Source organism: Pinus tabuliformis, chromosome 7 (genome assembly GCF_031772625.1).
Source record: "Pinus tabuliformis cultivar Carrire ecotype Pingquan chromosome 7, CPIR1, whole genome shotgun sequence".
Taxonomy (NCBI): Eukaryota; Viridiplantae; Streptophyta; class Pinopsida; order Pinales; family Pinaceae; genus Pinus; species Pinus tabuliformis.
Window position 1 is genome coordinate 609,883,184 of NC_142293.1, and position 72,089 is coordinate 609,955,272.

Here is a 72,089-nt window from a genome sequence, read left to right on the forward strand (position 1 = left end):
CGGTCGAAGGCCATTAGTGTAAACATGTCGCCGGAAGTGAGAAACTTGCCATTGAGGCATGAAAGCTTCAAAGTACTGGAATGGTTGTCCCTAGGTCAGCTTCTTCAATAATGAGTTGATGTCGAAAAGAAGTGACCTGTCGTAGGAGGGCATTAATGGATCCCACATCTACGACACAGAATGGAGCAAATGATTTTGTAGAGGTGAAAACGATCTGACGATGCGAGGTTTAGGGTGGCGGTCATGAAAGAATGAAGCGTGAAGGTATTGTAGTGGATGAGACACAAGCTGGGTAGGTGAATTCTCTGAGCGACTTCTCTTAAACATATTGGCGACATTGAAATGGATTGGTAGCGTTAACCCCAAAGTGGATGGTACGTTGGACCAATGGTGATATGATCGGTGAACGAAATAAGCCAACCTGACTCAATCATGGTGATGGAGTGAAAGTGTCATGTTCAAGAGTGACTTGCTACCAATAAAGTTTCTTCAAGTTTTCTTCACAATTTTCCCCAGTCATTTTTGACCAGTACCTCTTTATTTTTGTCAAGCTTGAGGAGGATAACATATGCTTGTTCTATAATTTTCCCTTCGGGCAAACCCGTCACTATGTTTTAACGAGCCTAGCGATAATGAAACTCATTCTTGTCTGAATAGACAAGTTTGACACTATTGCTTTAACGAGTTTAACGACAAGGATAAATTAGTCTTTCTCAATTTTAGAGAGTCTGAAAAGAGACGGAAAGAAAACTCCAATATTCCTTTTCCATAATATAATCCCTTAAGTCCAAAGAAGTATAAAACAATGTGAAAGGGATAACTTTTCAATAATTTTAATGAGTCGAACAAGACAAGCGCTCGATCTTTTTGTGTAATAATCCCTCCGGTCCAAAAAGATTAAAATCTAGAGGAGGGATAGTAGTTCCAATCACTTTAACGAGCTGGAGAGGCCAATTGCTCCGCAATCTTTTCATATTTTACGAGTCAGATGAAAAGAGCTTAAAGGAGACTCGTTTTTTTAGGAATGAGTGATGTTTTCAGATAGCAGCTGGTTCCAGGTAAGGTTTGGAACTTTCCAATCACGACAGTGTAAAAAGGTGGCTAATAGGATCACTCATCGCAGTTGTTCCTCAAAAGGGGTAAACAATCAAATGGAGGTGAATGATCGACAACAATAGAGTGGAGGTGATGGTAAGAACATGACCAAGGCTCAAAAGCTAATGATAATGCATTCACAATGGTTATTTACTAGAGGTGGGTTCATTTTTTAACGAGCTTAAACTCTAGTTGAACATGTGCTCATTGCTAGGTTTAATTTTTAACGAGCTTGAACTTCATGTAAAGCTGCTCGTGCCAGTCGTATAATAAGGATGTCTCATCGATAGGTTCATTGTTCAGGGAGCTTGCACCATTCGAAATTATGCTTCGATTCCTTTCATTATGTAAGCTAGGAACGAACAATCCTACGAGTTTAAAGGGTTAAGAACCTACAAACTAAGAAAATAGATGTCGCTTTTCACTTTCACACAAAAATTTTTGCATGCCCCGAGGTATACTGAAGTAGAGTTTCCCAGGTTGCCCCTCAATTTTCAAACAAAACACTTGTTCTATCGGGAAAGACCTACCTTCTCCAGGTTACCCTTCAATTTGCAGACAAAACATTTGTTTTATCGGGAAAGTCCTACCTTCTAACAGAGGTATCTTATTCCGGTCTAATCCCATTTTCCTAAACGGATGGGTGTGTCAGACCAGTCATATATCCTCTGCGGAAACCTATCATATACCTGAAGTTTTCCTGCCGAAGCAGACTAGGGTGCATGCCCCCTGGGTTTTAGTCACGACCACCGAATTACTCGCGCTCATCAGGTGGACGGACTGGAGATTGATGAGACATTCCTTATGCAAAAATACCTGTTAGGGATGGCATTTGACTATTAGCTATGTGTGAACCAGGGAATGAAAGCTGGTCTACGAGTTGGACCACTCTACCTTCATGCGGAAAACACATTACTCGAAAGAGTGAGGAGATGATGGCTCCCATGCTATAAATGTAGTTGCACCCAAGGAGTAAATTGTAATCTAAAGGTCCTTGGACTACCATTACATTCAGATAAACGATTTTCCTTCTTAAAGTTATAGGCAAACTTGGAAGGATCCCTAACAGTCGACTGGTTCCTTTATCGAAGCCTGTCAGATTTCATATCTCAGGCAAAAGTGATGGCGAACCAAGCACTTTCCATGTAGTTGTGGAAAGGATACTCACAAAAGCCCCTTCATCTATGATGGACCAACCATGACCATTTTGTAAGTTTGCACTATGATTCGAAATGGTACATTAGATGGTAAACGGGGTCTACCTAGTAGATTCCAATCGAAGGAAATGACTAGGTCGCTTGGAGGTGGGAGCGAATAAACGGCCGAATACAACTCTGACGAATTTCCTTCCTGCGGTAAAGGAATGGGCAGATTGCCCCCATGTTCATCGGAGTCTGTTTTTACGAAAAGAATTTGAACAGTGTCGTTTTCATTCTCTTCAGTGACTGTATCATATGAAGGTAAATATCTTGAAGTCAAGATGGGGTCAACTACCATCTCGACCTGTTCACTTTGATTCGATGTGGACTCAGATGGTTTATCTCCAATTATAGGTGTTTCAACCGACTCCAAAGGTGGGTCAGTCAGATTTTCAATAGCAATGGATTCAGCAAGAGTTTCTTGTACCCAGGAGGGAGTTGCTGCGGTGATACAGGACGATTATCCAAGACTCTTTTAGCTTCATCTAGGAAGGGACAACGGTGGAGGGCATGATCGCCTTCACACATTCTACAGGGAAATTTAGATTTTCCTTTCTGTCTGGTGACTTCGCTTTCACTAGTTGACGACGTACTTTCAACATGATCATTAGAGGTTGATGACACTGAATTGTGCAAACAGGGAGACCATCCCCTTAGGATCCGTGGGATGCAAGGACAATCTCGGTGATTGTGGTCTCCTTTGTAGATGACACATGGAGATTTAGGTTTGGATGGTGCAGTGTGTGGATTTTTGCTAGATGATGCATGGTTGCCCCTTTTTGCCGTTGGCTCCTTCTTCTTCTTCTCCTTCCCATTTTTCTTCTTCTTAGTTACTTGGTTTTTAGTTTTACTATTTTCACCAAGCGAAGAGGAAGAAGGAGAGGGAGAGACAAATGAAGTAGAAGGTTGGGGGGGGACTCTGGTATCATCTAGTTGCTAATTCGATTGTTCAGGAATCACGGTGCTTTGAACGACAGAGGTCGAGAAAAGCCATACCGGTAGGCCAATTGTCAGTCCTGGAAGGGACAATGTGGCCATATGAGGTGCACCAACATCTCCCCAAGAGGAGAAAGGACTAGGATTTCCCCAAGGGGAAATCCTTGGTTGGTGGACTCCATTTTCTCAACCTAAGACCAACGAGGGAACAGTGACATTATTCCGATTAAATAAATTTTAGACGCTTTAACACAACTTGCTTTTTCAATTTTTAAGAGTCGAGAAAAAGCTAAAGATGACTCTAGTCGCCTTCGATTTTTAATGAGCCTGAAGTGGCAAGTGCTCAGATGGACCTCTTCCTTTAAGGAGTCTGAAAAGGAATGAAAGAGACTACTCTAGAAATCTAGACAGAGGGATTACCAAACCAATTGCAAAACTGCAGAATACTTTTTACGGTACAGTAGTCAATATTCCCGAATGTTGTGTTCAGTGCATTGCGATCAATAGGGTGGCAAACACGGCTTCCTAGGGATAAAGGATATAGTCTATTATGGTCTCCCAATATATACTCAATGGTATGTGGGAGCACAAGTCTGTATTGGCACTTGTCGTCTCAAAGAGGAGGAATCACCCAACCTACAATGAAAGCGACAGTTACCAGGATTTACGACGCCGAAATACGTCTCTAGCCTAGACTTCTAGATGTTTTGCATTAGGTTCCAAAGCGTTTTTATGTTCATTGAATTTATTTTACAGTTGATATTTCTTAAGAAATTTTCCTTTTAGGTTCACCACATGATGTAGATATACAATTCCTAAAATGCAATCTAAGATGATAAATAGTCATTTAATCTTCTTTTTGCAATGAAAATCCTAGCTACTAAGGAAAGAGAAATGAAATCCTTTCAACATAGAACAAAGAGCACACACTAGATGCACTGTCCTAAATCACAATCAACAAGCAGTCTAAATGCAAATGCACATGCATGTATTTGTTTTCCGCTTTCTTAAAGTGTGAATGAAAAAAACAATGCTAAGCACAAATATGAACTATTCCTTCTTTCAAAGCGATAGTACTAATGATTTTCTTTTCAAAAAACAACAAGAAGGCAAGATGCCACTTTTCGATTTTGAATTGAAAACTACTTTCGACACTTGAAATACTTATAAATTCAGATCAAATATAAGAGTAACAGTGTAATCGACCATCAAAAAGAGAAGTATTCTTTTCTTTGACTGAAAACGACACTTACGACACTTTCGAATCAAAAGACGATAGTTCGATTAAGCTACTTCTTTGTAAAAGAGAACTGTAAATGACGCACAATACATAAAAACATTCACAATTCTTTGTACAATGGAGGTTGGATGACGCAAAGAAAGTGGGTTTCCACAGTGGTCTACTGATCACAGACAACAAAATTCGTAAATAAAACTAAAGAGAATGAAGAAAAAACCAAAATCTAGAGGCAGATTTAGTCTTGTTTGATCATCGCACCTGTAACACAAGGAAATAGGGATGCATCCCACCTACTGAACACAAGAGGTGCGATGCATCCAGATTGCTAAGAAGATAAGGTGCGATGGTCTAGGGACGAGACTTTAACTCGGTTTTTGGTCACAGTTTGCAGTTTAGTTCAAGGATTTAGGCCGAGCAAATGATAGTCAGTAACTACAAAGTATAGGGTTGACCTAATGAGGTTACTCAAGCTACCTCGAGGGCACTTGGGATGTTTGCAAGTCAATCGTTTAGTTCATAAACAAACCTGGAGATTAACTAAAGCAGTGTTGATCTACTTTGCACTTGCATAGCAAATGCAGTTCAAAGGCTAGCTGGCTTGACTTCAGGCTCCGTCTGTGGTTTATGAATCAAACAAATAGAGACAAGAAATCAAACTAATCGTTCCCCAGCGGAGTCGACATTTTGTTATCGGGAAATCTAGTGTCTATTCATAGCTGCTAGTCCCACTAAGATGGGTAGCTATCTTAGAAACAAATAGATTAAAGTCACTTGTGTTTCCTTTACGAGAGAGAGATGAGAAAGAAGCAGAGAGTACCAACCTCAATCTTCCGCTTGGCTCCTTGCTTGTTTCCTTTCCCCTTTGACAGAATCTCGCCACTGCTTCCTTACTTTTCCTGCTTCAAAGAGCACCTGTAGATTTACAACAGCACAATACCATCAAAGCATAGAGAACTTTCACTGTAAACAATATAGGATTAGATATATATTGACCATACAAATGCATATATCAACACAATATTCATAGATACACAAGAATATGGAGGAAAACTCAAATAGCTTTATTAGTAACAGCAGTAGAAGAGAGGATTACAACCACTTGGTCTGACCCAGCGCCATCCTCCCTACTTAAAAGCCCTGTTCACCTCACACAAAGTAAGATCACCCAACAATGTCTTCAAAGAGAAACCAGTAGCACCTCTTTGAAAATTACCCAATTCCAACCTCTGGATCTCTGGGATGAGGGATCCATTTATAGATATTTACAGGGGGGTGAGTCAACTTCTGGGATTTTGATTACTGTCATCTCTCTGATAGTTCCTAGTTCCACATGGAGATTTTAGATCTCTTACTCATCCCTGGGAAAACTCAGAGAGGCAAGTGTCAAATGAGCAGTTTCTAGAAGATTCTCTGGGTTTCCACCTAGCAAACTGCTTGTGCCATTTGTCTGCTCTCACTCATCGCACCCTATAGAAGGGCTTTCCAGTATGCATCACACTTTTTGCATGTGGCAGGTGAGATGAATCACACCTTTAGCACTGGGCAGTCTGTATGGTCCTGCTTTGACCAGTTCTGAGTAGTTTTTCATGGAGAACTTTTGGGAGATGATGTAATCAGCTAACCTTGCTCCTTTAGGGTATGAAACAACACTTTTAGGGACTTAGAAGCCCTTGGTTTATGCACATATGTGATTGGGGTTGCAGTGCCCAAATATGTCTATAACAACGTGGTACTAAGAAGTGGCACAACCACGAGAGGAGAGGCAAGGAAACAGCTTAGAGAAGATGGGAAGGGTCACGATGCTCCTACAAAGGAACCTAACTTTATGGTGGAGCAGGTGAAAGGGACGTCTCAGGAAGATCATAAGAGCTTCACGGAAGTCTCTACTCCATGTAGTAGGGATCCAATTAAGCTGGGAATGGATCCCTCTATGCTTACTACCTTCCTAGAGACATCTATGAAGCTGCTACATGACAATAAGGCATTTAAATGACTGCAAGAGTTGATCACTAGGTGCACAGGATTAGGGGAGCTGCACGTAGTCCGGAAACTAGGAAAACATGCTCTACGCTTCGGGCGAGAGATGCGAATGACATCACAAATCTGTGAGTATGAAATGGATCAGGTCATCCTGGATTTTGGGAACGCATGGGCAGGCCCGCACTACAGTGGTCTCCTATTCAACTACGAATGGCCAACCAGCAAAATATCTTACCAATGGGAAGATTGCAAGGGGTGACAGTGAACATTGAAGTTGTAAGTACACAGACAGAATTTGAGGTAATAGAAATTATCTATGACAGTAACCCATGCCCTGCGTTGCTAGGAATAGATTGGGCCATGGACATGAATGGGGTCATCAAATTAGAAATATGAAAGATGACATTCAAGAAAAATTCACTCTGTGTCATAGTTCCACTAGACCCAGTTGAAGGAGTGCGCTACACCAAACCAGTGTGTGACGAGGACAGTGATGATGAACTGGACTGCATCTACCAGATAACAACATAAGACTAGTATCGGGTGAATCCCATAGCAGACAGGAGAATCTCATGGGAGCACAATAGTTCCTGCACCTTAGATTTAGACGAGGAGATCGAATGATGGCAGAATCGATTGCATGAAGTCACAACACTCAACTGTAACATGATGATTAGATCACTATGGTGTGTGACAACCGAGGTACGACAACAGCCAACAGACAATGGCACAACAAAGCAGGAGGATTTTGTCAACCTTTGTGGAACTTCAATCATAGAGTAGAAGCGACAGGGTGCGACGGAAGAAGCACTATGAGTGGAAATCACACCAGGATGGCGTGCACAGAGGAAGATGAGGTGGAATGAGCGTGGAGGTAGAAGGTCGTTCTAGGTACAAATTGGAGGACGTGGGTGGTGTATGTAGCTAGGGAAGCCATGACGGAGCAGTGTGAGAACCTATCTACAATGAAGGGTACAGTTGTATGCTGCACAACCATCGACCCAACTGAATCTGCGTGTGACTGGGGTTCACTGGGCCAATAAGACTGTAAACAAAGCAGGGTGTGCCAAGGGAACTCTATCCACGGTTAGACGGGAAGTAAAGAGAATTTCCCCGACCACTGCCCCTGTAGTTTGACCTAAATGAGGAGACCTGGACAAAGGGATCCGATGGTTGCAAGAATCCATTCAGTGCGATAGCTTGAGACTTCGCGAACTGGAGGAAGTAGAGGTAAGGCTAAGGAGGAAAGCGCGAGGCTGGATGAAGTAATTGATAAAATAAAAATAGGAGGCACACAAACGGGTTGCGCGAGTGTGCAAATGAAGGGACCAAACCTGGCTAGCCCTCCTACAATACTAAAACAATCCGTGACACTGCTATCATGATTGCGACTGTACCTTGCCGAACAAGGGAGCACAAACAGCAGTGCGTTATCTGATTCAAAGGTACGCGAAGGGTACCTGCAGGCCGAGCTAGTAGGGAAAAGGAAGGCTCACACGAGGGGTGCGACCACCTAACTATTTGTAGGAGGCCCAATCTTAGCGCTCCACGTAGTTGAAAGAGGGCGCGGGACTATAAAACAATTTGCAGGAAGGTTGCGCAATTCAGCCGTGGCGCACAGGGCCAGTAAAAAGCATAGAACGCACCTGCATACCAGGGGCTGCGCTACTGCATGGGAGGGATGGAAGGTGACCATTGTAGTTACTGTTCATGATAAGATGTCCCATTTAAGACACCGAGGAGTAGGCAGCGGGCAATTAAGACATAGGGTTAACCGCCAAAATCGCATTAATGAGCCACGAATAGGGAACAAGGCCAAATTTGAATTCGAAATAGTATATAAAAAACAAGTGGAGTGTCACAAAACAAAGCTTGGTCATTTGAAGATTAGGACGTTCTGGGTTCAAAATGATAGGAGCAAGATGAATGAAAAACTGTTGAAAGAAAGCTCGTGGTTTCAAGAATTGCCGAAGGAACTGCAAGAGTCATTACTCAGGTCGATAACCACCACCAAGGATGTTACACAGAATCCTACACTGCAGGTAACCAAAATCCCTAAATCACCCAAGACACTGTGGACCAAGAAGGACCCCCAGGTACCAAGACCAGTAAGGATATCACCGCCGAATCCGTGATTTAGCAAGCTATCAATGGAAGAAAAGGGCAAAGTTGTTACTATTGAAAGAGACGATGAGGAAGAGGACCCTCCAACATATGTCAAAGAAATGGAACCCGAGGAAGAAATAGAGGAAGATATTTCATAGGTTTCGGGCCTCATAAAACAACCCAAGTATGTCCCTCCACGAAAAGGAAAGGTCTGGGTACCTAAAGATTTGGATGTTGTTCAGAACAAGCTCATAACCTCGTCCCTCCCCAAAGGGGTTCCGCTTGAAGGATCGGAGTTTGGCCACATCCCCTCGATGAAATTTGAGGACTGGGACCTCGCGGATACTGAGAAGTTCCCTCATTTGGAAACTAGAAAATTGATGGACCTAAGCACAAAGGGGGCCATCACAACACTACAACCGAAGGAAGGGCTGTGAAAGGTGGAGGAGGCCGGGCTACTTCACCTCCTAGCAATTCCCCATTTTCATCAGCCTCCAATTACAATACTGGTCATTAGGCAATCACTCTTCCTATTGCACGATTGGTACCTATGGCTCGGTACACCCATCCCCATCACAGTGGAACTCATTCATAGGATCTCTCGGCTTCCCTGCGAGGGAAGGGACCCCATGGAAATTGTGGGCACAGGTGGTGACTTGACAATTGCAGAAACTATGAAGAAGAAGTACAACTTGGAGAAAAAGTAGTGAGGGTATCTTATCACTAGCATTCAAAACACAGGGGTCCACATCGCTACCCAATTGCTAGCCGGGAAGGTAATGAGAAAGTGTTGAGGCAGCGAGGTCCCAGCAACAGTCATCGCGTTAGCTGAGCAATGCGTGGAAGTGGTATGATTTAATTGGGTGCAGTTCCTCCGCGATGAATTCCTAACGAACTGTCGGGAGGCCCAGGAGGAGGGTAAGACCTTCCACTATGCATGGTTACTCTTATCCATACTATTGGTTACAACCGAATTTCCCGAAGAGAGTCAGTTTCCTTCCTTAGACTAGGATTGGCTAGAGGCAGCCAGACACGTGTCACTCTAGGCAAAAAAGGATGTCGCTAGAATCCGCAAAGTCAAGATTTTATGGATACTAATGGATGCAAGCATATGACAATGGATCAACCAGCAGCCCCGCTTAACTACCGAAGTATATGACAGTGTGGAAATTATTGCTGAGTTTAAGGCGGATATGCACCATGTATATATCAGGGCATGCAAGGATCCCAAGTAGACATGGACCACACTTCTGTTCATCGCTATTGATGATGTTGTTTACGAAGTGCTTGATACCTAGCCACCAGAATGGAATGGACTAGATGCGGTAGGCTGTGATGAGGCAGTAATACAAAAGCAAAAGGCTACCGCCAAATCCCTAGCACATCATAAGCGAAATGAACAACTCACTGAGGAAGTACGGGCATCTTGAGAAGCAGCGCGAGCCACCACAGACAAGGCGACAATAGGAGAAGCTACCACAATAAAAGATGATAGCAGCACGCATGTCACTATAGAGCCAGAAATGGATACTGTGATGGAAGGTGCAGAGCCTAGCACCACTGGTGCACCCTTAAAACACCTGCACGTAACAATGCAAACAAAATCAAGGAAGAAGGCCAAGGCATCCAAGCTGGATGCGGATCCTAGCACACTGACTGAGGGTGACCTAGGTGACATTAGGGATACAGTGTGCGAGGCTACCTGAGAGGCACTCGATGAAGCCATGATAGAGCAATAGACTATGTTGGGGGTGCTCAGGATGCAGCTGCAGGAACTTCAAACAAGGGTCCCACAGCTGACTGTGCTAGCTGCCCATGGAGCTACGGGTACGGCCACGACCGAGCAGCTGCTGCAGGCCAAAATGGCTAATACCATTGCACTTCCGATTGGATCATTGATAGCAGAGAATGTGGAAGATCGAGCCATGGTAGGCTAAATTTCAGGATTTGGAATAAACTTGGCTACTCTTCCGCGAGAGGTTTTTTACCGACTATAGGATGGCGCAATGATGGAGCTCCACACAAGGGAAGGCCCCACAGTATAGCTACTCAATGAGAAACAAATTAACATCGAGCAGTTTAGCCTCCAAAGAGATGAAGAAGTATCGTAGAACCAACAGTTGGAGCAAATTGTGCAGGAAGCATGTTATCACGTCCCTGAACTCGAGATCACGATAGAATTACCTATCGGCATCCAGACCCACAAGTTTGCTAGTGGGTTCCAAAAAGCAAAGGAGGAAGCCGTGAGGATCCAGTTGGCCGTCAGCTTATAGATCGTAGAGCTGAAACTGAAATCACAGCCCTCTACACCACCAGAGGTCACAGAGCAGCGGAAAGGCATCATTCAATCTAGGCGAGAAACAATAGCATGTGCTATGCAGGAGTGCTTCGACTTGTTGGATGAATCACTTATTACGCTCATGTCACTACAAGAGGATCCAACCTTACAGTTGTTGGAACAGAGGCAAGGGAGCTACAACAAGCCTATGATAATGTCAGGGGGACCGCATAGACGGTTGTTATTACACAGTGCTTGGCGAAAATGAAGGAGGCTTAAGGTCTTAAGATATGGGCTGACGTCGCTCGGTAGAAGGAAGTGATGATTAAAGAACGTATCCAACCTTTGTTGGATGAGGCATTCGCGGTTTCCACCAATATTGAGAAAAATTTTGCACACATGTAGGCAGTATATGGACCCGGACAAGCAATTTATACAGATACTGATGCATCGCTGGCTTGTATAGAACAGATACAACAGATCGCGGAAGATTTTGTTTCAAGTGTAAGTGAAGCACAGAATTTGTTGCATGACCTCCGCGCGAACATTGCTGCACTAGCCGAGTGACTCGAGACGAGTCATGATGATTGTGTTGGGGGGCTGTTGGGTAGCCGGGGCCCTGCGTAATAGTTTTGGGTAAAAGTATGGTAAAGACTCTACGAAGTGCGCGGAGCACGAATTGTAATGAGTCAAGTCAAAGGGTTGTCCGCCCGAAAATAATGTAAGAAAATAGAAAGTGAGTTGGTCTTCCCATGGTCTGCGGACCATGGAAATGTATAAATAGAGCAAGGCTCTATGGCTAGAGGTCAGTTTTAGTTTTTGGATCTTGATGTTATGGGTTTGTGAAGGCAATATTATCTATGTGTCTGTAAGTCTGAGTCAAGGGTGTTGGTAGATAGATAGAGGCTCTGCTGTTGTGTGCGCGGACTCCTACAGCTAAGTGCGCAAGATGGATATGGTTGTACTGAGAAGAGGATCAATAAAGATAATAACTTCTGAATCATTGTGTGTTTTATCGCAAATCTATATGTAGCTTATGTTCTAATTTTACACATATTTATGATTGCACACACTAGTTGTTACTGTTAAATGTTTTCTTAAATACCTTAAGAAGTAGATCAGATCTATAATAATTTCATTAATAAGAAAACACACCTGTGCGGATCTAAGCAGAAGACCAACAACAGTACGGAGTGGCGTAAGGCCACAGAACAGTTCACGACCCCTCCAGACCACATCAAGACACCCCAAGGGTGTGGAAACCTGGTTCTAGTACCCTCCCCTGCTACCTCGGGTGAGACCTCAGCTCGTGTTCTGGGGACTGTTGCCGAAAGCGCCAGTAGCTATGGGATTTGTTTGGCTAATAAATGTTTCGAACCTGGGTTAGGGCCCAATAAGCCAACAATAAGAACATCTAAAACTATATATATAAGTAATATGATACATAGCCCTAAATTGTCCTTGGGTGAAATATATATGGATGTAACTATATATGCATATATGTAATATTCACTCAGAATATATATGTAATATTGAATTAGTAAGAATAGAAAAACCTTCTCATTGGGAATAATTAAATATATATTAGATTCCAATTTTACAACTCCATATTATTACATTATTCATTTATAGAACTAAATTGATATCCAACCCAGATAGAAGTCTCACTTCCTTGAAGCTCAGGAATATTTATTTATCTAAAATATTAATGGTATATACATGTCGTTAGCTAAATTTAGAAACCAAATATTTCTAATTGAATTCTTATACTCCTATTTTATTATTGAATGAGTGTTTTTTTATAATTATGCCAGCCTTGTTAACCATAAAATTAAACTATGATGAAGAGAAATCTAAAAACACAAAAATTAGGTTAGGTATGTGTGGTGAAATGATAGGGTATTACAATGCACATAACCTTGTAGATTAAATGACTTATTTTAATAGCCTATCCTTCAAGTCAAGTCGTCAAATGTTTTAACATCATATTCATGAAACTTTTTAACAAGATTCTTGAGTTTTACTAACTCATTGAACATGTTTCTATATGTCATTATTATAATATATTATGCCCCTATTATCACCATCAATTAGAAGGGAAAATGTAAATTGTATGAATTCATCTATACGAACTTTATTAGAGATTACAGAGGAAAATTTTAGGATAGGTCTCTCTTTTGAAAATTTTGTCCCAAAAATGACATGTTTGCAACATTGAAATTGATGCAAGATATGAATCATAGCATGATATCCCATGAAAGTAGGTTGATAGGAGACGTGATCTTGTTACAGCGCTTACCTTTTCACTCTTAGTAAGGTCTAAATTTTTTTAACTTAAAATTCTGTGTCCTCATAAATGGTTGAATTTATGTTATTAATCCCATGATCCATCACTCTTAAACCATTTTTAGTTTCCGACAAGACAACAAAAGTAAAAAATATGATGATATGTAGTTTTCATCGATAAAAAGGAACAAAAAGATGCCATACAAAATGCCATGACTAGAAATCAAGAATCTCATAACTAACTTAGACCTAATTATATGAAAGATCTAGTTTAAGGAATGCTAAAATTAATGAAAATAGGGAAAATAAGAAGTATATCTGATTTCCATTAATAAATAAGAAATTTATATATATTTTTGTTCCCATATCCCTATTATTTTTTCATTAATTATTGTTGATTTTACACCCAATAACTGAATATGGTTATTACCTTGGCATGCCAAAAGGAAATAATAGTTTCTTAGATGTACTCTAAATGTTAAAAAAATAACCTAACCCTAATGAAACACGTGTTATTCTTATTTTTATAGCTACAAAGTGTTGTCCTCAATGCTTGAGTAGTTATGGATGATTTTGTATAAAATTCTCATCCTCCCATGTGGAATCTTTAGTGGGTAAGTTATTCCACTTAATGAGATACATTGAAATTAATCAATTCCGTAGTTGTTGAGTTCTTGTTTCTGTGACTTCTTTAGGCTCAAATATGATTTTTCCTCCTTCATAAAATTATGGAAACATTGTTTGAACCGAGAGCTTGGCACTGATAACCTTGTTTAAGCATGAAACATGGAAAACTGTGTGTACTCAGGAAGATGAAGGCAACTCCAATTTGTATGCCATAGTAACAATATTTTGCAACACCTTGTAAGTACCATAGTACTTGGGTGATAATATATTATCCTTCTTAGCTTTCTTGAGGGAAATTTGTTTGTACGGTTATAGTTGTAAAAATACCCAGTCACCTACATCAAAACTTATTTCAATGTGATGTTAATTTGCATGTTGTTTCATTCGATTTTGCGCAGAGTGAGGTTATTATTTAATAGTTGGACAACTTCTTGTTGATGCTCAATGTGATCTTCCACTACTTGAAACTTAGAATTTTCTCTTCAATTTTATGTGATGAATGGTGGATGATATCCATAAGGTGCCATAAATGGGATCATGTTTGCGGCAATATGGAAGGAAGTGTTATACTAACATTCAACTAGAGGTACCACTTGATGCATTGTGTTTTCTTATCAAATACAAAACAATGAAGATATCCTTCCAAACATTTTGTCATTATCTCAGTTTTCTCGTCAGATAGAGGATGATAAGATGAGCTATGAGCTACTTGAATACCAAGACAAGAAAACAATTTCATCCAAATATTTCCAATGAAAATGGGATCTTTGTCACTTACAATAATATTTGGGTTTCCATGTAGCTTTTTAATTGTTTCCATAAATGCAGTCACAATTGTACTAGCTTCAAAAGGATGAGATAATGCACAAAAGTCTGCATACCTGGTAAGTCTATCAACTACCACAATGATGACACTCATTCCTTCAGACTTGGGTAAACATGTGATAAAATCCATTGATACCTCCTCACAACGCAATGGCTAAAGGTTGTAACAGATTCGAGGTCTTAATTGTCTCAACTTTATTTTATTGGTGAACAAAACATTCTGCCACAAACTTCAAAATATTAGATTTAAGGCCATCCCAAAAAAATTCATTCTTGACCTTATGGTAAGTTTATAAAAATCCTGAGTGCCCTCCTAAGGGGGAGGTGTGCAATTCCAAAAGAATATTTTTCTTGAGTTTGGAATTGTTACAAAGATATAAGTGATCTTTGTACCATAATGAATCATTTTTCCAGCTAAATGTATCTGATGTACTGGGATATTGCTGCAACTTTTGAACGAGTGTCCACACCTCTTCATCATTCCTCCATTCATCTCTTGATTTAGTACCCAATCATGTTGGATAATATAAATGGCATAAAGCAATGATTCCACATCCTCATCCTTTCTTAAGAGTGCATATGCAACAACATTTTTCTTCCTTTTTTTGTAGATGATTATAAAGTAATAACCCAACATCTTTATGACCCATTTTTGTTTCTCTTCTGAAGATAATATTTGTTCCAAAAATTATTTAAGACTATCATAATATGCTTTTACCCGCATGTGTATTCCCATTAGGTAAGATCTCCATTTCTTTAGTGCATGTAGTATTGCCAACATTTCCTAATCATAAATAGGTTTGTGTAAATACATTCCTTTGAGTGGATGGCTTTCAAAAGAGAAGGGTCTTCCTCCTTGCATTTAAAAGACACCATTTCCATTTCCTGAGGCATCACATTCCACAATAAAGGTTTTTCTGAAGTCAGGCATAGTTAATACTGATGCTTGGCACATCGCCTCTTTAAGATGTTCAAAGGCCTTAGCTACTTCTCGAGTCCAATAAAATGCATCTTTCTTCAGTAATGTTGTTAGAGGTGTTGCTATTCTACCATAATTATTAACAAACTTGTGGTAATACCCTATTAACCCAAGAAATCCTTGAAGATGCTTTATGTTTTGGAGATTTTCATTCCTTAATGACTTTAATTTTGTTAGGGTCTACCTTAACACCCTCATGAGATAAAACATGACCCAAATATTACACCTCTTGTACTCCAAAGAAACATTTGGATATTTTTACATATAATTGTTTCTCCTCCAATAGTTTGAGCACCTTGTCAATATGTTGAACAAAATCCTTCTAAGATTTTCTATAGATTAGTATATCATCAAAAAATACTAACACAAATTTTTTAAGGAAGGGTTTGAAATGGAATTCATCAAACCTCGAAATGTCGAAGGTGGATTAGTAAGGCCAAAAGACATGACAAAAAATTCATAATGAACCTCATGAGTTCTTACTATTGTTTTTGGAATGTCTTTAGTCTTCATTCTAATTTGATGATATCCTCAATGAAGATCTAGCTTGGTGAAGTAAATTTCTCCTTGTAATTCATCCAAAAATTCATCAATGAAAGGAATGGGAAATTTATCTTTAATAGTGATCTTGTTTAGCTCCCTATAATCCAGACACATACGCCATGATCCATCCTTCTTGTGCACTAATACTACTAGAGCAAAGAAAGAACTTTGACTAGGTTAAATTATACTAGCCTGTAACATTTTTGTAACCATATGCCAACTTCACTCTTTTGGGCATAGGGATACCTGTAAGGTCTGATGTTTGAAGGAACACTTCATGGAATCAAATGAATAGCATGATCATGATAAAAAAATAGGTGGGAGGAATTTGGGAGAATCAAACACCTTGGAACGATTGTCCAAGACTTTTTGGAGATTTGGAGAAATAGATGATTTTGATGTTTGAACCTCTAGTGAGAATAATTGTGAAATTATGCCTCGTTGTTCTTTATTCATAAACTTTGGCATGCCATTAGAGCTGGTTATATTTCCTGGTTTCCCTTTCACACCACTTAATTCAACTTCCTTTCCTTCCTAAAAAAATTTCAAGAAAACTTCTTGAAAATTAAAAGCTATCATCCCCAAAGATTGTAACCATTGGACTCCTAGTAAAACATCAACACCACCCATTGGAATGGAAATAATTATACTATTTAATACATATTATGTCATGGTTAGCTTGATATTAGGCCATTTTCTAGAACAATTTATAGTTCCTCCATTTACAACCATCACTTGACACTCTGGTGCTAGATATAGGAAGCAATTCAATTCCTTGCTATCTTACAATGAATAAAATTATAAGTACTACCTAAATCAATCAACAATACTACCTTTTTCTTATTGATATATCCTTATATATTGAGATTTTTTGATCCATGTCGATAATGGTGGCCACCCGCTTATTCCTTCGAGGTATCTAGTCGGTTTCAACAATTTCCTTGATTATAGTAGCATTTACTATTTTTAGTAGTTTTTTAGGTCCTGAACTTCCAGAGTTGTTTTTACACCATAAATGGCATTTTTTTAAGGTCTGCAATAGGATACAACTATGATTCTACTGCAAACCCTATATTACTTGAAGAGATATTTCCAACGAGGCATCATGCACATGAAATAGAGATCATATGACCAAGTTACGACGTCGAGAAGTTGGTTGCCCAAGTAATGCCAACAGGGCTCACAAAATCTTGGTGTTCTATCTCCTTGGGTTAGGGTTTTGGTTGTTTAGGAGTTCTCTTTGTTGTTCAATAATAAACAGGCCCTTGAGCCTCATTGTAACACAGTTTAGAGTCATTTAGAATCCACATATCTTCTCAGAGATAAGCTACCATCGCTTGAGCTAGTTTATTTCCATTATGTATGTAAGAATATTTCAATTCTTTGATATTAATGAAATGAAGTTTTATTTCTGCTACATCTTTGTGTTTATGTTTATATCTGTATTATATTTCATTCCTATATAAGTTCAGATCAATTTGAGGAGTGCTAATTCCTGGAAATACATTGCAATATATGGTCAGATTCATTTATGTTTCTCTGGGGTGGGTTCCTAGTGTATATCCTCCTCTTTTGATGTTTCTTGTTCCTTTTCTTCCTCTTCACAATCTTTGTCAAATAATTTATTCTCAGCACACATATGTCCTTTAGTGTATTTTCTATCACAACTATAACAAAGCCCTTTTTCTCTTTTTACCTCCAATTGTTGTGGCATCAACCTTGTAGGTTGTGGAAGGCTAGGAGTAGCAACACTTCCATCTTTATATTTGTGACTGGTAGACTTCCTTGTTGCCATATTTTTTTCTTTCGACTTTTCTTTCCACCCTGAATTCCTTCTCCAATGAATTAGGTTCCCAAAGGAAAACCTCGTGTTGGATGTTATCCTTCAAATTCTGTATGAAGACATCAGTCCTATGCTCCTCTAGAATATCAGTTACCTTGATATTCAATTTTTTGAAGTCCTCAATATGCTTTGCCATTGAACCCTTTTATTTGAGATTTATCAATTGGCTGAATAAGGTGTTTCTCTTTATATCCTCATAATGTGCTATCATTTGGACCTCCATAAAATTTGACCAAGTGACAAGTGGTTTATGAGAAAAAAGCCATTGATACCATACAAATTGATTGGGTTCTAAATATAAATATGTAATGCATACCTTTTGTGTGTGGTGCACATCATGGAGACCAAAATATTGTTCCATTTATAATATCCAAGTTACCAGATCCTTGCCATCAAAATTCCTCATATCAATATTTGGAATGTGATGGTCTTTAAACCCAACATTGGAGTCTCTAAAATTGTAATTCATATTCCTTTTCTCCTCACCATGATTTTCATGGATTACCTTGTCACCACTGGGAAGCCTTTCTTATAGCAACTTTGCCAAACCTTCCTTCAACCCCTCTATCTTGACATTCATCATTGCTTCCATGTCTACTTTTAAACCTTCATTTAAAACTCCCATGTCATTTTTATACTATCTATATTAACTCCCATGTCCATTTTTATACTATATACGTTAACACTCATCATGGCTTCCAATTCAATTTTTTTACTCTTTGCGAGAGAAAAATTTGTTGCACTTGGTATCGTAAATTTGATATATGATGTTTCATTTCTTCCTCTTCTTCATGCATCATAGAAGAGCTTTCTGGTTGTTTACTAGGTGTGTCCATTATTTTGTGTCAAGGAGTTTTGGAATCAAACAATGATATCTATGTGGTGAACCCCAATATTTCACAACAGTGTTGCAACTCGCAATGTCTCCTCAACTCAAATTATTAACCCTAGGTTCATTCAAACTTAGAGGTGACAGTGTTCTAGGAATAGTAGGTTAGTTTCTATTCATGCCACCCTCAGTCATGAAATCAGTTCAAGGTGTTCAAAGACCATTCCTCTAATTAATGATAGTGAAAACTTCTTATGAAAGCATAATTGAACCTGATTCTAACTATGAAAGTGAAAATCCCATTCATTCAAATTTCGATGGTAATTGACATTGCATGAAAGATAAAGGGCTAATCTACTTGCAGAATTAAATCTACTCTACTTTTCACATTTAATCTTATCAGTGACCTACTTGCATGTGTCATTGATCTACTTTACATTTGCTTGAAAATAAGGAATCTAACTTTTAACATTATTGTGAAAAAAATACTAATTCTAACTTTGTTTTGTAGTTAGGAAAGGAGGAGATTGAAGTGGTCTAAGAGCATTCCTTAATCGTCAAATCACAAGTTGGGGCCATTATTAAGATTAACTAGGCTAGGATCGAAGTGGGGAGAAAAACTAGTTGAAAAGAACACTGCTATAGGACTTCTATAGGAGGTCTTGTATTGCTATATGATGAGCCTCATCATTAGGTAATTATATGGGCCTTAATTCACCTCCTAGCCTAGTCAAACCAACTATTCTCACAACTTACTGGATACTTTTGATTATATTGTGTTTATGATATGAGTTAGAGTTGGATATTTTTCTTTGTGGTCTAATGTGCATTTAATGTAGGATTAAAGGATAAAATCAAGAAATGTTGGCAAAGACCTTGGTCAAAACTCGAATGGGACAAGCGAGAGGAATTATAGGAGGTAAATCCTCCTCATTTACTACACCTCCATTCGAATATTCCTTCATCATCTTGGAGTGAAAACAACCAAATCATGAGGACTAGAAGGTAGCTAAGCAAGTGAAAGATAAAGCACTGGTTTATCTTGAGTTTGGGAGCCGAGCCTCCCTAATTTTAAGGAAGTCATTGGAGACTTTAGATGTATAAGTAGAGAGGCCTAGGACCTGTTGTGGCCGGCAACAACCCCCCTTTTGTTCATTTAAGTGTTGATCAAAATACTAAATGAATGGGGACCCTTAGTTAATTTTTAGGAAGAACAAGAGTTTCCTTTCCTCAAAATAAGGTTACCATCATAAGCTTAGGTAGGTCTTTTGAATATTTTAAACCTAAGTCTATGATAAGGAGAAAATCTTTAAAGTCGCGTTGCAAAAAAGATAGGAAATGCCTCCATTTCTCTTTAATATCAGTATGCGCAAGACCCTCATGTTAAGTATAACATCGCGTCGCAACAAAGTAATACTCATAAGGAAAAACTTAAAGATTTACCGATCTGCGATAACACCGATCGCAAGATCGCATATCGCAGAAATGAGCCGGCAAGATTTGGCAAACATCAAACTTCTGCGATCTGCGATGTTGCGATCGCTACGATATTGTGTTCTCGCAATCTGCGATGGTACGATTTGCGATGGCGCGATATGCGAGGTTACGTAAGCAAATCATAAATCACTTCATTATGAATCCTTCGGGCACGCCATTCAAAGAAAAGCCACTTACCATAATCTGACTCGAAATCATGCGCTTTTAATAATAGTAAATGAATTAGTTGTCAGTTATTAAATGAAGTAAAGACGCGTGCCTTTGTAGAGAATTACTTCATGTAAGGTGGCATATTTGATACATCTGTTGCATTTAAAACTCTCCCATCACCTTTCTGGATCAGTCATTTCCATTTCATTCGTAATCTGCAGGAACGAAGAGCTAAGACGATTCAAACCCAAATGCAGTAAGAAATGGGAAAGAAAAATAAAGCTCAAAGCTCTGAAGCGAAGCAAAAGACGAAGGAGATGGCGCCTTTGTATACGGACACAGCCTGTAACAGAGACGCAGGGATATCGACATGGGAAAGCATGTACAGGCTGCTTGAAGAGGAAAATCCTAGAATAATGAAGGTTGTTGCTGTCGCGGGCTCACAACACTCTTCCGAGGCGTCCTCAGAGGAGCTAGCATGTTCATTTCTTCATAGGATAGCAGCAAGACCCAAAATTCTACCATATACGGATATGATCAAGTGGATACTTGACAATGCAGACATGAACAACAGACAATTGAAGGTTCAAGGACACGGGCTCATCGGATCATTCGCTGCGCAAGATTTGAAGCTTATGTATCATCTTCCTGAACCGCAGGCGACTTACAATGCACAATTCGTTAAGAAATTTGCGGCAGAGAACCCAGAACTATCAGAGACCACCTCGGGGTACCTACCAAATAAGTTACAACTGGAAGCAGAATGGAAGCAAAAAGCGCAGGCAAAGGGAAAAGCGATCCAAGCGTTAAACAGGTTGAATTGGGAATGTTACTGGACATACTTGGTCAAAACACACAGTCAATGGATGACGGTGAAATGCATCACAAACGCGGCAGAAAAAGTAGTGCCAGCTCTCGTAGATGCTGTTTTCGCAGCCCAACTCAGCGCAGAAGTCAGTCAGCCAACTCTCCTCAAGCCCATGCTAAACACTTGCAACTTTAAGGACCAAATTCAGAAGTAGCCTTATTTTAGAATGTTGTTTTTTCTTTTTAATTAGATTAGAAAAAGGATGGTCATTTGAAAACTGCATCCTAAATTTTGTAAAAATACTATTATTAGAATTAGGAAGTAGTATTTTAACCCTTCTCATGCATTTAGAGAAGGGTCCAGAAATTTGTCAAAAACTTGTCCTCGAAACATGCACTTCTGCACCCTCAGAGGAGGTTTTGATGAATGGATGGATCGAGATTTATTAATGTTTGCATTTAATGTCTCCTACTGATGTTGCACTTCTGTACTCTTAGTGGATGTTAGAACAAGTAGATATAAATCGTTTTTTCTTGAAGCTTGTGAGTAGGATTAGTCATAAATGGTACTTTTATCTCTTGACCATTTCTGCTTATATTCTTAAAGTGATATACAGTTTTCAGTTGTTTATATGTTAATGCATGAATGTGTGGGTTACCATTTGGCACTTCTGTACGGTGGAGTCATTTATTTGTGTTTGATATATGAATAACTTATTATGCGATATGTTGTTCACAACTGTTTTGCTTAACTTTTTATGCAAAGGTCCAGACCGGGTGGGTATCCCCCTTGTTGTCGACCCGATTTTCGGGGCTTCAACAGGACCTCAGTAGGATTTGGATTTTTGATTGTAAAACTCTACTCTATTTTCAAGTTGCAAGACTTATGACAATTTTTTATGTAATCCATTGTTTCGATAATAAGAATGGGTTTTGTTTTGAGCCAGCATTGAGTTATCTCAGAGGGCTAAAGCTCTTGGGTTAGTGCCCAACCCTAGCAGCCAAGGCTCCTCTATATTGTACATTTATGCTAGCATAAATTCATAGTTTAATTGTTCATTTTCTTAAGTAGCTCCATTTCCATTACAACAGTGTAGAGTAGATTGGTTGTATGTTATTTTGCTTCCATTTGTGACTTCTTTCAATTAGAAAGTTAGCAAGGAGAAAAAGATCATTAGAAGGTTGTCAGCAGGTGTCTCGGCCTCACCTCCTCCCTCTGGGACCATGACTTGAGGAAGAGACCCTTCAACAACCCTAGAAACACAAATTTCTAGTTCTTGCATGAGATTTGGAGTTTTTTGTCTTGATTCTGTTAGATACCTATACCAATAGGTTTCATATTTCATGATTGGCAAAGAAAGTTCCAAATATGCTCTGCTTTGGTGATGCAAAGATCCCATATTTCCAAGAAAATGCAATATGTGTACATAGCTTGATGTTAACTGAATTTTGGAGGGATGGTCCAACAACCTAATCTGGATCATGCCATGTTTCAATTTCTTGTCATAAGAATAGAGAAAGAAGCCTATCCAAACTGCTTAATCTTGGCAGGCCAGTAGCTAGGTAGAGAATTAAGGTTCCCAACTGCTTAATCTGGGGCCTTGGAGGTAATAAGGTTAGTTGTAGATAGAAAAGCAAAGAAAAAAGAAAAAAAGAAAAGAAAAGAACAATTGAGGGTTTTGCTAGTCCAAGTGCACCCTCTATGAAGAAACAAAAAATGCTAGGCAAGTAGATGGGTAGGTAGATGGGGTTGCAGAAGTGTCAACTCTTTTCAATTTTGTTGGTCTAAAGAAAGAAAACTTCATTAGATAGAGAAGCTCCTCTTCTCTATCATTTTTGCAGCATCACCATGGAGCATGTCTAACTTCGCAAGTTTCCCTATCTGAAAATCTTGCTAACATCCTATGTTTACTTGTATATATGCCATTTCCACATTTCTTGTGTAAAAATTCTTTTCATTTTGATCTACTTCCTAAACTAAGTTGATTTCATATAAAACTTAGTGTTTTTCCCCACTCATCCACCTTTTCCACTCATACTAACTGCTAATCTATCACTATTTAACTCCTTATACCCCCTATTTCCCCTATTACTATGTAAATTATGCAAAAAACTCAAAAAATCTACATATTCCCTTCCCCAAGCATTATAGCTCTATGATTGGCGATTAAATGTTTTCAAGCGCTAAAACATTGAGCGCGACCCAAAGAGCGCTGAAAAATTAATCTTGGGATTAATCCGAGATCTACTTGGATTAATAACCTAAACCCTCTTTGTAAATAAACCTTTGAAAATCCCAAAAAGACCCCTTTTTAACCCGTAACACTGTTAAAACCCGCAAAACCCACTTTTTCTAATGTTCCGCCGGGCGCATATTTCAACAAATAATAATATTTTTTTTGCCCCGCCTGACCGTATCGCCCTGACAACTTGCCCTCCCGCCAGCCGTCGGATCTGGGCTTTCCCATCCGACGACCCTCATCAATTTCGGAGCGGCCCCGATGTACTGCCATTAGCGCCCGAAATTTGACGTCCGCTGACGTATGGGCAGGGACACGCGCCGCTATATCACTGGATCGGGTGGCCCTCTAACATTCCCGCTTCCGTATGAAGAGCGGTCCGATATCATACTGCTTACCACTTCCGGTTTTCCGCTGTCCTATCATGCCAGCGTCACGCCACCTCACCGCTGCATCAGCGCCCCCTCCCGCCATCACTCCGAGTTGTCACGCCACCTACGCAGTCCCCGTGGACCACTCACAGGCCTCCACGTCACCCGATGACGTCATGCTGACGTCACCCAACCCTGACCCCACCTGATTACGTCATGCTGACGTCATCCAAATTTTCGCGCCAACGCCAAAAAGTCCATATTTGGTCGAATTTTGCCATTTTTGCGCATTTTTCTGTGTTTTTCTGCTCTGCCTCCTACATGCATTTTCACGTCCTTTGCTGCCACACCTTGCCAAGACCATTCAGAGCTGCTGCCACCCAGAATTCGACTACAACCAAGATCAAATACCGCCATTAAACTAGGTATTTTTCAATTCCCCAACTGCGCGCTCTGTTTCGTCCTGCATTGTTAAAAAACCATTAAAATTGACCATTTTCCCTGGAGAAATAGGCCTGCTACGCCTTAAAACCAATCCCTTCATTTTTTAACCGGCCAATTGTGCCCAATTACACCCCTGATTGCTCTTAAACAGGCTGTAATTCAGCAAATTACTTAACCTACTGCGCAGGACGGTTTTTCTCCCAAAAATAGTCGAAATTTAACCCAAGTTCGCTTGAAAAACATGGATACACCAGTAGCACCTATTGCCCTGAATGTTGCTCCATTGAATGCCCTCAGAGAGAGTTGGATTGGAAACCATTAACAGATAGAGATTATCAAATATCAGAGGAAATGCTAATGAATAGCAAGTATCACATTCACTTGCTAAATGAATTGAAAATTAAGCATAATAGTGGAACTGATATATTGGGCATTTGGGACTCTTTCCTCCCCATCTTCAAGCTCCCTCAAGTCAACCAGTTTCTTGACCTAATCCATCGGTGTGCTGCCTGCTATGAACCCACTCAGAGGGCTGTGCTTGACCCTTCAGGCTCAGTTGTTTTTTATGTCACCCCTGCAGCCATCAGAGAGATGCTAACCTTCAAAAATGCTAAGAAATTAGTTCCTTTATCACTGATGGATCTGATAAAATAGGGAGTTAAACTGACAGATGCTCAAATCACCAAGATAAATCAATTGTTCATTAATTCAACCCCTGAGACCATGAAGTACCCTCCCATCCATTTTGTATACCTAAATCAATTGGGCACAGACCTTGCAGACATGATTAGTCCCATATTGGGCTATAATTCAATAGAAATTATTGATGAAACTGTGTTGGCGATAATGGCCATGTTTTCCCCTGGTAAGCCCCCAATCTGTTATGACTATGCCACTTAAATCTCCAATAATATACATGAGCAATTGATAGACTTGGAAAGGGACAGGATGTTCAGATACACCTCCTATATTTATCATTTAATCCTATACTATCACCATGAGAAATTTCCTTTTCCTGTGAAAAGAATGGATGCACAAGGCAATCCAAGATTAGTGGTCTATTGGTCCTCCGTTTTCCACCTCAGATCTTGTTCCCCTTACACTTATTCTGAGTTTATAGACCTCTTCATTCACCCAGCCATGTCTCTGCTTCTGAGCTCACCTCCTCCAAGAATAACCGATGAGATGCAGAGAATTCTTCAGCTATCCAAGGTATAAAGCATTGGGGATTGGTATTTTTACCATAACCACACAGTTATCAGAATATATGGGTGTGAGTTGGCCCCATACAGATTACCTAGATATGTGCCTATGAGATTGTTTGCCCTTGAGTATTTCAGGCAATTTGGGAATGCTGATGTACTCCATTTTTCAAGCAAGGGCAAGAAAGCACAGCTTAAAGTCATGAAACCAATTAGGCCCCTTCATCTACAATAAAAGGGAGGAAGCATGGCAAGAGGTAGATAGAATGCTAAATGGCCTTGGCTTACAGACCAGCTTCCTTTGGAAACCATACGACCCCACTCATTTCATAAGCTTAAGAAGGATCAGATATAGGCTGGCCAGTTATGGTCACTTAAGGTTGCCTCACATAGAAAAATATGCAAATCAACTAGAATGGAGGGAAGGCACCTTAGAAGAGGTTACTACACAAGAAGAATTAGCTCAAAAAGGAATAAGAAATCTCCAAAAGTTGTTTGACTTAGAGCTTTGTTCACAGGTATTTCCTCCTCTAGGCACTCAAGTGGGAGCAGCTGCCTCATCATCCACAGCTCAACAAAAGGCAGTCCAAGTCCCAATTACAGTAGAGACTTCAGCCAAGGATAAAGGTAAGGAAATAGAACAACAAGAGGCCCCTGAAGAGCAGCAATCAGCCCAAGAAAAACAGCCTGAAAATCATCCTGAACAGCAGGAAGAAATGGCAGAGGCTCCTGGTCCTAATGATGAACAAATGCAAGAAAAGGAGGCCCCAATACAAAATGTTACAGTGGAGACTTCGGTGCTCCAAACCCCTATCAATGAAGAGAGGGGTAAGAAGAGAGATAGAGAGGAACAGACTCCCCTTAGTACCGCAACATCACAGCAAGGGGAAAAGAGACAAAGGCTCGATCCTTTTTCAGAGGAGGAGATGCCTTTTGGTCAAACACAGATGGGTCCCCCCAGCACAGAGGTATCAGCTAGCTCATTACAGCAAGAGCAGCAAAGAATACCTGAAGGAGAGATCAGCTCCTCAGGGCAACAAAGAAAGGGTGAGTCTAGCATAAAGAAACAATTCATAGACATCAAGACCAGAAATGAGCCATTGAGGTTACAGCTATACAACCACTTGTTGAAAATGGCTCCTACAAACCAGCAGAGGTTGATGTCTGCATATGATGTGCAAGAGGGAAAAATGATAATGAGCCATTTCAAGCCCACAGCACTGCAGCCACAGTCTGCAGCTGATTATATAAGAACAAACTTGGAAATCTTGTCCAAGGAAATCCACCCAATGGATCAAATTGAATTGCACAAGCAAACGGGTGAGATGGTGTATGCTACTCTAGCAGATAATGCATTGATAAATTATAGATTGCAGAATTCTTTGAATAATACCATTGCACAATTGGAGTTAGAAAAGGCATCCTCCCAGGCTAAAGACAACATGATCAGGTCTCTGGAGGAAATAATTATAGAGCTCGGGCATGACCCAAAGGATCCCAAAGCTGTGCAGGCACTGCTAAAAGAAAGAGATGCAGATATTGCAGCTTTGAGAAAGATGGTGAAGATCCCAGCAACCCTTCACCCCCAAACAGAAGAGGTTGCTCAGCAGAGGAAAGACCAGGATACAGTAGCCATGCTGATAACACTACATTAGCAACTGGTCCAAACAGAAGGTAAATTGGTAGAAACAGAGGCTGCACTGCAGGAGGCACTAAAGCAGAAAGAGGGAGGCCAGCCATCTCAACCCCCTTAGCAAGTCATAGACCTTGAGGAATCCCCTCAAACTACTGCTCCTCCCACAGGGGAGAGAGCTCAAACAACTCCATCAACATCAGCACCAGCAACGGCACCAGAACAGGCTCCAAGCCTAGACATGCAGAAGATGATGAAGGAGATTCAAATCCTAGAAGCCCAGATGGCAGAGCTAAATGAAGCCAAGGAGAAATTGGCCACACTCAATGAGAAACATGATAAATCTAAGCAACAGGTGGCAGAAAAGACAAGGGAGGTAAGGACCTTGGAAAGAAAAATCAAAGAGCTAGAGAAAGAGATGACCTTGGGCAAAGCAATAACAGAGCTCAAGAAAATCATATGGTTAAAGATTGGTCAATCAATCACAGACCAATGGCAATATATAGAGACCATCCATGAGCAAATGGATTTGCTAGGCAAGGCTTATGCAGAAAGTCAAAAAGCTAGAGCTTCTCTAGGAAGTATGCCAGATGTAGCTACTAGAATGATCAATGTGTTGAACAACAGAACTGGCATACAGTTAGCAAACATGGGTATCAGAGATAGAACTGATACAATTTTGCTGATCAAAAGGGTACTCACCCTCAGAAACTATGTACAGGCACTAGAAAGAAAATGTCAGGACATTCAAGCAGAGGTAAATACTTTTGGTGCCAAGATCACAGCATTATATGACAGGGGACTCCCCACTTTACTAAACAGAACAGGAAGGCTATCTTCTCATGAGCAATATGCAAAAAGAGTCAACAACTACATCACTGATCAGTTGACTACCTCATCTAGCACTTCGGAAGAAACTGGGCCGCCCACAGGACAAGAGCTGTATGATAAACTAGAAAATCTGTTTTATATAGAACATGAAATCAATCATCTATTTGAAGTCCCCCCTAATTACTACAAATATACAGATGCTGATGAAACATTACACAAGATGCAAAGGCATCAGATGCCCACTGATCAATGGTGGACGGATATGATAAGGACTTTGCTGTGATTTGATAAAATAATTTAATCAAATACATTTTACAGCAAGAAGAGAATCAATAAAGAAGTCACAGATCAGCAACCACAGGTTAAAGATCACAGGCCAGCATCCCAAAGGCATTAGAGCCGCATCGTGTCATCTATAGCAGCCGTCGTCAGCAGGAGTTGTCCAAAAAATTAACACAGCCGGCCCTTGGGCCCAAAAGTCATCATCAACTGACAAACAGCAAACAACTGTTATGTACCCTTACTACAGGCTTTAAATTTTGTAAATAACTTCACTGCACAAAGTTGGTATAGATAGTTATTGCTCAATAACTATCATTCTAAGATATTTTACTTGATATTTTTGTATAAAATCTCCCCCACGCAGTTCATTTGGGGGTTGTTGTTTTTGTTACAAAGGAGAACTCGGCTGTAATCTTTGGAGAAATAATAGAAAAAGGCTTTGTGGTTTGCAGAAGATGGTCTTACTAATGCTTGCTGTCTTGGAACTACTGAATGCTATAGGATTCTAGTGATGTGTCTTGATATAATAAGTTTTCTCTATCTCTTTTCATGTTTATTATCAGTTCAACGCATATCTTTCACATGTTAATATAGACTTAGGAGGAAAGAAAAAGAATAGCTCAGGATTTGTCCATGGAGACACCCTGATTTCAATCTTTCTTTGCTATAAATGTTTTCTATAGGCTCAGCTGTTTAATTGGAATTCTTAACTGCTCCAATAAACCCTGAATCTTTCACAGTTTCTATTTAGTAATTCATGTATGCTACTAATTAGAAATTGCTGTTAAATTTGTTATCATACTGTCTGTAATTCCACCTCCCATTGTTTCACTCACTAATCAGAATTTATATCAAGCATAGTCATCTAGCCTTGCAGTAAAACTTTCCCCATTACAGGCACCAGGACTGTCCCAAATCTCTGACTCCATATGCCCAATGGTCTAACATCTCCCAAACATTTCATGCCCTTCTTACAACAACATTTCACAACCAAAACTTTAAACAAAAAACTAAACCCATAACTAGCCTAAAATCTTTACAGAACAAAGCTAAAATTTAAAGAGAGAGCCCTCTCTGATTTCAGGCAGGCTAGGGCCTGTAATCCAAAGATTGGTTAGTGGTTACCCCGGCCGTATTCCCTTGGGAGTCATAGGGAACAACCTGGGTGTTAACATAAATGGCGACTCCACTGGGGAACTCAATTTTATAGACCTCTGTTTGGTATTTAACGCTGAAGATAAAGTCTGAAGGAAAGCCAGAAAGCCTTGGAAACTGCCTCTGCTTTGCATTTGCAGGAGTATATAAAAGCTTCCTCAGTCAATATTTATTCAGTCTTAAGTCTCACACAGTTAGTTTATACCTGGTCAGTCCCTTTAAACATTCATACATCTTAGAAAACTTTCCATAAGAAGATATTATAAGGCTAGCTCCTAAAAAGAAAACCCGGCATACAAGATCTAATCCTGATCCAAATCCATCACCTGAGTTCCAAAACCCAAATCTGATTTCAAGAATACATAAAAAACAAAGGATAGAAGAAACATTTTCAGATTCAGGTTCTGAAACAGGTGTTCACACTGAGATTCCAACCCCTGCTAAGGTTTCTCGCCATCCTCATACCACAGTTCAACAATCTCCTAGTTCTTCTTCCACCCCTCATAGTGCCTCCTCAACTCCTCCATTAGTTACACATATCCCTGTTATCCCCTTTCCTCCACTTGTCCCATTCATCCCTGTTATTCATATTGTCCCTCCAAACATGGCTAATAGATATGCTCCACTACAGTTACCGGCCAATCCAGCTCCTATGCCTCAAGACTACCAAAGCAAGATCTCATACTTTGATGGTACTGGCTCTTATCCAGCCCTTCAACATACTAAGAAAATGCAGGACTACTTTGAAAACTACGAAATAGATGATGATGGGGTTAGAATGAAAATTTTTGTACAAAGCCTAACAGGAGATGTAAGAACATGGTTTAGGTCACTTACAGCAAACTCAATAGCTGATCCTGAAGCCCTCTATCAAACATTTATCAACAGATGGGAGAAGAAAAAGGACCCACTTCATATTTTAGCTGAATATAATACAATCAAAAGAGGTCCACAAGAAACTGTTTTGGACTACTGTGCTCGGTTTAACAATGTCTATAATGCTATTCCCCAAAATCTTAGACCCCCACCGGATCTGGCCCTATATAGCTTCCCTGATGGGTTTGATTCAGATATGGCATACCAATTAAGAGAAAGGGCTCCCCGAACTTTAGCAGAAATGCAGGACATAGCAGTTAGTGTAGAAGCCAACCTGATAGTGAAGAGAAATAGAGCAAGAACGGAGAGAAAAACTACCTTTAAAGAAGAGCCTTCAGGCTGGGACCAGAAACTGGATGCAATAATCAATGGTATGCAAAGATTAGGTGAGAGAGTGGAATCAGTTGAGAGAAAATCATCATGGGAAAGCCCACAAAACAATCCTTTCAGAAATCCAAATTTTAGGAGAAACCAAAATCAACATGCTGGAAAGGCAAGCCCTGAAAATGAGGTCAGCCCTCCTTTCCAAGAAAATTATGCTGAGACATCTACTGCTAATGAGCAAATAGATGACACCCACATCAATTTGATGGGTTTGAATGATGAACAACAAGTTTTCCTGACTCAAGAAGACCAGGAAGAAGATGAAGTAAAGCAATTTCAAACAAAATCAGGTGAGTCTTTTGACTTTAAGCAGGGATATGATACAGTTGTTTTTGAAGTTCATAAACAGTACAAACTAAGAGGTAGAACCATAAATGTGTCACAACCAGAAAAGGTTAAAGATGACCATCAATCTAACAAAGCTACCATCTCAGAATCCAAAGACAAATCTGATCCTATCACTAATGAAGTCACAGTGGAGGATATCACTGAAACATATGCCTCAAATCAACAGCCATCAGTTGCACTTCCTTTACACACCAATTCAAACAACCCTCCTCAAAAGATGGGTAAAAAGGACAAACCCCAAAATCAGACACAGAACCCAGAGGAACCCTCTAAACGGTCAAATGACAAAGAAAAGATGGTCAACCAGAATGCTAAAATTCAAACTGAAAAACCTTTTGACTTTGAGTCTGAAATTGGTAAATTGAAAATAGCCATACCCCTTGCTGAATTAGCCAAACATGACATTTACAAACAACAAATTAAAAAGTCCCTTCAATTGACAAACAATAAAGATGATGTTAATGTGTTGGATGATACCCCAAAATTACTTTTTGGCCCTGAGATTGATGGAAAAACAATAGGTAATGGAATTTTACCTTTTTATGCCAGCCTGCATATCCATGACAAGATACTACACAATGCCATGTTTGATTCTGGGGCATCTCATAACCTTATGCCCAAATCTGTGATGGAGAGACTGAATTTAGACATAACAAGGCCATACAAGGACCTATTTTCATTTGACTCCAGCCAAGTGAAGTGTTTAGGTTTGATAAAGGATTTATGTGTTTCCTTGGTTCAATATCCAAATAAAACAATTTTAATGGATGTGGTGGTTGCTGATATTCCGCCAAAATATGGAATGTTATTATCGAGATCATGGGCTGCTAAACTTCAAGGCTCCCTTCAATTAGACATGTCCTATGCCACCATCTCTGTCTTTGGGCAACCAAAGAGACTATACAGAGAAACACTCATGAAATACATGGTCAACAGTGAAGAAAAACCTCAAAACTTTCCCATATATGCTGTCCATTCTGACATAGACTCCTATATTCTCTTCAATGATAATACAGGTCCTACAAATGATGATGAGACCAAGACACTCAAACAAGATCAGTATATAAATGAACAAACTGCTGCTCTAGAAATAATGGTTGAGCAATCAATAAACAAAATTGTTCAAGAAGGAAAACCAAGTGTAAGCCAAGATCTCAAGTTGTTGATGCCAAGTCCCATAATAGTTGACAATTCTTCCCTTAACCGAGAAGTCCTCTGGTTCCTTGAATTTGATGGGTCAGTCAACAAATTAGGGGCAGGAGTAGGGGTTTGGATACATAACAAACAAAACATTCATGCAGAGGGCCGAGCCTATAGGCTAAACTTCAGGTGCACCAACAATATGGCAGAATATGAAGCTCTTTTGCTGGGCCTCAAACTAGTAAAATCCTTACAAGCCACAAAAGTTTCAATCCTAGGAGACTCAGACCTAATTATCCAACAAGTAAAGGGAAATTTTGTCACCAATGACAAAAGACTGAGATCTTATAGGTCTGTTGCTGCTGAAATACTAAATTCCTTCACTGAATTTCAAATTACCAAAATTTCTAGAACCCATAATCTTCATGCTCATAGTTTGGCCACATTTGCAAGCACTTGTAAACTACCTTTTGAACCCAAGCATTGCTTTACAGCTGAAATAAAATACAGACCTTCTGTCCCAAACAATGTCAAGGATTGGCAAGTGTTTGAGGGTGATACACAAATAAATAATTTCTTGACTTTGCAGCAAGAATTTTCAGGACTAAACATTGATACAGAGGATGCAAGTGATTCACAAACACTAGGTGAACAGCGCCAAACAAATATTTCACCCAAAACAGCAAACCAAATGCTACATCCTACAATTTTTAACAAAGAAAACATACAAGAAATCAAACAAATCAGTTGTGAGGAAATAGCTGATGCTGAAGCTGAAGTTATACAATTGAAAGACAATTTTCTTCCAACAGGCCTCACTCCTTTGGAAGAAATTTTTGACTCAAATGATATTCTTAGGAAGCCAAAAATGCAGCCCCTCAATGCTGCCATAGAAGAATGTAACATTGGAACTGCTGAACAACCCAAAATAATAAAGTTGTCTGCTTCCTTACCTCCTGACCAAAAGCTCAAATATGTTGACCTTTTCAAAGAATTCCAAGATGTCTTTGCATGGAGCTATGAGGATTTGAAATCATATGACACCTCTGTCATTCAACATACTATCCCCCTCAAGCCAAATCAAAAACCCTTTAAACAAAAATTGAGGAGAATCAATCCTATTCTTCTCCCATCAATGGAGCAAGAAGTACAAAAAATGTTTAAAGCTGGCATCATAGCACCAATCAGGTTTTCTGATTGGATTTCAAATTTGGTCCCTACAAGAAAGAAAACTGATGAAATAAGGCTTTGTGTTGATCTAAGGAACTTGAATCAAGTATCCCTAAAAGATAATTACCCCTTACCCAAGATGGATCACATCTTGCAAAGAGTAGTGGGGGCCTCAAGAATTTCTTTACTTGATGGATTCTTAGGTTTCAACCAGATCCTAGTTCACCCTGATGATCAGGACAAAACAACATTCACAACCCCATGGGGAACCTTCAAATATGTCAAAATGCCTTTTGGGTTGAAAAATGCAGGAGCTACCTTTCAAAGAGCAATGGATATTGCTTTTTCCAAAGAGATTCATGATTTCCTTGTGGTTTACCTAGATGACCTTACACCATTTTCAAAATCTGACTCTGAACATTTGAAACATCTAAGGCAAATATTCATAACTTGTAGGAAATATGTAATTTCCTTAAATCCCAAGAAATCCCTGTTTGGTTTCGAAGAAGGCAAGTTATTGGGTCATATTATTTCAAAGCATGGTATTAGAATTAATCCAGACAGAATACAGGCCATCCTACAAATGCCTCATCCAAGAAATGTAAAAGAATTACAAGCCTTCTTAGGTAAGATCAACTTCCTAAGGAGATTTATCCCAAACTTGGCAGAATTGAGCATATTACTTAATAACATGCTTAAAAAGGATTCTAAGGTAAAGTGGACGGTGGAAGCGAATCAAGCGTTTGAAGGAATCAAACTAGCTCTCACCCAAACCCCAGTCCTGACAAACCCTCAATTTGATAGAGATTTCATTATATTTTCCTTTGCTTCCCAACACACAATTGTTGCTGTCTTGTTACAAAAAGATGATCAAGGGAATGAAAAACCTATTGCTTTCTTTAGCAGAGCACTAAGAGATGCACCTCTCAAATACCAGATCATGGAAAAACAAGCTTATGCTTTAGTCAAAGCAATTAAAGATTTCAGAATTTACATCCTATACTCTCATGTCATTGCCTATGTACCAAATGCTATTGTCAAGGATATTTTGACTCAAGAAAATTTAGAGGGTAGAAGAGGAAAATGGATTGCAAACATCTTAGAATTTGACATTGAGATAAGACCTACAAAACTGATAAAGGGCCAAGGTTTGGCCAAACTAATGTCTGAAACAAATTTCCAAGCCCTAGACATAAATCAACTGGACAATGAACCAGAGCTGGCGACTCCAAAGATCAATGTAGCCTTTGAACAATCCTCTTGGTATTCTGATATATGTTATGTGTTGCAAAACCTGTGTGCTCCCCCAGGATTGTCCAGAACTAAATGTAGGTTCCTAAAGATGAAAGCTTCAAGATTTTGTGTCATGGATGGCAATTTGCTTTGGAAAAACCATGAGGGTATATTGTTAAACTGCTTAATTGAAAATGAGACTAACAATGTCATGAAAGAATTTCATGCAGGTGATTGTGGTGGACACTTGTATTGGAAGTCCACTGTGGATAAGATACTGAGGGCTGGTTACTATTGGCCCACTTTGTTCTCTGATGTTAAAAATTTCACTACCTCATGCCATAAGTGTCAAATGTTTGAGGGAAAGAGAAAGTTACTGCCACTTCCTTTGAGGCCTATTGCAACAGAGAGACCTTTTCAACAATGGGGCTTGGATTTCATTGGGGAAATTCATCCCTCATCTTCAGGCCAACATAGATGGATCCTCATAGCCACAGACTACTTCACCAAATGGATTGAGGCCATCCCATGTAGACAGGCAAATGACTCAACTATCATTCAGTTTTTGGAGAATAACATATTGTCTAGATTTGGCTGCCCCAACAAGATAATAACAGACAATGCTGCTGCTTTTAGATCCAAGAAGATGGTGAACTTCTGCCACAAATTTCATATTACTTTGGGCCATTCCACTGCATACTACCCTCAAGGAAATGGCCTGGATGAATCATCAAATAAAAGCCTTGTAAACATCATAAAGAAGGTGTTGGAAGAAAATAAGAAGAATTGGCGTAAGAAGCTCGTCAATGCCTTATGGGCAGACAGACTAACAACCAAGAGATCCATTGGGGCCAGCCCATATGAGTTAGTCTATGGATTAAAAGCCAAATTTCCTTCATCACTAGGGGTTCCTGTTATGAAACTGCTTCAAGAAAGTCAAGCTGAGCCCAATGACATGCAAAGAAGGATCAATCAAATAATATGTTTGCAGCAAACTAGAGACCAAGTTTATAGCAGAGTTCAAGTTTTACAAGAAAAGTTAAAGAAAGCTTTTGATAGAAGGACTAAGGCTGAAGATTTCAACATGGGTGACAAAGTCCTCAAGTGGGATTCAAGAAGGGAAGATAAAGGAAAACATGGAAAATTTGATTCCCTTTGGAGAGGACCATTTGTTATCCAAGCAGTGCAAGGAAACAACACTTACTTCCTAAAAAATATGGATGAAACTGACTTGGATGAAGGTCCTGTGAATGGCAGGATGTTGAAGCACTATTTTGACTACTTCCCATGCATATAGTTTGATTCTCCCTTGTACATTAAAGGGTGTATATATTACTTTCTGCTAACATGTATAAAACGCAGCTTCCCAAGTGTTGTAAGTTATCAGCAAAAGGCAAATAAGTTCAGAGATCTACCAAGATGGAAAGGGCACAATTTTGAGATTTCAAGGAGGAAAACTCCAAGTTTTGGTAAAATAAGTCAAGGGCCAAGGCATTCTCACCTGCTGTTCTTGGTATTTCAAATGGAAAAACCATCCCCATGTGGAGCCACTGTTAGATACCTATACCAATAGGTTTCATATTTCATGATTGGCAAAGAAAGTTCCAAATATGCTCTGCTTTGGTGATGCAAAGATCCCATATTTCCAAGAAAATTCAATATGTGTACATAGCTTGATGTTAACTGAATTTTGGAGGGATGGTCCAACAGCCTAATCTGGATCATGCCATGTTTCAATTTCTTGTCATAAGAATAGAGAAAGAAGCCTGTCCAAACTGCTTAATCTTGGCAGGCCAGTAGCTAGGTAGAGAATTAAGGTTCCCAACTACTTAATCTGGGGCCTTGGAAGTAATAAGGTTAGTTGTAGATAGAAAAGTAAAGAAAAAAGAAAAAAAGAAAAGAAAAGAACAATTGAGGGTTTTGCTAGTCCAAGTGCACCCTCTATGAAGAAACAAAAAATGCTAGGCAAGTAGATGGGTAGGTAGATGGGGTTGCAGAAGTGTCAACTCTTTTCAATTTTGTTGGTCTAAAGCAAGAAAACTTCATTAGATAGAGAAGCTCCTCTTCTCTATCATTTTTGCAGCATCACCATGGAGCATGTCTAACTTCCCAAGTTTCCCTATCTGAAAATCTTGCTAACATCCTATGTTTACTTGTATATATGCCATTTCCACATTTCTTGTGTAAAAATTCTTTTCATTTTGATCTACTTCCTAAACTGAGTTGATTTCATATAAAACTTAGTGTTTTTCCCCCCTCATCGACCTTTTCCACTCATACTAACTGCTAACCTATCACTATTTAACTCCTTATACCCCCTATTTCCCCTATTACTATGTAAATTATGTAAAAAACCCAAAAAATCTACATATTCCCTTCCCCGAGCATTATAGCTCTATGATTGGTGATTAAGTGTTTTCAAGCACTAAAACATTGAGCGCGACCCAAAGAGCGCTAAAAAATTAATCTTGGGTTTAATCCGAGATCTGCTTGGATTAATAACCTAAACCCTATTGTAAATAAACCTTTGAAAATCCCAAAAAGACCCCTTTCTAACCCGCAACACTGTTAAAACCCGCAAAACCCACTTTTTCTATTGTTCCGCTGGGCGCATATTTCAACAAATAATAATATTTTATTTGCCCCGCTTGACCGTATCGCCCTGACAACTTGCCCTCTCGCCAGCTGTCGGATCTGGGCTTTCCCATCCGACGGCCCTCATCAATTTCGGAGCGGCCCCGATGTACTGCCATTAGCGCCCGAAATTTGACGTCCGCTGACGTATGGGAAGGGACACGCACCGCTGTCTCACTAGATTGGGTGGCCCTCTGACATTCCCGCTTCTGTATGAAGAGCGGTCTGATATCATACTGCTTACCACTTCTGGTTTTCCGCTGTCTTTTCATGCCAGCGTCACGCCACCTCACTGCCGCATCAGCGCCCCCGCCCGCCATCACTCCAAGCTGTCACGCCACCTAAGCAGTCCCCGTGGACCACTCACAGGCCTCCACGTCACCCGATGATGTCATGCTGACGTCACCCAACCCTGACCCCACCTGATGACGTCATGTTGACATCATCCAAATTTTCGCGCCAACACCAAAAAGTCCATATTTCGCCGAATTTTGCCATTTTTGCGCATTTTTCTGTGTTTTTCTGCTCTACCTCCTGCATGCATTTTCATGTCCTTTGCTATCGCACCTTGCCAATACCATTCAGAGCTACTGCCGCCCAGAATTCGACTGCAACCAAGCTCAAATACCGCCATTAAACCAGGTATTTGTCAATTCCCTAACTGCGCGCTCTGTTTCGTCCTGCATTGTTAAAAAACCATTAAAATTGACCATTTTCCCTGGAGAAATAGGCCTGCTACACCTTAAAACCAATCCCTTCAGTTTTTAACCGGCCAATTGTGCCCAATTACACCCCTGATTGCTCTGAAACAGGCTGTAATTCAGCAAATTACTTAACCTACCGCGCAGGACAGTTTTTCTCCCAAAAATAGTCGAAATTTAACACAAGTTCGCTTGAAAAACATGGATACACCAGTAGCACCTGTTTCCCTGAATGTTGCTCCATTGAATGCCCCTCAGAGAGAGTTGGATTGGCAACCATTAGCAGATAGAGATTACCAAATATCAGAGGAAATGCTAATGAATAGCAAGTATCACATTCACTTGCTAAATGAATTGAAAATTAAGCATAATAGTGGAACTGATATATTGGGCATTTGGGACTCTTTCCTCCCCATCTTCAAGCTCCCTCAAGTCAACCAGTTTCCTGACCTAATCCATCGGTGTGCTGCCTGCTATGACCCCACTCAGAGGGCTGTGCTTGACCTTTCAGGCTCAGTTGTTTTTTATGTCACCCCTGCAGCCATCAGAGAGATGCTAAACTTCAAAACTACTAAGAAATTAGTTCCTTTATCACTGATGGATCTGATAAAACAGGGATTTAAACTGACAGATGCTCAAATCACCAAGATAAATCAATTGTTCATTAATTCAACCCTTGAGACCATGAAGTACCCTCCCATCCATTTTGTATACCTAAATCAATTGGGCACAGACCTTGCAGACATGATTAGTCCCATATTGGGCTATAATTCAATAGAAATTATTGATGAAACTATGCTGGCGATAATGGCCATGTTTTCCCCTAGTAAGCCCCCAATCTGTTATGACTATGCCACTTTCATCTCCAATAAGATACATGAGCAATTGATAGACTTGGAAAGAGACAGGGTGTTCAGATACACCTCCTATATTTATCATTTAATCCTATACTATCAGCATGAGAAATTTCCTTTTCCTGTGAAAAGAATGGATGCACAAGGCAATCCAAGGTCAGTGGTCTATTGGTCCTTCGTTTTCCACCTCAGATCTTGTTCCCCTTACACTTATTCTGAGTTTATAGACCTCTTCATTCACCCAGCCATGTCTCTGCTTCTGAGCTCACCTCCTCCAAGACTAACCGATGAGATGCAGAGAATTCTTCAGTTGTCCAAGGTATACAGCATTGGGGATTGGTATTTTTACCAAAACCACACAGTTATCAGAATATATGGGTGTGAGTTGGCCCCATACAGATTACCCAGATATGTGCCTATGAGATTGTTTGCCCTTGAGTATTTCAGGCAATTTGGGAATGCTGATGTACTCCATTTTTCAAGCAAGGGCAAGAAAGCACAGCTTAAAGTCAGAAACCAATTAGGCCCCTTCATCTACAATAAAAGGGAGGAAGCTTGGCAAGAGGCAGATAGAATGCTAAATGGCCTTGGCTTACAGACCAGCTTCCTTTGGAAACCATACGACCCCACTCATTTCATAAGCTTAAGAAGGATCAGATATAAGCTGGCCAGTTATGGTCACTTAAGGTTGCCTCACATAGAAAAATATGCAAATCAACTAGAATGGAGGGAAGGCACCTTAGAAGAGGCTACTACACAAGAAGAATTAGCTCAAAAAGGAATAAGAAATCTCCAAAAGTTGGCTGACTTAGAGCTTTGTTCACAGGTGTTTCCTCCTCTAGGCGCTCAAGTGGGAGCAACTGCCTCATCATCCACAGCTCAACAAAAGGTAGTCCAAGTCTCAATTACAGCAGAGACTTCAGCCAAGGATAAAGGTAAGGAAACAAAACAGCAAGAGGCCCCTGAAGAGCAGCAATCAGCCCAAGAAAAACAGCCTGAAAATCATCCTGAACAGCAGGAAGAAATGGCAGAGGCTCCTGGTCCTAATGATGAACAAATGCAAGAAAAGGAGGCCCCAATACAGAATGTTACAGTGGAGACTTTGGTGCTCCAAACCCCTATCAATGAAGAGAGGGGTAGGAAGAGAGATAGAGAGGAACAGACTCCCCTTAGTACCGCAACATCACAGCAAGGGGAAAAGAGACAAAGGCTCGATCCTTTTTCAGAGGAGGAGATGCCTTTTGGTCAAACACAGATGGGTCCCCCCAGCACAGAGGTATCAGCTAGCTCATTACGGAAAGAGCAGCAAAGAATACCTGAAGGAGAGATTAGCTCCTTAGGCCAACAAAGAAAAGGTGAGTCTAGCATAAGGAAACAATTCATAGACATCAAGACCAGAAATGAGCCATTGAGCTTACAGCTATACAACCACTTGTTGAAAATGGCTCCTACAAACCAGCAGAGGTTGATGTCTGCATATGATGTGCAAGGGGGCAAAATGATAATGAGCCATTTCAAGCCCACAGAACTGCAGCCACAGTCTGCAGCTGATTATATAAGAACAAACTTGGAAATCTTGTCCAAGGAAATCCACCCAATGGATCAAATTGAATTGCACAAGCAAACAGGTGAGATGGTGTATGCTACTCTAGCAGATAATACATTGATAAATTATAGATTACAGAATTCTTTGAATAATACCACTGCACAATTGGAGTAGAAAAGGCATCCTCCCAGGCTAAAGACAACAGGATCAGGTCTCTGGAGGAAATAATTATAGAGCTCGGGCATGACCCAAAGGATCCCAAAGCTGTGCAGGCACTGCTAAAAGAAAGAGATGCAGATATTGCAGCTTTGAGAAAGATGGTGAAGATCCCAGCAACCCTTCACCCCCAAACAGAAGAGGTTGCTCAGCAGAGGAAAGACCAGGATACAGTAGCCATGCTGATAACACTACATCAGCAACTGGTCCAAACAGAAGGTAAATTGGTAGAAACAGAGGCTACACTGCAGGAGGCACTAAAGCAGAAAGAGGGAGGCCAGCCATCTCAACCCCCTCAGCAAGTCATAGACCTTGAGGAATCCCCTCAAACTACTGCTCCTCCCACGGGGCAGACAGCTCAAACAACTCCATCAACATCAGCACCAGCAACGGCACCAGAACAGGCTCCAAGCCTAGACATGTAGAAGATGATGAAGGAGATTCAAATCCTAGAAGCCTAGATGGCAGAGCTGAATGAAGCCAAGGAGAAATTGGCCACACTCAATGAGAAACATGATAAATCTAAGCAACAGGTGGCAGAAAAGACAAGGGAGGTAAGGACCTTGGAAAGAAAAATCAAAGAGCTAGAGAAAGAGATGACCATGGGCAAAGCAATAACAGAGCTCAAGAAAATCATATGGTTAAAGATTGGTCAATCAATCACAGGCCAATGGCAATATATAGAGACCATCCATGAGCAAATGGATTTGCTGGGCAAGGCTTATGCAGAAAGTCAAAATGCCAGAGCTTCTCTAGGAAGTATGCCAGATGTAGCTACTAGAATGATCAATGTGTTGAACAACAGAACTAGCATACAGTTAGCAAACATGGGTATCAGAGATAGAACTGATACAATTTTGCTGATCAAAAGGGTACTCACCCTCAGAAACTATGTACAGGCACTAGAAAGAAAATGTCAGGACATTCAAGCAGAGGTAAATACTTTTGGTGCCAAGATCACAGCATTATATGACAGGGGACTCCCCACTTTACTAAACAGCACAGGAAGGCTATCTTCTCATGAGCAATATGCAAAAAGAGTCAACAACTACATCACTGATCAGTTGACTACCTCATCTAGCTCTTCGGAAGAACTGGGCCGCCCACAGGACAAGAGCTGTATGATAAACTAGAAAATCTGTTTTATATAGAACATGAAATCAATCATCTGTTTGAAGTCCCCCCTAATTACTACAAATATACAGATGCTGATGAAACATTACACAAGATGCAAAGGCATCAGATGCCCACTGATCAATGGTGGACGGATATGATAAGGACTTTGCTGTGATTTGATAAAATAATTTAATCAAATACATTTTACAACAAGAAGAGAATCAATAAAGAAGTCACAGATTAGCAACCACAGGTCAAAGATCATAGGCCAGCATCCCAAAGGCATCAGAGCCGCAACGTGTCATCTATAGCAGCCGTTGTCAGCAGGAGTCGTCCAAAAAATTAACGCAGCCGGCCCTTGGGCCCAAAAGTCATCATCAACTGACAAACAGCAAACAACTGTTATGTACCCTTACTACAGGCTTTAAATTTTTTAAATAACTTCACTGTACAAAGTTGGTATAGATAGTTATTGCTCAATAACGATCATTATAAGATATTTTACTTGATATTTTTGTATAAAATCTCCCCCACGCAGTTCATTTGGGGGTTGTTGTTTTTGTTACAAAGGAGAACTCGGCTGTAATCTCTGGAGAAATAATATAAAAAGGCTTTGGGGTTTGCAGAAGTTGGTCTTACTAATGCTTGCTGTCTTGGAACTACTGAATGCTACAGGATTTTAGTGTTGTGTCTTGATATAATAAGTTTTCTCTATCTCTTTTCATGTTTATTATCAGTTCAATGCATATCTTTCACATGTTAATATAGACTTAGGAGGAAAGAAAAAGAATAGCTTAGGATTTGTCCATGGAGACACCCTGATTTCAATCTTTCTTTGCTATAAATGTTTTCTATAGGCTCAGCTGTTTAATTGGAATTCTTAACTGCTCCAGTAAACCCTGAATCTTTCACAGTTTCTATTTAGTAATTCATGTATGCTACTAATTAGAAATTGCTGTTAAATTTGTTATCATACTTTCTGTAATTCCACCTCCCACTGTTTCACTCACTAATCAGAATTTATATCAAGCATAGTCATCTAGCCTTGCAGTAAAACTTTCCCCATTACAGGCACCAAGACTGTCCCAAATCTTTGACTCCATATGCCCAATGGTCTAACATCTCCCAAACATTTCATGCCCTTCTTACAAAAACATTTCACAACCAAAACTTTAAACAAAAAACTAAACCCATAACTAGCCTAAAATCTTTACAAAACAAAGCTAAAATTTAAAGAGAGAGCCCTCTCTGATTTCAGGCAGGCTAGGGCCTGTAATCCAAAGATTGGTTAATGGTTACCCCGGCCGTATTCCCTTGGGAGTCATAGGGAACAACCTGGGTGTTAACAGATTCAGTACTTTGTTCATTTCATTTTCATATTTTTCCATTACTCTATTTTTGAAAAAATATCTAACTCATGTTCTAATTTCCTTACGCACTTTCTTCATGCATAATATGGGCAATTGATTAATACTTTTCTAGTTTATGAAGATGTCTCTTGTTGCATAGTTCTTGAAAGACACACATGTTTTTAGCACTGCAGGTATTTCAAGAGGAGGTATATACTTCATCACCAGCATCCATCTTCCACCTCATCAACCTTAACCATCTCTTGCTCCACCAACACCCTCACTAGTTTTTTTGTCCTTTTTCATTGAAATTTCCCTAGACACATTGAGTGAATCTAGCCATCCCTTCTCTTGGATATTGACTCCTGAGTGTTCCTAGACCTTCTAACACCCTATCCCACTCATCACACACCTTTTCCTAGCTTCCCAACACCTCCAACACCTCACAATCTGCTCTTGGATGTATCTTGTAGGTTTCCTGTAATTCCTACAGGATCATCCTGTAGGTTTTCCTGAAATGGCCTATTTTGAGGCCAAATTGATGGGGAACCTCTAGGAAGTAACAAAAAGGCTCCTAGGACCCTTCCACACCATCCAATCACTCCATAAACCTTCTAGCCATCCTCAACCACCTTCCATCCACTTGTCACATCCACAAGAACAATTAAATTGCATTTTGGATTTTACCAAAAAAAAAAAAACAAAAAAAGTGAAAGCAGATTTAGTTTAGTTTTCTTGCTCACACATTAGTATTGTTTGATGCTCTTTACTTCTGTAACTTAGATAGCAGCATTAGGTTAGTGTTGATTTAGCAATTATTCTTAGCATAGCTGTTTAAATGGTTAATTAGGCTATGGTGTGATTTAGCATTACATGTTGTTTTCCTCATTACTGCAGTAGAGTAGCTCTCTTAGAATAGATTTTCTCTTCTTACATCGAAGAATCAATCTTCTTCTAACTCTATAGAAGTCTAGCTTGGAACCCCTAGGGTCTCTCATTGGATGAATAGTGACAACAGGCAGGACCTTCACTTTTACTTGTTCATATAGCACTATCACCTCCAAGTTTGTATGAACCCCGGCTTGATAAGTAAAGCTAGTAGCTCAAGAGTTGCAACATCCTTACTGCAATACTGGCACTCATCATGTTTTGGCACCACTGTCAAGGAGGTGTCTGAGTATAAGGTGATTACTGCTTTCTTTTCTTCTACTTCTTCTCTTCAATTTTTTGCCATTAGTTTATTTCTGCAAAAGTAATCTAGTAGCTTCCTTTATTTCATCTTTCATTATCTGCTTTCCTTTCCATTCTGCAAGTTGAATTTCAATTCAATAAGTGGCTTCTTCATTCTATTACTGATTTTTCATTCAATCAGCAATGTCATTTCTGCAAAATACTTTCTAGTTTAAAAAAGTCTTACAAAAACCAACCCAAAAACATTTCCTTTCATGTCTCGTAGGAATAGGGAAAATTTAGGGAAATTCTTTCCAAATACCCCCATTGCATCCAACAGCCAACCTTCTCTCTTCTTCGGTGGCTATGAACTGGAGGAACCTTTAGGTGAGCAACCTAACATATTTGAAGAACCTACAGGGGAAGAAGAAGAAGAAGAACCCATTCCTACTGAACCAATGGATGAAAACCGAAATGACAGGGGGAATAGAGAGAGAGTTGAGGGTGCCTTACCCATTAGGGAAACCAACGGGGACACTAAGATGAAGAATATAAGTCCCTCATCCCTACCTCATTTCCATGGCCTGACCACATAGGACCCTAACACTTTCCTATTTTAGTTTTTTGTTATATGTCGAACCTATGACTATACAGATGATGAGAAAAAATTAAAAATGTTTCCATCTACCCTCAAGGATGCAACATTACGCTGGTTCATGGGTTTACCTGGAGATAGCATCACAACTTGGGCTCAGATGCAGCAGGATTTTAACAACAAATATCAGGACTACTGTAGGTCAAAGGATACTAAAGAAGAAATTTTCAGGATGACCATGGGCTAGGATGAATCCTTAGAAGACTACGAAGAAATATTCCAGCTCAGTTACAAAAGGGCCAGGTGCACACTTGACCCCAAGTCACTAAAGCTGGTCCTGCTCAGAGGAGTAAGGGAAGATCTTTTGGATACCTTACATTTGTTAGCAGGAGGAGATATCTACCAATTACCCTATGAGGATATCAAGATTGTCTTTAGAAACTATTCTAGGGCAGCCAGGAAAAAGGGTAGGGGTAGTCAACCTATGGCCAGTACATCATCTTCCAATTCATCCATCAAGGGTGAAATTGGAAATATGCTGGAAGATTTCGAAAGTGAGATGTTGCGAACCCTTTCCTTGCAATTAAACACCATGAACATCAAAAGGAAGCAAGAGGAAGCAGAGAGAGTCTTGGCCATCTTTTTCCCTAGATGCACCATGAGGCATCCTAGGAATGAATGTCCATTGAAATGTATTGAGATTTGCTTGGTCTGTGAAGAAAATCACTGCATAGATAAGTGCCCTTCTTTACTCGGACTCAAAGCAGTATATCAAGGAGCTGAAGTGGTCACTAAGTAGCTTTGCTACATCAACCAAAGGATACCTCCTGGGCCTAGACCATACCAACAGGGCATGCAAGGGTCATCCCATGCATATTACCACCTAAAATAAACCACAACTATACCTTCATGGGGATCCCCTACTCATCCTTCCTAGTCTACACCCCATCCTTGGTCCTATGCATCTCAGTATCCATCCCAGCTAGCCAGCCAGTCATTTCAACCTTATGCTTCGCCACAACCTCAGTGGAATACACCACTCCAGGGGTGGAGGCCCTAATACAACAATGCTCCATCTCTATTGTCTCCACCACCTACCCAACCACAACTCCTACACTCTGCTCCACCCAAGAAACCCCAGATGCCTTCCCAACCAAATTCAAACCCAAATAATAGGCAGGCTCAACAAGTATATAGTGGAGAGACATCATATCCATCTTATGCTATAGAAATCCAGGAGATCAACCTAAGATCTGGGAGAATTCTCTCGAATAACCAACCCCCCCCTCCACATAGGGAGGTTGAGGAAGAAAGAGAGGAAAGCAATCTTAAAGTAAATCCACCCTTTCCTGAGATATTAGCCCAACCACTCCCACCTACCCCAGAAGAAACTGAACTTTTGGGAGAATTGAAAAATCTATGTGTAAAGACCCCCTTCTCCAGGCAATAAAATATGTTCCCATTTACAATAAGTTGATTAAGGAGAAATGCTTCAAGCATCTAGGAAGAAGAAAAAGGGATGCCCCTACCATTAATGTCATTGGGTAGCTGTCCGACTTAATGCTAGGGCATGTAATATGTCTGAAATATTTGGACCCTGGAAGCCCTATAGTAGATGTGCACATGTTACACTAATCTTGAAGTCTGCATGCATCAATGGCAGGTTTCTCGCCTTTGACGTCAGTTTACATCATTGACTTTCGATCAAAGGATTCCGTGAAATGTTCGACATCAACTCATTCATTCACATCTCATGGATTGTACTGGGTACTTTGAGAACCATTGACATTACTGGTGGTCTCTCTCACGCTTGTTAATAGTTTTCATCATCGACTGGTAATCAAGTGGTTTCTACCATGTTCGACATCAACTCATTTATTCGCATGACTAGAATCGTACCAATTCGGGAAGTAGAAATGAAGACCCTGGATCTAGTTTCCACCATCCAGGCTGCGAGGAGTTTTGTATTCATTATCTAAGTAGACTAATCATAAACAGATGGCTGCGCCCATACTGTGTCTACAGAATTCTATGATTATGATGTACTGCAAGATCATTCCTGTATCAGAGTAGTTAGTTTGTTAGTTAAAGTTTTGATCTGAGTATGGGAATGCCTACCTCAGTGATGATATAATCTTATACATGTATTTTGTGTTGAAAATTGTAGGTTCTGACCAGGCTCTCCACGAGATAATCCTTGAAATGATAAAGCGCTTCACCCTTCCTAGATAATACAAAACCCTAATCTATTACAGGCTTCGCACTTTAGGGGGCAATCTGTTACACTAAAAAATGTCACCATGACTATTTACAGTTAGTATGGCTCTATCAACAAGTCATGCTACCCTCTTAGGCAAGTCTTATGCCTCTGCTCTCCATGTCAAACTCCAAAAAGAGAGAAAAGTCTTTACAAATGTATTTATCTCTGGGTACGCAGGTTCTCTCAACCTTACCTGCGGGTTCAAGTTTGATGGGAACTTTTCCTTTCCCTCCAATCAACGCAGACCCTTCATTTGCATCAATTCATATGATTACATCAGAAAACATTATTTATGATGATCCTTGGATTGTCCCATCTGAATCTGAGATAGACTCATTCGGTGATGCTATGCCTTTGAGTCCATATGAAATTGCTTATGAAGCTGTCGTGTCTTTTACCGACTCGCGTTCAACCGAAAGCGACCAAATGAATGTGGTCAGTGAAGAATCACTTTTCACCTCAACCTTAGAACGGATAGCGTTTCCCGAAGTTGTGTCATCTGACGAGCAACTTCACGAAATCCTAAGTGTAGACGATCTACCATGGGAAGATCTCCATCACAGATCTTCATTTTTACCTAAGGATGATGCTTTTGAAAACGATTTTTCATCTATCTTTACCGTTGAATATGTCAAAGACGCTCAGGATCCAACGAAACATTCTGATTCAGAGTTGAATTTAGGGAATATTTCTCGCACTATTCCCATTGATATTTCAGTGAAGCCCAGAATTGAGGAGAACATTCATATAGGTGCCGCATGTACAGAAGATGAAATCCAAACTTACAAGGCCCTATTCCAAGAATTCCGCGATGTGTTTTCCTGGTCTTACGAGGAAATGTCGGGAATCGATCTTGCCATTGTTGTTCATGAAATAAAGACCTACCCGGATGCTAAACCCGTCCGGCAATGGTTGCGTCAGATTCACCCTCGAAAAGTGGTTGCGATTAAAGAAGAAGTCGAAAAGCTGTTGAAAGCAGGTTTCATTTATCCGATCCCGTTAACGGATTGGGTATCGAATATTGTTCCGGTCAACAAGAAACAAGGAACAATAAGAATCTGTATCGATTATAGGGATAGAAATCGAGCGTGTCCAAAAGAGAACTATCCTACGCCTTATATCGATCAAATTATTGATGATTGTGCCGGAAGTGAAATGTTTTCCTTTATGGATGGTTTTTCGGGCTATAATCAAATCAATATTCTACCTGCCGACCAACCAAAAACGGCATTCATTTGTCCGTGGGGGACATTTTCTTACTACAAATTACCTTTTGGGCTTAAGAATGCCGGAGCCACTTTTCAACGGGCGATGTCTTATGCATTTCATGACATCAAGCACATTGTGCAACCATACCTCAATGATTTGCCTGCTCATTCTTTACATCGAGCTGATCACCTTGTCCACTTACGAGCAATCTTTATGAGGTGTAGGCATTATCGAATTCGGTTGAATCCCCAAAAGTGTGTTTTCTGTATAGAAACAGGTCGATTGCTGGGATTTGTTGTTTCAAAAGCCGGCATTCGCGTCGATCCCTCGAAGGTCGAAGCTATCATCAAATGAAACCTGCTTTCAACAGCTTTTCGACTTCTGCTTTAATCGCAGCCGCTTTTCGAGGGTGAATCTGACGCAACCGTTGCCAGACGGGTTTAGCATCCGGGTAGGTCTTTATTTCATGAACAACAATGGCAGGATCGATTCCCAGCATTTCCTCGTAAGACCAGGCAAACACATCGCGGAATTCTTGGAATAGGGCCTTGTAAGTTTGGATTTCATCTTCTGTACATGCGGCACCTATCGAAGCTGTTGTAGCCAATCACTGGTGGTGCTCCCTATACGACACCACTGCACGGGCTACCTTACACAAAAATCTCCTAAACGGTCCAGGGACTGCGACTACATAGCGCTGAAGTCTGATAGGAATATCATCTATGGTAGTCTCAGGTATATCCACCGTCAGACGCTCTAGATCCTGCTCCAACTCAGCTAGTGACTCTGCAGCCACGTCCTGTGGGGCCGGTACCGGTGCAACTGGATGTCTCCTCTCAAAAGGCCGGAGGTTGGCTGGGCGCTGTGGACCAACATCTGCATTTTGAAAATTTTTACTGTCAGTTTTGAGACGATATATATAAAAAACAAAAAAATACATAATTTGAAAACTTGTGAAAAATAAAGTACCTCTGTCATCCCATTGTTCTCCCTGTGGAAGAACCATTCGAATCTTGCATTGCTAAAATACTCGATTGCCAATGTAGCGTCACGTCGAGTCTCATCTAATTCCGTGTTCTCATCAAAAGTTCCCATCAAACGCAGGTTCTCTCAACCTTACCTGCGATAATGCCATTTGATGGGGGAGACGCGGTGTACTATTTTCTAGATCGAAGATTATTAGATTCGGGTCCTGAACATCAACAACTCCGATAGCCGACAAAAGCAATTTTCGTTGTGCTGGGCATGATTGCAGCACTTCTAACGCCGACATTGTTGAGGGTGAAACAGCTAAGTCCTCAACAATGTTGTAATTCTGGGCTGCTCTCGCATGTGGATTGAAAGCAGACCTTCGAAGTACACCCTTGGCGGGCGGTTTAATTACTAAGTCCGGGTTAGGTTTTTCGATCTGTAGTGGATCGGAACCAGGAGCTGAGGTTGATGGGTTAGAGTGAGAAGTTTGCAAGGGAAAGCGAACTTTTTACGCCGATTCATTCCAAACTACGCCGAGGTCACTAAAGGTTTTACACGGTTGTTGAAACAGAACACTCAATTCTTTTGGGACGAGATTGCCCAACAATCTTTTGATGCACTTAAACACACGTTGACCCATGCACCGTTGTTGCATCCTCCCAACTACAACCAGGACTACTTCTTATACCTCGCAGCTTCGCATTCCACCATTGGAATGGTGTTAGTTCAAGAAGATGAATTCGGAGCAGAACATGTGATATATTATCTTAGTAGGACCTTAAATCCCACCAAGCTAAAATACTCGCATGTGGAGAAATTGGCCCTGGCAGCCGTTCAAGCTGTCTAGCGTTTTCGTCACTACATTCTTCTCCGTAAAACTACAGTTATTTCGGATTGCAACCCTATGATTTATATTTTGACAAAACAACTGCTAGGGGGCAAGTACTCTAAATGGATCGTTATCCTGCAAGAGTTCGACTTGGAGTTTGAGAAGTCCAAGTCTAAGAAATCCTTAGTTTTTGCGGAATTTATGTGTGATTTCCCGCGTGCTGACACAGAAACTGTGGCAGAGGAGTCCATTGCGGATGAATCTTTGTTTCTTATTAGTACTGTCGATCCGTGGTATGGGGATATAATCATCTATCTCCAAACCCAAACCTTTCGGCCTGAAGCTTCAAAGTCGGAACATCGAAAAATTCGGTTTCAATCCCAGCAATACAAAATTATTGGAGATACACTTTATCGCCGGGGGGCAGACTTAGTTTTTCGACGTTGTTTAACTCACGAAGAGGCTGAGCGGGTTTTGAATGATTGTCACTCTGGAGCATGTGGCGGTCATATGTCTGGGTATGCCACAGCTCAGAAGGTGTTGCGCGTTGGCTACTTCTGGCTGTCTATGTTTAAGGATTGTATCATTTCAGTTCGGAAATGCCATAACTGTCAAGTGTTTGATCGCAAGATGCGTGCACCACCTGCTCCTCTCCACCCTATAATTGCCGTTGGTCCATTCGCCAAATGGGGTATCGATTTCATTACTTGTAACCCTCACTCGGCTGGGGGGCATGCGTATATCATCCTCGCGGTTGATTATTTTACTAAATGGGTCGAGGCGATGCCTACATTCGACGCAAGCGGCAAAACAACTGCAGTTTTCGTATTCAATCATATTATAACTAGGTTTGGTGTCCCACAAGCAATCATTACTGACCATGGGAGCCATTTTCGAAACATCATGATGACTGAGCTTACAAGCCAGCTTGGTTTGCGCCACGATAGCTCTACTCCTTATTATCCGCAAGCCAACGGTTTGGTTGAGTCTATCAACAAAGTTCTAGTTATCATGATCCGACGAACCATTGGTATTCATCGGTCGAATTGGCACAACATGTTATTTTCAGCGCTATGGGCATACCGAACCTCAGTGAAAACTTCAACAGGGTTCACTCCTTTCCAGCTAGTTTATGGCTTGGAAGCTGTGTTACCCATTGAATGCGAAATCCCATCACTTCAAATGGCTGTCGAATTACTTCCAGCTACTTCCGAAGAGGAGAAACGTTTATTGTACTTAGCTAAATAAGATGAGACTCGACGTGACGCCACATTGGCAATCGAGACTCACGCGAAGCGAATGAAAGCTCAGTATGATAAAAATGTGACCCCTCGAAGTTTTTCGGAGGGAGACCTAGTGCTATTATATGATCAAGCTAACGATAAGCTAGGTGCTGGAAAATTCGTTCCTATGTGGCATGGACCCTACATTGTAAAGCGAAAGCTAGCAAAAGGGGCTTATGAGCTGGTAGATTTTGATGGGGACTTTTTGGGTAAACCCAGAAATGGACTTTACCTAAAGAGGTATTATGCTTAAATGGTGGGTATGGAGAATTTTTAGTTAGGTTAGGTTTTCTTTCTAGCTAGTATGTTTGTTAGTTAGTCAGTGTGCTTAGCTTAGAGAGTGTGTTTTTCGTCGTTATTCTGGCTTATCTTGGTTTTACTCTTGATATTGCAGATGTCGACGCCTCTCCAAACATACATCGGATTTGCTGATGGTGCTTGTCGTAGTACACGAAATATCTCTTCCGCAGCTTGGGTTATCTATTCGCCCTCTGACGAGTTAGTTTCTATGCATGGGGTAAGCCTCGGTCAAACAACGAACAACATTGCAGAATACAGTGCAGTGGTTGAATTACTATCCGAATCTATTTCATTTGGAATTCGACGTTTGATAGTGAGGTTAGATTCTGAACTTGTTGTATTACAGCTTAATAGATTATATGCCATTAGAAATCCTGTGTTATTAAGGTTGTTTTTGAGAGTGCGTCTCTTGGAACGTGAATTTGATTACATTGAATATCAGCATATTCCGAGGTCTTTAAATACATTAGCAGATGCAATTGCTTCTCGAATGTTGGACAGAAATTTACGATAATCATGCAAGTAAATTTAAAAACATTTCATCACATATGTTAAACAAGATAAGCCGGTAATAGTGATATATAGATAGATAGGAGTGTGTCAAAAAATATACATCGTCTTCGATCATAGGTTGAAAAACACCTTATGATCGGCAAAATGATAAGTACAAAAAAGTCAAAAATGTCACATGTGTCTACAAAGTGACTAGCCAATCACTAGTGGTGCTCCCTATAAGACACCACTGCACGGGCTACCTTACACAAAAATCTCCTAAACGGTCCAGGGACTGCGACTACATAGCACTGAAGTCTGATAGGAATATCATTATGGTAGTCTCAGGCATATCCACCGTCAGACGCTCTAGATCCTGCTCCAACTCAGCTAGTGACTCTGCAGCCGCGTCCTGTGGGGCCGGTACCGGTGCAACTGGATGTCTCCTCTCAAAAGGCCGGAGGTTGGCTGGGCGCTGTGGACCAACATTTGCATTTTGAAAATTTTTACTGTCAGTTTTGAGACGATATATATAAAAAACAAAAAAAGACATAATTTGAAAACTTGTGAAAAATAAAGTACCTCTGTCATCCCATTGTTCTCCCTGTGGAAGAACCATGTCCGGATCACCTCGAAAATCTACTCCGGCATACGGAAAGTCCTGGATCGAAAAAACCTGGTCCTCTAACCAGTGAAAATAACTATCAGAGAATCGAACAATCGCCGTGCCCTCGTCAGGATGCCGGGCCATCACCGTAACCCATCGTATCAGCTTTGGCTCCCGAGGACCCAAGTTTTCAACAGTGAGTTGCTGAGGGATCAGCATCGGAACTCTCTCTAAGGCAAAGCTCACAACTAGAGGCCCATATCCAAAGGTCTTCAGTTGTCCGTTCTTTGCCCGAGTCAGTTGGCTCTTCATGTTAGCCGACACAGCTTCACACCAGTTGAAAATGGTGCCTTGGAAACAGTCAATCGCCATCCGCATTTGGGACCCGGTGGCAATATGTAAAGCGGCTGCACCGCAAATTCTGGTAACCGTGAAAGCGATAACTTTGAGTTCACGCAGAGAGATGTGTTTGATTTCTACGCCTTTCGCATGGTGTGCATTGGGTGTGCACCAATCTGCCCGGAGACTAGCAAGGGATTGGCCACCCGGCCTAGTCCCGGCTAGATTGAGTTGCTCGCCTCTATTTGGCAAGCCAGTGAGAAAGTATATGTCAGAGGGCTCTATCTCGAGCTGGTGCCCTCCGATGTAAAAGCATTGCTCATGAATGTTCCATCTCTCAACCAGCCATTCCAAGAATCTCACCTGAGCCCTCATGCCAGGTATGGCCCAGTATTTATATAGTCTGCATGCTTTTAGGGCATCAATGGAAGGTTGATGTTCAATTGCGGCTAAATCAACGTCCTCGTGCTCTCTTTCTCTCCAATCCAACATGGTGAGTGCCCTACACACCAAGAAACAAAGATTAGAATTGATTTGGGAAAATTTAAATGGTTGTTTGTGGAGTTTGGGGTTTCAAATTCCGCCTTTCGCGGCGGACGCACCCCGCGTTTAGAACACAGAGCGTCGGGACGCAGCTGGCCTGAAGGTGGGCTGCGTCCCCCGACCTTTTTCCTGTACAGGAAAAAGTCGGGGGACGTAGGTCACCCTAAGGGCACCTGCGTACCCCGCAGAGCGAATTTTGAAACCCAAAACCCCCCAAAAATCAAAACTAAAACCTAAAACGAACTTTTAATCGGATGAAATTGAAGAGGAGGATGTTGTGAAATACCTGGAAGAGACGGCGTTCGATTCTGACGGTCGGATTCTCCGCAGCGACCAAGGGAAGTTTCTTGCCAAAAGCCCTTTTTTCAACCTCAACAGTAAAATGGTAAAAATGACATGGTAAAAAGTCTTTTTATAGGTTTTTTGGATGAATGAATGCTAGGTTTGTTCATTTTTCACCATGAAAGGATATTTTTCAATGTATTTTTGCCTATCTTAAACAAGTATGAGTAATGTGACGTTTTTGTGCAGGACAAAGGGGTTTAGAGGGAAAATTGACATTTTTCACGAACCAAAATATCAGAGTCATCTTTTAAGCCCTTTTCTGACTCCTAAAATATGAAAATATTGTCGAGCGTTTCTTTTACACTCGTTAAAACGGAATTAAAAGACGGTCCCCTTATAGCTCTTTTCTGACCATAAAATCAGGAAAAGATTGCCGGGTTTTTGTCGTTTCAAACTCGATACAGAACTAAAACGACGTGTCTTTGATCGCTTTTTACTTTTCAGTTCAGTGACACTAATTATGAAAGTACTCCTTGGTCGCAAGATCAAGCGGTTCCCCCAGGTATTATTTTATACTTTTTCGGGCTTGAGGGACACAAATCTACGAAAAAGTTCAACTTGGAGTCTTCTTAAGTTTTTCAGACTCTCTAAAATTGAAAAACACCGAGTTTCTCCTATACTGGACTCGTTAAACATTTCACAGTAAAGGACCTGTTCAATTACAAACAGGAACGAACCACTCCTTCCTAGGGTTCGAATCAAAACTAGGTTGGACTCATCCGAAGGATGAGCTTATAATCAAGCATATGTTATCCTCCTCAAGCTTGTTAAAAATAAAGAGGTACTTGCCAGAAATGGTGGGGGAAAAGAGAGAAGAATGAGCCTATTTGTTATCTTTTGTCTCAGAAGAAACTTTATTACCACTCTTGGACACGACACTTTTCATTCACCTGGGTTGGGAAATCCTTTACCTCACAGTTAATCAAACCACTTTGAAAGTCTTCAGCCAAGTTCCGGGGATTAACTTTGAGTTATTCATCACCAAGCCATCTGTCGTGTCATTATGTGTTCAAGAGGTCTGCAAGCAAAACTTTCATCTGCAAAATACTTGTCATCCATTTGACCATCCCCGAGTCAGTCCTTACAACAACATTTCTTCAACTTGAACAATGATTTTGTGTTGTGGGCTTGCCTGCAACGGGTCACTTTCTATCGACATCAGCACATTATCTAGAGAGATGACTTAGAAATCGTCAGTACCTTGAAGTCTGCATGCATCAATGGCAGGTTTCTCGCCTTTGACGTCAGTTTACATCATTGACTTTCAATCAAAGGATTCCGTGAAATGTTCGACATCAACTCATTCATTCACATCTCATGGATTGTACTGGGTACTTTGAGAACCATTGACATTACTGGTGGTCTCTCTCACGCTTGTTAACAGTTTTCATCATCGACTGGTAATCAAGTGGTTTCTACCATGTTCGACATCAACTCATTTATTCGCATGACTAGAATCGTACCAATTCGGGAAGTAGAAATGAAGACCCTGGATCTAGTTTCCACCATCCAGGCTGCGAGGAGTTTTGTATTCATTATCTAAGTAGACTAATCATAAACAGATGGCTGTGCCCATACTGTGTCTACAAAAGTCTATGATTATGATGTACTGCAAGATCATTCCTGTATCAGAGTAGTTAGTTTGTTAGTTAAAGTTTTGATCTGAGTATGGGAATGCCTACCTCAGTGATGATATAATCTTATACATGTATTTTGTGTTGAAAATTGCAGGTTCTGACCAGGCTCTCCACGAGATAATCCTTGAAATGATAAAGCGCTTCACCCTTCCTAGATAATACAAAACCCTAATCTATTACAGGCTTCGCACTTTAGGGGGCAATCTGTTACACTAAAAAATGTCACCATGACTATTTACAGTTAGTATGGCTCTATCAACAAGTCATGCTACCCTCTTAGGCAAGTCTTATGCCTCTGCTTTCCATGTCAAACTCCAAAAAGAGAGAAAAGTCTTTACAAATGTATTTATCTCTGGGTACGCAGGTTCTTTCAACCTTACCTGCGGGTACGCATCCAATGTTCACAAAAGCTGCATCTTTGGACGCTCTGTATGTAAAGGGGCAGGTGCGTCCCCCTGTAAAGGTCAAAATGCGCAAGTTTCATCTTTAAAAAGTTACTTGTGGTCATTTCTAGAGCATTCTAGAAGGTTGTTCGACGTGTATTGAGCGCTTCCAGATGGTTCATGCACCCCTACCAAAGAGGAACTTATCCCATCAATAAGGGAGCTATCCCATCCAAAGAGGGGATTATCCCATTGATGGTGGACCTGATTAACTTCCTCTTGAGCACTATAAATACAGGCATTGGGCCAGAAGGAGGAGAGGTTGGAAGCTATACATTTCTATGGGTAGGTGCTGCTGGAATTAGGACTCCCATTTAGAAGCTTGTGAGGAGAGATTGCCATCTTTGCTTGTTCTATTTGGAAGTGGGTGAGCTTTGTCAAAGTAAAGGAGAACTCTTGATGGACCCTGGGAGGGACTTGCACAACACCAAGGCTCAGGTTGTATTTGTTCCTTTTGTTACCTATTAATGCAAATGAGTCCATTCTTCTCAATAACTTGTTATTTATGAGTTGTTTCATGTACTCCTTGGTCTATGTGTTAAATATGTTTTATTCTATGAGATTATCAAGTGTTATTTAATCGTTTGATTGTTAGTGTATGCAGGTTTCAAAGTGAAGGAGGAGCTCATCCGGATCAGCGGAGCTGGACTGCTACAACAGCGTTGGATTACAGGTAGGATCTAAACACTTGATTCCTTATATAGTAAATGCATGTTTAGAGAAGGATTGCTCTTGTTTGTCTTGTTTGTCACTAGAGAGTCTTAGGCTCCTAGGGAGGTTGGTTGTGTCCGCACAATCGACTCTTTCCGCCTGACAGCACATCAATGGCACCATCTTCCCACACACTCTGATCAATGGTTGCCATTAATGTGATGACCAAGGACACCATGCTCAAGCTCAACCTCCAAGGGTCATTGAGGAAGACCAAAACAGTTCTGCAACTTGCAGACCATTCCACAGTCACCCCTAAGGGAATTGTGGAGGATGTGATGGTCTCCATTGACTCCTGGGAGTACCCTGCAGATTTTCTAGTTCTCCAGCCTAAGGCTAAACTTACTGGTTATCCTCTCATCCTTGGGAGGCCATGGTTGGCCACAACCGATGCTTACATTAGCTGCAAAGCTAGGAATATGACCATCAAGAATGGGCATATGTCCAAACAGTTAGTCCTATACCCTCCTACTCAACCTTCTCTAGAGCATGATTTACCTTTATGGTTGGAGGAGGAGGAAGAAGATGAGGTTTATTCCGCCCAACTTTATGCTTTGGAAGCAACCATAGGAGGAGGACAACAAGATGAGGATGACTTAATTGAACACTTGCTCCAAAGTCCAACTCCTGGTTTGTTACCATTAGAAAAAGAAGTAAGGCAAACCAAGAAAAATCATCCAATTTACTTATGCTTGGCTGATTCTAACCCACTTCATGTCAAAACCATAGAATTCATCCCAGAGAAAACCTTGAAAATTAATCCATCTCTTTCTGCTCTCGAAGAGGAAAAGCTATGCAACATGCTGAGAGAAAACCTAGAAGCCTTCACTTGGAGTTACAAGGAAATGAAGGGAGTACACCCCTCAGTGTGTACTCACCACATATACATCAAAGAAGGTTGCAAGCTAGTCTGGCAACCACAAAGGAGGATGAATCCAACTCTTAAAGATATAGTCAAAGAAGAACTGCAAAAACTGCTAGATGCAGGATTCATTTACCCTATCTCCGACAGTGAGTGGGTCTCTCCTTTAGTGTTAGTTCCCAAGAAAAATGGTAAGTGGAGGATTTGTGTTGATTATAGGGAGTTGAACAAAGCCACAAAGAAGGATCATTTTCCCCTACCCTTCATCAACCATGTGCTAGACGGCCTGGCAGGGAAAACGTTTTTTCTTTCCTAGATGGATTCAGTGGGTACAACCAAATCCAAATCTGCCCAAAAGACTAGGATAAGACCACATTCACCTATCCTTGGGGTAATTTTACCTATAGGTTCCTTCCTTTTAGCCTATACAATGCTCTTGCGACTTTCCAGAGAGCAGTCTTGAGTATTTTCGCTGAATTAGTACATGATGTGGTGGAAATTTATATGGATGATTTTACACCTTATGGCTGTGATTTTCAAGAAGCCCTGACTAACCTAGGCAAAGTATTGCACAAATGCATTCAAATAAACCAGTCTCTCAGTCTGGAAAAATGTGAATTCTTAATGACTGAAGGGACTGTGCTAGGTCATTCAATATCTCAGCAAGGATGACAAGTGGACTCGAACAAAATAGCAATCATCCAAAGGGTCCCACGTCTACAAAAGCAGAGAGATGTCAGGAGTTTCTTGGGGTTAGTTGGATACTACCGAAGGTTCATACAAGACTTTAGCAAGTTGGCCTATCCTTTATTTGGTTTGTTGGCCAAAGATTCAGAGTTTATATGGTCAAAAAGTTGTCAAGAGGCCTTACACATTCTAAAGGGTAAGTTAACCATTGTGTTAGGTTCCTATACCAATAGGAGTTATAATTTTGAATGACTAATATTAAACCTTGTAATATTGTACATACCTATTCTTTTGCAAATGTTTTCCATATTCAAAAAAATTAAAAAATGTAAAGAGGGTATGTCCTAAAAGAATAATCAAAGGACAAAAAGAACAAAAAGGTCAAAAAAGATGAAAAAATATGAACCCCAAGAAAAGGAAAAAGACCATGAAAGTGAGCAAGTCAAAATGCCACTCCTATTTACTTTTATGCATAATAAAAGATTGTGTGTAGCTTGTGATCCTTGCCACAATCCATGATAGTCAAAATGTTTAAACTTGGCTATTTCATGTTTTCAATTTCATGTCTATAGGTAGAGAATAAAAATCTAGCCAAACAGTGTAACCTTGGCAGATAATTAGATAGGTAGAGTAAATAAAAGGAGCTCAACTATTTAATCTGAGCCCTTGGATGTAATAAGGTTAGATTTAGTTAGTTTACTATTGTAAAGAAAAAGAAAAATATTTGATAAGGGTTTGCTAGCTCAAATGCACCCTAATAAAGTGAAGTAAAAATGGTAGGAAAAGTAGATGGGTAAGTAGGAGAAAGGTTGCAGAAATATGATGATTGATTAGACAAAAGCATATTTATCATTCTCATCATAAAAGTTCCAGATATGAATGAAAAAATCAAGCATGCAAAGGGATTTCAAAGTCAATTAATTAACTTCCTCCATTCATTTCACCTTTTACTTAACTAATTTCCCATAAATAAAGTCCAAAGCTCTCAAAAACATTTAAGTAAAATAGGCTCAGAGGATTTCTCTGAATTTTGGAGGGATCGAACCCTCGGCTCAATGATTTATGGATATCAAGTACTAAATTCCCCTCATAAAAATTCATCCCCCCCTTCAATTCATTCATTTTCCTAATTAATGTTCCTTTCCTAAGGATAAAACACTTTTGCCTAGGAAAAGTAGTTTTCCCCCACATAAAGCATTTTCATATCAAAAACCCACTGAAACACATTAACATAAGTATTAATGTTAATATGTGAAAAGAATTCAAATCACGAAAAAGCATTTTCTTAGTGTGTTGTGTCCCTTTCCCGCCCATTCTTTACTAACTACTAATTTATTATATTAAAATCCCGATAATAAAATCCATTTCCCCGTATATATGTAACTCCTACATATTAATTAACCCTACACCTTAGTTTAAATATAAACTATAATATATAGTCAACCCAACAAAAACCCCACTAACTAATTGATCTGCGATTATGTTAGGCAAAACCCCGATTAAATCCTCCGCTAATTACCCCAATGGCTTAATCCATCATTAACCCCGACACCGCCACATTCAAGCACCCGTCGAGCCCCCCATTAGCCTCCATGCAACTTTCCCCACCCAATCACTATGTGATTGTCTCCCTCCACATCCGATGACCCTTATCCATATCAGACCAACCCAATGCCCGTCCCGTACCTGCCCGAAAAAGTGGTTTTTCCACCAGCCCCCGATGCTACGTGTCAGCTGATGAATGGAATCGTGTGGCCCCTCCCAAATACTACTGAGTGCCCAAAAGTGGTGCGATAGAAACTGTTTACCACCCGCCCACTACATGACAAAATGACCACTGTTCACCCTATGCCCGCCAAAACTAACTTTTTGCGCATAAAAGCCAAAAAGCCCCAAATCATTTGTTTTCACTGGAATTTTAACTGTAAACCTCTATATGCATGCACACCACCTATGAACATCGAAGCCATCAACCCACATCCAATTGCACTCCAAATACACCGCAGACCACCCAGACAACCTTGCAACCTATACAGAACCCCTTCAACCATTTGCAGTCACCAGCCACCCTGCTCAGAACCATTTCACCCCAGTTCCAGGTATTTAAGCCACAATTCATCAAACACCCTATTAATTTAAAAGAAATCAATGATTGAGTATTCTTAGTCAAGTTTAAAATTAATTAAAGAAACTCAAGAACTCAAGCCTACTCTATGCTGAACCACTATTGCCCTAAAAAACTATAAATCACCTCCCCCATATTCAAATCCACAAGAACTAAGAATGGCTATCCCAATTGCCATGGATGTGAGACCCATCTCTACACCCCACTTAGACCTGGACCACCTCCCCCTGGCTGATAGGGATTTCTAGATAAAGGACACCTTTGTCCAAGAATCCCCACTCAAAGTATACTGTCAAAGTAGGGATAGATACTTGAACCGCACTAATGAAATTGGTTTGTGGGATTCAAATTTGCCTAACTACCAATTCCCCAGAGTCCACATTTTCCCAAAAATTGTACATTATTTCCATGCCAACTATGTCCCCAGTCAAAGAGTAGTCATGTCCCCTAACTAGGCCATACTTTTCACTATCACTGCTGAATCTATAAATGAGATGCTACAACTCCAACCTGTCCAAACTTGACTCCCCTCTCAATTGGAGACTTGTTGAACTTATATCCCAAACTCAGCCCTGCAAGATTGGCCCAATTAATCCAAACCTTCATCATAGAAAAGAAGTGTACCCCAAAAGACCCCCCTCCATATGTAGCAACTATATTTTCTCGTTGGGGCAGAATTATTGTGGAAATGATATCTAGTGTCCTAGGTTATACCACTAGTGAATATATTGATGATATTATTTTAGCCTTCAAGTCCATATACACTCCAGGGCAACCTCCTGCTGTCATATATGACTATTCTCAATTCATAGCTAACAGGATGCATGAACAGTTCCTCAAAATGAGTAATGATAGATTCTTCAAATACTCCTCCGTCTTGTATCACCTTTTCCTATACTTCCAAGCAGATAAATTCCCACTTACCTTGAAAAAGTTGGACACCAAGGGCCAACCAAGATCAGTCATCTTCTAGACCCCATTAATTCATCAATATTCCTCCCCCTATTCATACAATGAATTCATAGATTCCTTTGTCTACCTTGTGATGACCATGCTCAGTGGAACCTGATCTGAAATGGGGACCTAAAGGCTTCTTGTCAGCTTACAAGAACCTCTCCCACTCCAAAGCTTAAATAATTTCCAAGCTCTATCTTATGTTGACAAATGTAGAATTAAGAACTTGAAATAGGTACATGTTTTTTGTTTGCCTTTAACTATTTAAGTGCTTGAGTTCATTTGCTTAAACTAATATTTAAACATATAACAATAAATGCAATGCACCAATAAGCAATCAAAAAAGTCAACAATATAATACAGAGTTCACCCTAATATCTTGGGCTACGTCTCCTTGAGCTCTAATCAACTTGATTAGGCTCTTCGAGATTATGGATTCAATTCTTTTACACGTGCTACACTTAACTCCATTGGTTTACAAATGAACCAATGGGCTTAGAATGCCATCTTTATCCCTGGTTGTTTGGCTCCTTGGCTCTCGGCTCTCGGCTCTTGGCTCTTGGCTCTTAGCTCCTGACTCGAGCTTTTGGCTCTGGCTCTCAGCTCTGGCTCTCGGATCTTGGCTCTCGACTCTGGCTCTTGGCTCTGGCTCTTGGCATTGGCTCTTAGCTCTAGCTCTCGGCTCTTGGCTCTCAGCTCTGGCTCTCATCTTTGGCTCTTAGCTCTGACTCTCAGCTCTAGCTCTCAGCTCTGGCTCTCGGCTCTGGCTCTTAGCTCTGGCTATTGGCTTTGGCTCTCGGCTTTGGCTCTCAGCTTTGGCTCTTGGCTCTTGGCTCTCAGCTCTAGCTCTTGGCTCTTGGCTCTCGGCTCTTGGCTCTCGGCTCTTGGCTCTCGGCTCTGGCTCTTTGCTCTTGGCTCTCGCTCTCCGAGCATTCATTGGGCCTTCCAATGGATTCCCCAGTATCTTTGCTCTGCACAAGTACTCACTGAGAATTACGGGCCTCTATGAGCTTCTCGGGGCTTCTCCTAAGCATCATGCTATCTCTGCCTCTGAGAATTTACCACTCTCTATTTGTCTAGGTTTCTCTCAGCATTCGCACAATTCTGGTTTCTCTCAAGCTCCAAGCTACCCCCTACCAATTGTGCTCTTTGTGTATTTATCGTGCATCGGTTTTTTCCTCTACAAGCATGGAAGACCAATAGATTCATTAAAGAATTAGTTTTCCCATTGAAATGCACTAGCGGGTATGGGAAACCCGGTCATTTGGCCTCCTCCTACAATCATCCTGAATTCCAACATGTCATGGTAATACATAGAGAAATACATGAAAAACACATTATTAGTCGTTCAACTGGACTTCAAATAATATAGAATCACATCTATATCCCTCTCAGGTTCGTAAAACAGCTCGTTCATTATCCACCATTCAATCGGTGATCGATAATCAATGGCTGATAATAATTTTGGGTGGCATACTTGCACAGAGATTACCCGCCCAAAAAAGCAGTTTTCTCTCTCCTACGGCATGCTACATGTTGGCTAGTGTATGGAATTGGGTGAAGCTCTTCCAATACCACTTACCACCTGAAGCCCACCTGAAATACCGTTTACTGCCCTCCTTCTATAACTCAAAAAGTTTAGTTTATTTTATATAAACTCTTTCGATCCGCTTGTTTGTAGGTTTAGTTGTAAAATGCGTTGTTCTCCTCTGATCGGACGATCCTCCACCTTTGACCCTATTCTTCACTATCGAAGACCTAAACTAATCTCCGACTGCCACATCATCTTCTATGCTGACATCATCAGACACCCGCTACTCTTTCCTAGGTTGCCACATGTCTTACTGACATAGCCATTGACTTTTTGGCCAATCAAACAGGGCCACGTAGCCCCATGCCAGCTTGTCATGTGTTAGCTGTGGATTGGCCTGTGATCCTATACCAAAAATCAACATTTTCAATATAGTTTGAAGATTAATGAAATTTTCTCCTTTTCTAATGATATTGGGCAAATCTTCTTTTTACAATAACTCCTTCGATCAGAGTCTGTTTTGGCCCATTCAAATTGCATTGGATTTAGAATGAATCAATCTACAAAATGACACTATTTTAAAATCATCCAATGACTTTCATTTTTCCTTTATGAGGAAAATTCATAGACTTAGAAGTCTATGTTAGATCCATTTTGGATAAGAACCCCTCCACCAAGAATTAGTCTTGAGATTAGGAGAGTCCTTCATCTAAACATCAATCATCAGGTGGGAGATTGGTACTTGTACCAAAACCACACTGAAATTAGGATTTATGGGTGCTAGTTGGCCCCATACAAACTACCTAAATACCTACCAATGAGGTTATTTGCCCTGGAGTACTACATGCAAATAATAAATTCAGATGAGGTAAACTTTATTAAAGCCAAAAAGAAAGCCCAACTCAAGATCAAAGACCAATTGGGTCCTTTTATTTGTAATAGCAGAGAAGCTAGAAAGGAGGCAAACTTGATCCTTGAGAGATTAAAATTAAAATAGAGCTTCATATGGAGATGTGATCCCTTGGATTTCATCTGCAAAAGAAGGCAGAAAAACAAGATGGCTCCCTATATCCATCACTGCATCCCTAAGATAGAAAATTATGCCAACCAATTGCAATGGGTGGAAAACACTTTAGAGGACAAGGGTAATACTGAAGTTGTTGTGGAAAACACATTAATAGATATGGTAAAACAACTTGATGAGGGTTATTTCTTGCAGGTTCTAGAACAATCAGATAGGCTTGAACATTCAACCAGGACAGAACCATCAAAAAAACCAGCAACTACTTTAAGTGCCCATCGAGCCATGCAAACTCCTCAGAATGAAGAGAAGGTCCCAAAAAGGAACAGAGAAGGGGCTTCCACTTCAGGAATACCTACTTATAATGTATAGCAAGAATCAAACAAAAGGCAAAAGCCCAATCCAGCCTCTAAGTAAGAATTCATTGATGACTCAGTTGAGGTCACCAACACAGAGGTTGAAAGAAGTTGGCCCACCACTCCATCTGGGAGTGTGCAGGAGCCTTCCACATCACAGACTCAGATGTTGATGAGGCAACAAAGTGTTGAGGTATCTTCCTTCAGAATGCCTGCAGATAAGGACCAAGATATTAAGGAAAGATACAAAGAGATCAAAGCCAGAAATGAGAGGCTTAAGGTCCAAACTATGCCTAATATCTGAAGATGACTGCCACTAATCAAACAAGGAAAATTTCAGCCTTTGATATCAACGAGGGGAAAATGCAGACAACTTTCATCAAGCCAACCACTCAACAGCCAAGGGCAGCATCAGATTTCAAAAAGGTGGATTTTGAAGTACTAGCAAGGGATATTCATCCCAATGACCAGATTTAACAACACAAGCCAACAGGGGAGATGATATACTCCACATTAATAGGGCAAGCCATTGCTACCCACCAATTAGAGAACTCCCTAAACAATATATCAACACAATTTCAGTTGGAGAAGGCCTCCTCATAGGCCAAGGATACTAGAATCAAGTCCTTAGAGGACTTAGTGATTGAATTGGGACACGATCCCAAAGATGTAAAAGCTATAGAGTAATTGATTAAAAAGAAAAATGATGACATTGCTGCACTCAAGAAACAGCTAAAGATACCCCAGTTGCATCACCCATAGACAAAGGAGGTCCTAGAAGCACAACAAGGACATGAAGAACTCATGGACTTGGTCTTGAAGTTGAACGATCAACTCAAGGAGACAGAGAAGGAGTTGGACACTTTAATTTAGTTGAAGCAAAGTGACATGGCCATAACTTCTAGAACTATCAACCCCACAATATCTACAACAGTTCCTTCCACACTGGCAGCATCGTTGGCACCCACATCTCCACCTACCATAGCATTGCTAGTAACAACAAAATCTACAACAACAATAGGTACACAGCAAGAGAAAGTAGTAGAATTAGTGAAATCCATGGAAGATATGTCTATCCAGGCTACAGAGATGAAGAGACTAAAGGAAAAGATAGCAAATTTGGGAACTTATTGTAAACTTTCCCAACTCCAGCAAAAAGAAGAAACACAAAAGGCACTGAGAATGGGTGAGAGAATCAAAATCATGGAGAAGGATTTAACACTACAGTACTCACTGGGACAAACCAAAGAAATGCTTTGGGCCAATATCATTGACTCTATCAATGATATTTGGCCATCAATTGAAGTTATATTTGAGCAGACAGAATTAGTGAAGATAGCTACTTAAGCTATCCAAAAGTAAAGGAAGAACCGAGGGATAAACCAGAGGATGCCAATCGACTCATACAATTCCTAAACAACAAGAACAAATATGAGCTCCATGAGCTTAACATAGATGATAGCACTGAGGCCATTTTCGAGATTAGGAAGGTTCTTTCCAAAAGAAACCTTATGCTTAACTTAGAAGAGAAGTGCCATAACATGCAGGTAGCCATTGATAGGTTCATGGCTAAGTTTCAGATTTTGAGGGAGAAGGGTCTTCCCAGTCCTATGGTCATAAATGACAAACTCATGCCCCAGCGAGACTATGAAGATAGACTAAGAAAATTGGCTAAGGAACAAGCAAGTTCTTCAGCCATGAAAGCCCTACCAACAGGCAAAGTGTTATATGACTCATTGGAGAACTTTTTTTTCCTAGAGCATGAGGTGAAACATTTGTTCCTCACTAAGCCAAATTTTGCAAAGTACACAGAGGCAAATGAAATCTACAGAAGGATGATGAATGTAAAAATAGATGATGCAGAATGGTGGGAAAAAATGACAGATTCATTGTAATAAATTTACATCAAAATATTACTGCACAGTAAATGAAGGCAACCAGTTAAAACAAGTAAAAGCAGAGCAGTAGGGTCAAAGAGTAGCAGTTTCAAAGAGTATTAGTTGAAAGATGAAAGTAAAGAAGATTCTAACATAGAAATGCTACAAATATTAGCCAGCTTAAAGGGCTCCAACTCAAATGAAACATCTAGCAACACCACAATAAAAGGGACAACATGAAGCGGTTCAACATCTATCTCTATCTTCATGTAAGAAGCTATTTTTATTCCCTGGATTAAGTCTCAAGTTGTTTTGAGATATTTTGTAAATATATACTTCATATCTCGAAGTATGAGGGGTGGATTCTTATAGTTTCAATTGAATTTTGTTCAAAGACTGTAAAAGGTTTTGTATCACTAACTAGGCCAGCATGCTATATTGATGAATAAAGATCAGATATTTCAAGGGATTCATGTGTAAAGTGGAGTACAAATGAGTAATTTTCTTGTGTTGTTTTATCTCTATTAAATTTGTTTCATAATCCTAAATGTTTCAAAAGTCTGAATTTTTAACTTGAATATTATTTCAGAATTTTCTTAACTACACTTTGTCTTACTGTTACACATTCTTAATGTTTTCTCCTAAACTATCTTAGCTTGGGAATTCTTAACTGCTCCTTAGCTTCCGTAGTTTCTCTTTTGATCTATAGTAAAGGATTCTTAATTTCCCTTTACTCATGATTCACTATTGTTCCCCCATCTTAGCCTCGGTCTGAGGATTCTTGATTGCCCTCTCACCTCTGTTAAGACTCACCCCACCATTTAGTCCAAGGATTTGTACTTCACTCTGCTATCTTGCCCCTTGAACATTCCCTTTAGTGATTTAACTCCAGCTTTGCTGCCCCTTCTTTGACTCCATTGCCAAATGGCCTAAAGGCATCAACCTATCAACCTATTTTAAGGATCCTGCCACTAGATCTTCATACAAATCAAAACCCCCCTAAACTCCATAACTAGCCTAATATCTAAGAAAACATAGCTAAATTATATAGAGAGAGCCCTCTCTAAGCCATAGGTTGGCTAGAGCCTATGCTTAAAAGTTGGTTTGTGGTTACCTCGAAGCCTTCCCTTCTTCCAAAACTTCTAAGGAAAAGTTTTGAGTGATAACATAGTGGCCACCATATTGGGGAGTGCAAACCTTAGTCTCCTAAAACTTTAAGGAAATCTTAATCATCATCTTGAGCCCATTAAAGTTAGTTTTTACTGAAGTTTCAAAATTTACACTAAAAAAACATTTAAAAAGTTATAATTCTAGCTACCAGGAAAACTCGTTATACCAGGGCCAACCCAGATCCAAACCCTTTTTTTATTGTGGATGATCCAGACAGAATTATAAGAAAATCCAAAAAAGAAGAGAGTTCAGCTGATAAAACACCATTAGTTAAAGCTAATTCTTGTCCTAATGAGTGGTTGTTTTTAGAAGATTTACCTTTTGATGTGCAATTTGATCTCTCATTGTTTAGAACAAAATATGAAAGTGTGCTTAATGAAATTGTTCTAGATCTTGATTTTATTGCAGACCTTGAAGTTCAAAGAGCTAATAGATCAATTGACGAATATATTTTGAACACTCCACTATCATCCATTAATACTGCTCTGACTGCTGAACTTTTTGATCAATCCTCCAATGTTATTAATACCCCTTCCATCACTACCACACCATCCATTATTTCTACTACAATTCAGTCCACTGGCCCATTCATTCCACAGCTCCCTATACAACCTAGAATCCTATTTCCACCTATAGACACTCCCACTTCACGCATTAGCCCTTTGAGTTCACTTATAGATACTTCCATTTCCCCTATACACACAACTGTACCTTTTATCCCAATTTCTATTATAGAAACCCCTTCATCCACTGTTAATGTTTCAGTTTCATTTGTAGATATTCCAACTTCAGTTGTTAATATTCCAAATTCCACTTTTAATACTCCAGTTTCAACTAGAAATCTTTCATTTTCAACTGTAATCACTATTAGCTCATCCATATCCACCTCAACCCAAAATAATCTTCCCTTATCTCTGAGCCAAGCCATGGCCAATAGATATGCCCCTTTGGTGTTGCTTGGTCAGTTACATGACCTACCTTAGGACTATCAAAGAAAAATTCAATTATTTGATGCTATAGGCCTATACACTACTCAAAAACATGTTAACAGAATGAATGATTATTTTGAGTTACATGGGATAGATGATGCAGATGTAAGAATGAGGCTCTTTGCCCAAACATTAGTTGGGGAAGTTAGAACGTAGTTTAGAAGCTTAGCTGCTGGTAGTATTGCAGATATGACAAACTTTCATAGGATGTTCATCGAGAGATGGGAGAGGAATAAAAACCCATTGCAGATACTTTATGAGTATGAGAACATTAGGAAAGGTCGTAAAGAATCAGTTCAATACTACTGCAATAGGTTTAATAGCACTTACAATGCCATCCTTGCCAACCTTAAGCCTCTTCCTGATCTTGCAATGATGAAGTTCCCTGATGGTTTTAATCTAGATATGGCCTGCCAACTTAGGGAAAGAGAGCCTGTGACCTTAGAGCAAAGAAAAATCAATGTAGTTAATGTATAGGCTAATATTTTAGGCAAAAAAGCCCGAGCAAAGATAGAAAGGAGAGTAGGATTCGCTGATGAAGATTCAATGCCTGATGATAAAGCAGATCTTTTGGCCAAAACTATAGAAAGAATCATGGATAGACTTGACAACCTAGATAGTAAAACATGGGATAATCAACAAATACCCCCAGTTAGGAATGCTAATTAAAAAAAAAAACAAAACCAAAACCAAAACACAGGAAAGAATGGACTTGATCAAAACATTAGACCCCCTTTTCAAGAAAAATATGCAAAATCATCTGATCCTGATGATCCACAACAAGATACCCAAATCAATCTAATGGGATTAGATGATCAAAACCTTGTATTCCTTTCCTAGGATGGGGGAGAATTTCATATGTTACAACAGCTTCAAACACAGTCTAGAGAGTCATTTGACTATAAACAGGGATATGACTCTGCCATATTTGAAGTGCACAAACAATATAATTTGAAATGTAAAAAGAATGTTGGTCCTCTTGACCAAGCTAAGAAAGCAATGGCAAATCAACCCAAAATAACAAATAAAGTTCTCATGTTGAAGGTGCTTAAAATCCTCCCTAGACCAAACCAAAATCCCCCTAGTTTCGTCATTGAAGAAATAATTTCCAACCAACCCTTGGTTGAGTAGCCATCCACATCACTTCCACTTAAAGAACTAGAGAAAGACACCTATAATTCCATATCTGAGAGTCCCCATACGGAAATCCCAAGTAAACAAACGGAAGACAATTCCACTCAAAACCCTATTCCAAAGATCTACAACCCTTCCTTATCATTCAATTTGGGAGCAGAGATATCCAAGCTAAAAATTTTAGTCCCTTTGACTGAACTAGTTAAAAACAAAACTTACAAATCACAGGTAAATCAGACCCTGAACATTACTGAAAATGAAGACTCAGTTAACATTTTTGATGATAAACCAAAATTAATATTTGGACTAGATGTTAATGGCAAACTGCAAGAAGGAGGAATTCCATCTTTTTACATTAGCTGTAATATTCGTGAAAAAATACTACAAAATGCCATGTTAGATTCTAGGGTGTCTCACAACCTAATACCAAAATCAGTAATGGAAAAATTGAAACTAGAAATTACTAGACCTTGCAAAGACTTGTTCTCCTTTGATTCAAGTCAAGTAGAATGTCTAGGGTTAATCAAAGATTTTTGTATTACTTTAGTCCAATATCCTGCCAAGAGAATCGTCATGGACATTGTAGTGGTTGATACCCCACCAAAATATGGCATGTTGTTATCCAGATCTTGGGGAGCCAAGCTTCAAGGATCCCTCCCACTTGATATGTCATATGCCACAATTTCTGTGTTTGGACAGCCCAAGAAACTATACAGAGAAACATTCATGAAATACATGGTAAGTAGCCAAGATCAACCTCAAAACTATCCCATCTACTCCATGCATTCAGATGTAGACTCTTTTATCATGTTCAACACTGATCAAACACCAAACAAAAATCCTAACAGTGTTGTTGCAGAACCAAAATAAATTGCAGTTTCCACTGCTAATGAATCTAAATAAACTTCAGAATTGTGCAATAAAGAAAGTAATCAGGTTGCTAGAAACAAAAATAAATGGGATACTAATGACGAGAACTATGTACATGAAATCTTACGGCATTTAGAATTTGATGGCTCTATAAATATGTTAGGAGCAGGAGCAGGAGTATGGATTTATAATTTAGAAAAAAATCACTCAGAGGGCCATGCCTATAGGTTAAATTTTAGATGTACCAATAATATGGCCGAATATGAGGCTTTGATTCTAGGTCCCAAGGTAGTTAGGAATTTAGGTGCTCAAAGTGTTTTAGCCATAGGAGACTCAGAGCTAGTTGTAAATTAGATTAAGGGTGTATATACGACTAAAGACACTATATTAGGTTATTATAGAGGAACCATTGTAGAAATACTCAATACTTTCCTAGAAACACAGCTTGCAGTAGTTCCTAGGAAGCACAACATCCAAGCCCATAGTTTAGCAATGTTTGTCAGTACCTACAGGTTACCTTTCCAACCTAACCATCAGAACACTTCTAAGGCCAGGCATAGACCTTCAATCCCAGATAATGTGCAGAACTGGGAAGTATTCTCAAATGATAGATAGATAAACAACTTCTTTACTTTAGAACAAGAATTTTCACATAGTAACATAGGCACCGATACATCCATATATCTTAACTCTAGGGATGAAGTAATATAAATGAGCTAGAAGGTAATGAAGTAGATAGTTTTAATCCCACTAAATGCACAAGGTCAGATATAGACAACCTAGAATAGGTTGAGATTGATGAAACAATTAATGACGAAAACGAAGTAATTAATCTCAAGGATAATTTCTTACCAAAAGGTTTAACCCCTCTAGAATACTTGTTGGATTCAAAGTCACTCCCTTTGACAGAAAAGGCGAAATACATTGAGTTATTGAAAGAATTTAAGGATGTCTTTGCTTGGAGCTATGAGAACCTTAAATCCTATGACACCAGCATCATCCAACACACAATTCCTCTCAAAGAGAATAAAAAACCTTTTAAACAAAAGCTTAGAACTAATATTGTCTTATTACCTTCAATAGAAAAAAGAAATTAAGAGAATGTATGATGCCAACACAATTGCACCAATAAGGTTTTCTGAATGGGTATCAAACTTGGTCCCAAACAGGAAGAAAACTGGTGAGATCAGACTCTATGTAGCTCTCAGGAACCTGAATAAAGCATCACTTAAAGACAACTACCCTCTTCCCAAAATGGACCACATATTACAAAGGGTAGTTGGGTCAACCAGAATCTCATTACTGGATGGGTTTTAAGTTACAATCAAATTTTGGTTCACCCTGACGACCAACCAAAGAATGCTTTCACCACTCTTTGGGGCACCTTTATGTATGTCAAAATGCCTTTTGGGCTAATGAATGTAGGAGCCACTTTCTAGAGGGCTATGGATATAGCCTTTTCCAAAGAAATCCATGATTTCCTTGTGATATATCTTGATGATATTACTGTTTTCTCAAAATCAGACAATCAACATCTAGATCATCTAAGGTAGATATTTATAAAATGTAGAAAGTATGGCATCTCTTTGAACCCAAATAAATCTTTATTTGGATTGGAGGAAGGGAAATTGTTGGGCATATCATTTCCAAAGATGGCATAAGAACAGATCCTGCAAGAATTGAAGCCATCTTGCTGATACATCACCCTAGGAATATCAAAGAATTACAAGCCTTTTTAGGAAAGATGAAATTCCTTAGAAGATTTATTTCTAACCTAGCAAAGTTAATTAGATCACTAAATAACATGTTGAAAAAAGGTTTGACCTTAAGTTG